Source organism: Triticum urartu, chromosome 6A (genome assembly GCF_056163025.1).
Source record: "Triticum urartu cultivar PI428250 chromosome 6A, HENAU_Tu73, whole genome shotgun sequence".
Taxonomy (NCBI): domain Eukaryota; kingdom Viridiplantae; phylum Streptophyta; class Magnoliopsida; order Poales; family Poaceae; genus Triticum; species Triticum urartu.
This window is the reverse complement of record NC_141878.1, coordinates 141,968,482-142,040,570: the sequence shown is the minus strand read 5'-3', so window position 1 is coordinate 142,040,570 and position 72,089 is coordinate 141,968,482. Positions and strand designations below refer to the sequence as shown.

Genomic DNA, 72,089 nt, shown 5'->3' with positions numbered 1-72,089 from the left:
ATTGTCATGACGAGGAAGATCGACGTAAGATTAGCTCACCTCGAAATTTTTGCTCTAGAAAGAAGGACCAGATAGCACAGTTAAAATTGGCATGACAAGGATATAGCCAAGCAGGCTAGAAATGACGTGATCGAGTTCAAACTCGTAAGTCACGAAGGTTACCAAGATTTGCTTAATCGCAGTGCGGACTTCAGTCAGTTATCGGTGTCTTTGAGTGTTTAATAACTCAGAGCCTGTGAAAAATTGGAATCAGTGAGAATGTAGCACTTGATGAAGAACTCATAAGAAGTAGGCAGTTCCATGATAATCTCGAGATACCAGTGGGTAATACTCGATGACATATCATATTAGAGGTTGGACTAGGGTAATTCTCTGCAGAAGACAATTGCTCAAATTTGCACGAGAAATGGAATCAAGGAGAAACATGGTCGGAACCATGTCCACAGATACAAGATGAACTTATAACAAGGGGATAATTATTTTAAGAGAAGCTTCCATGATAAGGTATACATCATTTCCATGGGCATGAACACAGGGTTCAAGGTCGACTCCCACTTCTCCAATGCATAACCTTTCATTCACTTCTCATTTTCGAAGAAGTTGCAGTGTTGAAATTTTATCTGGCGAAGCACCAGAAGAGTATGACTCATGAAAACTTTCGGGTTCACATGGTTTTAGAGAAGGTATAGGTTCAACCCATCGGGGCATCTTAGAAACATATACCACAAGCTTCAAGAGTAAATATCACAAGCTCGAAAGTTGAGCATGGTTAGCAAAATAGAGGATACAATTTACCAAAGGTATCATATACCCATGGAAAGGCTCATAAGGTTATTGAATAGGAAGGACACTGCCGGATAATAATCCAACAAGGGGTCCTATGGTCTACAATGGAGCTGGTGCGAGTATCGGTACTCTATCTGAGGAAGATGGAATGAAAGGGCATCAGATTATATAAACAACTGACTATTTCAAATCTCAAATACAAAGGAATTATCATTTCCAAATCAAGGGATCAAAAGACAACACTCTCATTAAGAATAGATCAGTCGAATAGACTTAGGGGTACAATCGACGACAATTTGATTGGTCGATAACCAGCTCATGTTTAAAATGACGTGTGAGCTGCAAGGATGAATCATTGGATCTGATTGAGGATGGTGAGCATTCACAACATTTTGAATCAATGGACTCAAAATGATAATGACAAGGGATGCCAATAAAATTATAGACTTATGGGATTAACCATAATGCAAGCAAGTAAGAACTTCAAGAGTAATAGGCTACTCAGGATTTTCGGAAGTTCAAATAGTATTTTGAAGACTTTTGTGAAATACATGAACCAACTGGGGATGAGCAAATATCTGGTGAGTGCTAGAAATTACCCATAGTGGTATTCATGTGGCAAAGAAATGCAAGGCAGTAGGCACAAAGTATTCTCAGAACAATAGAGAGAATTTTGGGGCATCTTGTAATAACCAGATCAATGGGGGATGATCGTATGAATGGCAAGTGTAAGTAGTTATCCATAAGGATTTATCGGTGGTCGGGAATAGCAAAAGTGGTGGGCACAAGTCTCGAGAGAATATCGAAGAGTATCTTCGAAATCTTCCGGTGAAGCAGGTGGTCATCGGTAACACAGGGCTCTCCGGTTGGAAGTGATCACGAGATCCTAATGTTAGAGTTAGCAAAATTCACTTAACCCGAATAGAAGGGAGATCAGAGTCCCAGAGCATAGACAAGGAATAAAAGATCCTAATACCACCCAATGGCGACGTGGGCCCATAGGCCACACAGCCATGTTAGTAAAGGTTTTGCAATGACTAGACTCAACTTCGGCCAAGGAGTTGGAAAGGGGATTCCTACAGGCAATCGTCTCTGATACCAACTTGTGACGCCCCCGATTTGACCGTACACTAATCGTACACGCAAACGTGTATGATAAAGATCAAGGACTTACGGGAAGATATCACAACACAACTCTACAAATAAAATAAGTCATACAAGCATCATATTACAAGCCAGGGGCCTTGAGGGCTCGAATACAAGAGCTCGATCATAGACGAGTCAGTGGAAGCAACAATATCTGAGTACATACATAAGTTAAACAAGTTGCCATAAGATGGCTAGCACAAACTAGGATACAGATCGAAAGAGGCGCAGGCCTCCTGCCTGGGATCCTCCTAAACTACTCCAGGTCGTCGTCAGCAGTCTGCACGTAGTAGTAGGCACCTCCCTAGTAGTAGTAGTCGTCATCGACGGTGGCGTCTGACTCCTGGGCTCCAACGTCTGGTTGCAACTATCGATTATAGAAAGGGGGAAAGGGGGGAGCAAGGCAACCGTGAGTACTCATCCAAAGTACTCGCAAGCAAGGAGCTACACTACATATGTATGCATTGGTATCAAATGGATTAAGGGTATCATATGAGGACTAAACTGCAGAATGCCGGAATAAGAGGAGGATAGCTAATCCTATCGAAGACTACACTTCTGGTAACCTCCATCTTGCAGCAGGAGAAGAGAGTAGATGGTAAGTTCACCAAGTAGCATCGCATAGCATAATCCTAACCGATGATCCTCCCCTCGTCGCCCTGTGAGAGAGCGATCACCGGTTGTATCTGGCACTTGGAAGGGTGTGTTTTATTAAGTATCATGTTCTAGTTGTCATAAGGTCAAGGTACAACTCCAAGTCGTCCTGTTACCGAAGATCACAGCTATTCGAATAGATTAACTTCCCTGCAGGGGTGCACCACATAACCCAACACGCTCGATCCCATTTGGCCGGACACACCTTTCTGGGTCATGCCCGGTGAGGGAGTCCTGGATTAGGGGGTGTTTGGATAGCCAAACTATACCTTCAAGCTGGACTCCTGGACTATGAAGATACAAGATTGAAGACTCCGTCCCGTGTCCGGAAGGGACTTTCCTTGGCGTGGAAGGCAAGCTTGGTGATACGGATGTTCAGATCTCCTGCCATTGTAACCGACTCTATGTAACCCTAACCCTATCCGGTGTCTATATAAACTGGAGGGTTTTAGTCCGTAGGACAACACACACATCAACAATCATACCATAGGCTAGCTTCTAGGGTTTAGCCTCTCTGATCTCGTGGTAGATCAACTCTTGTACTACCCATATCATCAATATTAATCAAGCAGGACGTAGGGTTTTACCTCCATCGAGAGGGCCCGAACTTGGGTAAACTTCGTGTCCCCTGCCACCTGTTACCATCCAGCCTAGACGGACAGTTCGGGACCCCCTACCCGAGATCCGCCGGTTTTGACACCGACATTGGTGCTTTCATTGAGAGTTCCTCTGTGCCATCGCCGTTAGGCCCGATGGCTCCTACGATCATCAATGGAGATGTAGTCTAGGGTGAGACCTTCCTCCCTGGACAGATCTTCGTCTTTGGCGGTTTCACACTGCGGGCCGATTCACTTGGCCATCTAGAGCAGATCGAAAGCTACGCCCCTGGCCGTCAGGTCAGATTCGGAAGTTCAAACTACACGGCCGACATCCGCGGGGACTTGATCTTCGACGGATTCGAACCACTGCCGAGCGCGCCACACTGTCACGACGAGCATGATCTAGCTCTGCCGCCGAACAGTGCCCTGGAGGCCGCACCTGCATCGGCTCCGGCCCCTAGTTCGGAGCCGACCGCGCCGATCGAGGATGGGCGGTTGGACGCCGCCTCGGGGGCTGTGATCCCAACGGCGGTTGAGCCGAACACCAGCCCCGTACTCTGCAAGACTCATGACTCTGTGGAGCCGGATTCTTCTCCAGATTCCGAACCCTCCGCGCCCCTGCCGAGCGAATCCGATTGGGCGCCGATCATGGAGTTCACGGCCGCGGACGTCTTTCAGCACTCACCTTTCGGCGATATCCTGAAATCACTGAAGTCTCTCTCTTTGTCGGGAGAGCCCTGGCCGGACTATGGTCAGCAAGGTTGGGGTACGGACGATGAAGAAATTCAAAACCCGCCCACCACCCACTTTGTAGCCACTGTCGACAACTTAACCGACATGCTCGACTTCGACTCCGAAGACATCGACGGGATGGACGCCGGTGAAGGAGATGATGAAGAACCAGCGCCTACTAAGCCCTGGAAAGCCACCTCATCATATGACATATACGTGGTGGACACCCCAAAAGAGGGAGAGGGCGATGGAACAGCGGAGGATGACCCCTCCAAGAAACAGCAAAAGCATCGGCGTCAGCGGCGCCGCTCAAAATCCCGCCAACACAAAAATGGCGATTCTAGCACGGGAGATAATAATACCCCACAAAGTGCCGAAGAACATCCCCCCGAGCAAGATTTAGCACAGGAGGATGGAGAAACCAGCCCCCATGGGAGAGCGGCTCACAGAGAGGTCGAGGACGATAATCATATGCCTCCCTCCGAAGACGAGGCAAGCCTCGACGACAACGAATTTGCCGTGCCAGAGGATCCTGTCGAACAAGAGCGTTTTCAACGCAGGCTTATGGCCACGGCAAGAAGCCTCAAGAAAAAACAGCAACAGCTTAAAGCTGATCAAGATGGGCTAGTCGATAGATGGACTGAAGTCCTCGCGGCCAAAGAGCATAAACCCGAACGCCCCTCCAAGTGCTACCCGAAGCGCAGGTTGCTACCCCCATTAGAGGAGGAAGCACTCAATGCGGCCGACAGGCCACCTCGTGGCCGCGACAGAGAGGCCTCATGGCCCTCCACTCAAGCCGCACCCCGTACCAAGGCACGGGAATATGCGCCGGACTTACGAGACATGTTGGAGGACAAGACAAGGCAAACAAGATCGATCTACGGATCGCGTAGGCACCCCACGGCTCGAGACGATAACCGTCACGCCGGCCACAAATTCGGCAGGGCCGAACACAGTAGACAAAGCTCATTGGAGCTACGTCATGATATCGCCCAGTACAGAGGCGCCGCACACCCGTTGTGCTTCACAGACGAAATAATGGATCATCAAATCCCCTAGGGTTTCAAACCCGTAAACATCGAATCATATGATGGCTCAACAGACCCCGCGGTACGGATCGAGGATTATCTCCTTCATATCCACATGGCCCGCGGCGATGATTTTCACGCCATCAAATACCTCCCACTCAAGCTTAAAGGACCAGCCCGGCAGTGGCTTAACAACCTGCCAATAGGTTCAATCAGCTGTTGGGAGGACCTGGAAGCCGCATTCGACAATTTCCAGGGCACCTATGTGCGACCCCCAGACGCTGACGACCTAAGCCACGTAATTCAGCAGCCAGAAGAATCGGTCAGGCAATTCTGGACACGGTTCCCAACAAAGAAAAATCAAATACTCGACTGTCCGGATGCAGAGGCCTTAGCAGCCTTCAAGCATAATATCCATGACGAGTGGCTTGCCCGGCACCTAGGACAGGAGAAGCCAAAATCTATGGCAGCACTCACGGCACTCATGACCCGCTTTTGCGCGGGAGAAGACAGCTGGCTTGCTCGTAGCAACAATATGACCAAGAACCCTGGTCGTTCGGACACCAGGGACATTAGTGGCAGGTCGCGTCGCAACCAACAGAAGCGCCGCATCAACGGCGACAATGCTAAGGATACGGCAGTTAATGCCGGATTCAGAGGCTCTAAATCCGGTCAGCGGAAAAAATCATTCAAAAGGAATCCCAGGGGCCCGTCCAGCTTGGACCGAATACTCGACCGCTTGTGCCAAATACATGGCACCCCCGAAAAGCCGGCCAATCACACCAATAGGGACTGTTGGGTGTTCAAGCAGGCAGGCAGATTAAGCGCCGACAATGAAGACAAGGGGTCGCATAGCGATGACGACGAGGAGCCCCGGCCGCCGAACAACAATGGACAGAAGGGCTTTCCCCCACAAGTGTGGACGGTGAACATGATATATGCCACCCACGTCCCCAAGAGGGAGCGGAAGCGCGCGTTGAGGGACGTATACGCGGTAGAGCCAGTCGCCCCAAAGTTCAACCCATGGTCCTCCTGTCCGATCACTTTTGATCGAAGAGACCATCCCACCAGAATCCGTCATGGCGGATTCGCCGCATTGGTTCTCGACCCAATTATTGACGGATTTCATCTCACTAGAGTCCTTATGGACGGCGGCAGTAGCCTGAACCTGCTTTACCAGGATACAGTGCGGAAAATGGGTATAGATCCCTCGAGGATTAAGCCCACCAAAACGACCTTTAAAGGCGTAATACCAGGTGTAGAGGCCAGCTGCACAGGCTCAGTCACACTTGAAGTGGTCTTTGGATCTCTGGATAATTTCCGAAGCGAGGAGTTAATCTTCGACATAGTCCCGTTCCGCAGTGGTTATCATGCACTGCTCGGGCGAACCGCATTTGCCAAGTTCAATGCGGTTCTGCACTACGCATACCTTAAGCTCAATATGTCAGGCCCTCGAGGAGTAATTACGGTCAATGGAAACACCGAACGCTCCCTCCGAACGGAGGAGCACATGGCAGCCCTCGCAGCGGAAGTACAAACAGCCTCTCCAGGTAGTTCTCCAGTCCGTCCATTCAACGACCGGACACCGTCAAGCGTGCCCGGAGTGACCTACAACAAGACCGCCTGGCACGTTCCGAGCAGGCGTAGAAATACGGCCCCAGCCCCAACCCTCGCAAAAAGGCGATGCCAGTACTTCGCGTCCATAACTATGCTCTGAAAATACCATGGGCATAGGGGGAGGGGCACCATCACGGCACGCCCAAAACACGGCTTAAACCACACCAGGGGCTGCCGATTTTTTACTTTTCTCTTACTTTCAGGACTCTACTCTTTGGAAGGCCTGTTCGGCAGTTCAACTGCCGCACAAACGATGCAAGAACCAGGGAAGCAGACAAGCCATGCCGCATTACGGAAATCACAGGTGGTCTCTATCACAAGCAGTATACCTGTTTCGCATACTATTCCGCAGCTTGCCCCTGGAGCAGACATGTTAAATAGTCCAACTTTTCATTTATCGCATCACTTGTATCGTTCTGCCTTGATCGCAGCTATTTTTATGAACAATGCATAGCTTATGTCTATTTTTTGTATTACCCTTTTTTTAATATATATATATGTTCCTTAATGACATGTTGCACCCGTACACTTTGGTACGGCCAAAATACGCCAGGGGCTTCAGTACCCCTCAACATGGTGTAAGAAGTCTGAACACTTTCACAAGTGCGGCACACCGAACTTATAGCATTATATGCATCGGTTCCGAATCATGTCTTGGGTCAATAGTTGGGTTTGCCCGGCTCCTATGTTTTGGTGCCTTACGTTCCGCTATATCGGCTAAGGTAGCATTAGGAGAACCACTGCGATTGTGCCCCAGTTAAGCTGGCCGAGCACCTCAGTGGAGAAAGCTAAAACTGACCGTCATGATAAGGTGAGAGCTGGTCGTTGTTCGAGAGGTCTTTTCGAGTCCTTAAAGACTTATGCCGCTTAGGGCGAGGAGTCGGCTCTGTCCGGCCAAGGCGTGGATAGCGCCCCGAACTCGGTCTTCCGAATACTAGGGGCTTCGCCGAAATTTAAAATTATAGAATTCTATGGCTAAGTGAGAGTGTTCACGTATTATAGTCCGATGCCTCGTTCGTTAGGCTGAGCGCCTCCCTCGAAGGACCCAAATATGGGAAAAAGAGCGCCCAGGTTTATCCCCGAACACCCCAGCACTAGCGGCAAGGGGGCAGAAGCCGACGACTCGCCATCTCTCAGTATTGATAAACAGCCGCACAGAAGGTAATATTTTAAATTCAAGCAACATTGCTTAGCGAATATGAACAAGTTTTCAGCGCACAGGATAACATGAGCAGGTTTTACTCAAAAAATACATCCTTGGTACATTCATCCGCAATAAGGCGGGCACCCTTCAGAACATCCTTATAATAATTCTTGGGCTTGCGATGCTCTTTCCCCGGTGGTGGCCCGTCCTTCACAAGCTTCTCCGCATCCAGCTTGCCCCAGTGCACCTTAGCACGGGCAAGGGCCCTACGGGCACCTTCAATGCAGACGGAGCGCTTGATGTCTTCAAGCCTCGGACAAGACTCCACTAGCCGCCGCACCAGCCCAAAATAGCTCCCAGGCAGAGCCTCTCCAAGCCACAGCCGAACTAGGAGGCCCTTCATGGCCTGTTCGGCCGCCTTGTGGAGCTCGACTAGTTGCTTCAGCTGGTCGCTCAGGGGCACGGGGTGTTCGGCCTCAGCGTACTGGGACCAGAACACCTTCTCCGTCGAGCTGCCCTCCCCGGCTCGATAGAATGCGGCGGCATCAGATACACTCCGGGGAAGATCTGCGAACGCTCCTGGAGAGCTCCAGATTCGGGTAAGTAACAGGTAACTCACGTTTATGTGTTTGCTTTGCATAAAGAATGCCTTACCCGCCGCAATCTTCTTCACCTCATCCAACTCCTGGAGGGTCTTCTGGGACTCGGCCTTGGCAGACTTGGCATTTTCTATAGTTGTCGCGAGCTCGGACGCTCGCATCTTCGAGTCAATCTCCAAACTCTCATGTTTCTTCATGAGAACCTGGAGCTCTTGCCGCACCTTGCCAACCTCAGCCTCATACCTCTCCCGCTCGGCGCGCTCCACGGCCGCACTCTTCTCGGCCTCGAGCAGCCCTTGCTTAAGGGTCGCCACCTCAGACGTGGCCCCTGCAATAGCCATGTCAATCCTGTCATTTTTTGCAATTGCACCTTTTTATATACATATTCAAACAGGGTATTTCTTACCTTACTTCTCCTCGAGCTTCTTCTTGGCACGCCCGAGCTCTTGCTCGGACTTCTCGAGACTCTGCTTCAGCACGTCCACTTCCGCAATCAGTACGGCGGACGCTAGCAGAGAAGCCTGCATACGCATATTGACTCCTTTTGTTAGACTCCTGCAAATTCTTTGATCCTCTATTCGGCTTTTCTTCCCGAACGCCCAACAGAGCATCAGGGGCTACTGTCTATGCGGTAACATTATTTGAACATTCTTTACTTACCTCAAAGCCTGTTAAAAGGCTTGTACAAGCTTCAGTCAGTCCGCTTTTGGCGGACTGAACCTTCTGGATCACCGCACTCATAATAGTGTGGTGCCCCTCGTCGATGGAGGCACCTTGGAGCGCCTCCAACATATTGTCCGACGCCTCCGGTTGGACGGAGGACACCGGCACGGTAGTCTTGCTCCTCTTGGAAGGAGGTCGCCCGCCGGACTCTGGAACCCTTGAAGATTCCAGAGCTGTGTCCGGCCTTGAGCCGGACTTGGAGCCCTGGGGGGCTTCATCCCCCTTACTCCTGGATTCCGGGAGGTCACCTTGCGGCGCCTCCAGGACCACCTCCTCCCAGCTTGGAACCTGCTGGGACAACACTTTGGTGTCGTCCGCAGGGCGGGGGGATGAAGCCGTCGGAAGCGAGTTCACTTCCGACGGGTCCAGTGAGCCGCTCGATGATGCGTCGAGCCTGTCTTTGGGTGGGCTACATAAACACATTCGACATAAGGAAAAGCTGTGCGAAAAACGAATACTATGAATTACCCCGGTATCCGGACACTTACGATTTCGCCAGGGGCTTGGCCCTGGGCAGCCACTCCTCTTCGTCGTCGTCGGCGTCAGTGGAGCAGTCCGGAGGAAGGGTTTTCCCCTTCTTGGACCCTCCGGCCTCCTCGGAGAGGGCGGCCTTCCTTTTCTTCTCTCCTCCCGCTAGAGGGGGAGAGGTCTCTTCTTCTTCCTCCTCGTCTTCACGAGAGGAAGGCGCTTCGGGACCGTCGGATGACGAATCCGACACCTCCTGGCGCCGGGCGCTCTTTCGAGTCCCTGTGGTCCTTTTCGTGGCCTTCTTCTCCGGCACCACATAGGGCGCCGGAACCAGCAGCTTCGCCAAGCGAGCCTCTGCTGGGCCTTCGGGCAGAGGAGCCGGACAGTTGACCTGTCTGGACGTCACCACCCAATCCTATCCAAGATAAGGGAACTCAGATCCCGCATAGAGTCAAACTATGAAAAACTGATACCCTGTAAAAGGACGAAAACAGCTTACCGCATGAGCGTGATGCTGAGTACTGAATCCGCCATCCTCGGCAGCGGATGCGGGAGCTGCGGCGCCCTTGAAAAGCACCCTCCAGGCATCTTCGTACGTCGTGTCGAAGAGCCTGTTAAGAGTTTGATGCTGCGCCGGGTCGAATTCCCAAAGGTTGAAGGCCCGTCGTTGACACGGGAGGATCAGGCGGACGAGCATAACCTGGACTACGTTGACAAGCTTGAGCTTCTTGTCCACCAGGGTTTGGATGCATGTTTGGAGTCCGGTCAGCTCTCCTTTTTTACCCCAAGACAGGCCTGTCTCCTTCCAGGAGGTGAGCCGCGTGGGGGGGCCGGATCGGAACTCAGGGGGTGCGACCCATTCGGCGTCCCGTGGCTCAGTGATGTAAAACCACCCAGATTGCCACCCCTTCAGGGTCTCCACAAAGGAGCCCTCGAGCCACAGGGCGTTGGCCATTTTGCCAACCATGGCGTCGCCGCACTCCGCCTGGCTGCCGCGCAGCACCTTCGGCTTGACGTTGAAGGTCTTTAGCCATAAGCCGAAATGAGGGCGGATGCGGAGGAAAGCCTCGCACACGACGATAAACGCCGAGATGTTGAGGACGAAGTTCGGGGCCAGATTGTGGAAATCCAGGCCGTAATAGAACATGAGCCCCGGACAAATGGATGCAGAGGGAAGCCCAGTCCGCAGAGGAAATGGGGGAGAAATACCACCCTCTCATGGGGCCTAGGAGTGGGGATGAGCTGCCCCTTTTCGGGGAGCCGGTGCGCGATGTCGCTGGCCAGATATCCGGCCTTCCTCAGCTTTTTGATGTGTCCCTCCGTGACGGAGGAGACCATCCACTTGCCTCCCGCTCTGGACATGACTGGAGAGGGTTGAGGTGGTAGTGCGGACTTGGGCGCTGGAGCTCGAGTGCGCAAGAATGGATAGGCAGAGGAGGAAGAAGGCGTGGGTGAAAAGGTGGATCCTTATCCCCTTATATGGGTGGACGCAATTATGTGTCCCCACCAGCCTGGTAAAACTTGCTTATCTTCAAGCGCCGTAATCAAAGGCGCGGTTGGGTTACCCACGCCCGTATTGATGAGAATCCCGAAATGAGGGGACACGATCTCTGCTTTGACGAGACGTGCCAAGGAAACCGCCTCGCATAACGCGCTGAGGTGGGATAATGAAACGATTTGGATAAAGGCTTGGCCGTGGCGTGTCGCACCACGGAATACGTCAGCAGATTAGATTTGTGTTAATATTATTATTCTCTCTATGGCAATATGTGGAAACTTATTTTGCAGAGCCGGACACTATCTTTGTGTTCAAGATCTTCTATGAAGTATTTGGAGGTGGAACCCGCCTTGCAATGCCGAAGACAATTTGTGCGCCGGACTCGTCGTCATTGAAGCCTGGTTCAGGGGCTACTGAGGGAGTCCTCGATTAGGGGGTGTTCGGATAGCTGAACTATACCTTCAAGATGGACTCCTGGACTATGAAGATACAAGATTGAAGACTCCGTCCCATGTCCGGAAGGGACTTTCCTTGGCGTGGAAGGCAAGCTTGGCGATACGGATGTTCAGATCTCCTACCATTGTAACCGACTCTATGTAACCCTAACCCTATCCGGTGTCTATATAAACCGGAGGGTTTTAGTCCGTAGGACAACACACACATCAACAATCATACCATAGGCTAGCTTCTAGGGTTTAGCCTCTCTGATCTCATGGTAGATCAACTCTTGTACTACCCATATCATCAATATTAATCAAGCAGGACGTAGGGTTTTACCTCCATCGAGAGGGCCCGAACCTGGGTAAACTTCGTGTCCCCTGCCTCCTATTACCATCCGGCCTAGATGCACAGTTCGGGACCCCCTACCCGAGATCCGCCAATTTTGACACCGACACCCGGCCTCGAAGATCAACACGTCGCAGCCCTACCTAGGCACAACAGAGAGGTCAGCACGCTGGTCTAAATCCTATGGCGCAGGGGTCTGGGCCCATCGCCCATTGCACACCTGCACGTTGCGTACGTGGCCGGTGAGCAGACCTAGCCTCCCTTATACAAGAGTAGGCGTTCCAGTCCAACCCGGCGCGCCGCTCAGTCGCTGACGTCACGAAGGCTTCGGCTGATACCACGACGTCGAGTGCCCATAACTGTCACCGCGTAGATGGTTAGTGCGTATAGGCCAGTAGCCAGACTCAGATCAAATACCAAGATCTCGTTAAACGTGTTATTTAAAATAACCACGAACGCCGACCAGGGCCAGGCCCACCTCTCTCCTAGGTGGTCTCAACCTGCCCTGTCACTTCGCCACAAAGATCCACTCAGAGGGCCGTCGGGACAAATGTCCTTTCAGACCCAATCCGTGAATCACTCGCGGGTACTCCTATGAGCCGACCCGTCTTTAGTCACCACAAGTATCATATATTATGTATATGTATATACCCGTGATCAACTCCCGAGTGATCACGGCCCGATAGTATAGCATGGCAGACAGACGAGAATGTAGGGCCACTGATGGTAAACTAGCATCCTATACTAAGCATATAGGATTGCAGGTAAGGTATCAACAGCTGGAGCAACAATGACAGGCTATGCATCAGAATAGGATTAACGGAAAGCAGTAACATGCTACACTACTCTAATGCAAGTGGTATAGAGGAGAGTAGGCGATATCTGGTGATCAAGGGGGGGCTTGCCTGGTTGCTCTGGCAAGAGAGAGGGGTCGTCACCACCGTAGTCATGTTGGATACCAGCGACGTCGGTCTCGATATCTAGCGAGAGAAGAGGGGGAAGAAACAATAAATATTAAGCAAACAGATGCACAGCGATGCATGACATGACAAGTATCGGTGCTAGGGGTGTCCTAACGCGGTACGAGGCGGTGCCGGTGAAGGGGGGAAACATCCGGGGAAATATCCTCGGTGTTTCGCGTTTTCGGACAAACGAACCGGAGGGGGAAAGTTGCGTGTTCACTATACTAGGGATCTGTGGCGGACGAACGGGCTGCGTATCCGGATTCGTCTCGTTGTTCTGAGCAACTTTCATATATAAAACTTTTTCATCCGAGTTACGGATTATTTTCTATGATTTTTCAAAGTTTTAACAATATTCTGGAATTATTATTAATTTGAAAATAAAGACTAAATGCTAGGTGCACCCAGCTCCGTATACACAGCAATATACACAGAGGGCGACAAGTGGGTCCAAGGGGGCTGAGTCAGCAGTCAAAGTTTGACTGTTGGCTGGTCAAACTGACCAATGAGTCCCTTCTGTCAGTGAGACATTTTATTTACAGGTTTTATTTATTTATTTTTAAAAAATAGTCTAATTAGTAGGTGGGACCGAGCTGTCAGTGGCTGGGTCAATTAACATAGTTAATTTAAATTAATCCTAATACTTAAAGTGGGGGGTCCACATGTCAGTGGGGGTTTTAGGGCTGGGGTTAGTGGCTAATGACCGTGGGCCCACCTGTCGGTGCCCCAGGGAGGTTCAAACCGTGGCGGCGCACCGGCGACAGAGCCCTGGCGACAACAGGGATGGCGGAGGGGTTTGGTATCACGCCTCCTGCGTCCATTCAACGCGCGGCCAAAGGGGATCGGACGCGGGCAACACCGAACGTCGCCCGGTGGTAGTGGCAGCAGCAGGGGAGGCCGAGGTTGGCTGGAGCGGCGACGAAGGGTGGCAGTGGCGCTCGGGTGAGCACGAGCGCGCGGCTATAGCTCGCTTTCGAGCGCACTAAGCGGCTAGGAGGGGCCTACGTGGTGCGGTAGGGATGACGAGCATGGTCCCGTGACCATTAGGTCATCGGAGACGCGTCGGCGACGAGCCAGGCGGCAGCGAGCTGCTGCAATGGCGGAGCTAGCAGCAGCAACAGAAAAATCGAGGGGGAGGACGGAGGGGGAACGCGACGCTGCTCACATCGATGACGGGGACTTGCTCGGGGAGGCGCTGGGTGCAGCGGAGCGGTGGTAATCGTCAGCGAGATCCGGGTCGGGGCCGGAGAAGAAAGGAGGGCGTGGCGTCGATGTGATGCTCCCCGACTTGATCTCCTCCTTGGATTCGATGAAGACGATGAGGGGGAAGCTCCAGGACGCGGTAGCACAGCGCGGGGATCGACGGTGTCCGCTATGGCATCGACGGCCATGGCGTACGCGAGCTCGGGCGAGCAGGCACGTCGAGGGAGAGCGAGGCGCAGCGCGAGGAGAAAGGGGGAAGAGGCAGGGGCGTCCTACGGTTCGAGGGGGAGCGGCTCCATGGTCTTGTAGGTGAGGGGGAGCCGGCAGATGGCCTCCACAGTGTCGGTCGGCCGACGGATGGCCTCCACGCCCCTGCCCTCTGTAGTGAGGTAGCAGGAAGGGTGGAGGTGGGCTGCTGGGCCAGCAGGCCAACTGGGCCAAGTGGCCGAGGGGAGGGGAGGGGCTTTTCTCCTCCTCTCCTTTTTTTGTTTTGTTTTATGTTTTTGCATTTTCATTTCTTTTACTGTTTTATTTTATTTTCTATTTACTAAAGTTTTATAAAAAAAAGTATATATAGTTTGTTCCTAAAATAATGTTACTACTTATGCTAATGCCACAATAACTTGGGCTCCCAAATAAATTAGTTTAATATTTTCTATATTACAAAAGCATTTGACTATTGGTTATAGCTACTAATTTAATTAGTTTAGTGCATTTAAACATTTTATAAAAACTTGTTTTCTCTACCAATATATCTTGTGAATTATTTTTCAGAATAATAACATTTTAGTTTTAATATTTGAAAACTTTTATTGTTTGCTAGATTTTTAATTTAAATTCGAACCGGTTTCGAACTAACGCGAGATTAGCAACAGTAATCGAGGTGACGTGGCATCATTAGCAGAGGTTCACTGTAGCTTAAGTATCTGGGCGTCACACCAACTGTTGGGCCGGTCGAGCCCGAGCCGTCCGATGCGGTTAGCGTGAACCGTTAGATCTGCGCGCGAGTGTGTACCGAACCAACCGTTGCAGCAAGAAAGACACGTTTTGGTGCAACCGTTGTATGAACAGCCACAACCAGAAAAACAGGGGAGCTGGATCCCCCGCATCTGCCCGTCCCCGATCCACGGCGGTGGTGGCCGGATCCGCCTATTTTAAGTTCCTCGCGGCCGAATCACGTCGAGGAGGGGCTCCCCCATATATCAAGCGGCCTTGGAATTGCTTCCTCGCGGCCGAATCATGTCTTACATCCATAATGACCTCCTTGCCTCCATGGATTTGGGCTCGAGCTCCGCTGTCGTTCATGGCCGAAGTCCCCTGAGGCGGCAAGGCCCTGGTGGTAGTGGACCGGTGCTGCAACGGTATTACAATCCTGGTGTGGTCTTCCAAGATGCAGCACGGCATGGACGGGATGAAATTGATCTGATATGATTTCCAATTGCAACCCTAGATCCTTTTGTTCACAAAAAAAGTTGCAACCTTTGATTTCAATTGATGAGCATGAGATTAAAAAGAGATTGTCGGTGTCAAAACCGGCGGATCTCGGGTAGGGGGTCCCGAACTGTGCGTCTAGGCCAGATGCTAACAGGAGGCAATGGACACGAAGTTTTACCCAGGTTCGGGCCCTCTTGATGGAGGTAAAACCCTACGTCCCGCTTGATTAATATTGAAGATATGGGTATTACAAGAGTAGATCTACCACGAGATCAGAGAGGCTAAACCCTAGAAGCTAGCCTACGGTATGATTGTATGTTGTGATTCGTTCTCCTACGAACTAAAACCCTCCGGTTTATATAGACACCGGAGAGGGTTTAGGGTTACAAGGTCGGTTACAAAGGAGGAGATATCTATATACGTATTGCCTAGCTTGCCTTTCACGCCAAGTAGAGTCCCATCCGGACACGAGACGAAGTCTTCAATCTTGTATCTTCATAGTCTAACAGTCCGGCCAATGGAGATAGTCCGGCTGTCCGAAGACCCCCTAATCCAGGACTCCCACAGTAGCCCCTGAACCAGGCTTCAATGACGATGAGTCCGGCGTGCAGTTGTCTTCGGCATTGCAAGGCGGGTTCCTTCTCCGAATACATTACAGAAGAAGTTGAATACGAGGATAGTGTCCGACCCTGCAAAATAAGTCCCACATTTCACCGCAGAGAGAATAATGTTTTTTCGCAGATCCAATTTGCCAGCTTGTTTTGGCAACATGACGTTAGGTCATGGCCCGGTGATTATTCGAACCGTTTCTTTTAACCAGCCCCGCACATAACGTGAGGCAGTTTTTCGACACGTCTTGTCAAAGCAGAGATCGTGTCCCCTTATTACGGGATTCTCATCAATACGGGCGTGGGTAACCCAACCGCGCCATCAATTGCGGCGCTTGGGGGATAAGGGAGTTTTACTAGGCAAGTGGGGACGTTTAATTTTGTCCGCCCATATAAAGGGATAAGGATTCACCTTTCTATCCATGCCTTCTTCCTCCTCTGCTCATCTGCTCCCGCATACTCGAGCTCTAGCGCCCAAGTCCTCACTTCCATCTCAACCTTCTCCGACCATGTCCGGAGCGGGAGGCAAGTGGATGGTCTCCTCCGTCACAGAGGGAGACGCCAAGAAACTGAGGAGAGTCGGATACCTGCACGACGACATCGCGCACCGGCTCCCAGATGAGGGATAGCTCATCGCCACCCCCGAGCCCCATGAGAGGGTGGTATTCCTCACCCATTTCCTCCGCGGACTAGGATTCCCTCTCCATCCCTTTGTCCGGGGCCTCATGTTTTATTACGACCTGGATTTCCATGATCTAGCCCCAAACTTCGTCCTCAACATCTCGGCGTTTATTGTCGTGTGCGAGGCCTTCCTCCGCATCAAGCCCCACTTCGGCTTATGGCTGAAGACCTTCAATGTCAAGACGAAGGTAGTGAGCGGCCGCCAGGTGGAGTGCGGAGGCGTCATGGTGGGCAAGATGCCCAACATCACATGGCTCGAGGGCACCTTCGTGGACACCATAAAGGGGTGGCAATCGGGGTGGTTCTATATCACCGAGCCGCGCGACCCCGCATGGGTAGCGGCCCCCGAGTTCCGATCTGGCATCCCCATGCGGCTCACCTCCTGGAAAGAGAAGGGCATGTCCTGGGGTAATTCAAAAGAGCTGACCGGACTCCAGTCATGTATTCAGAACATGGTGGATAAGAAGCTCAAGCTTGTCAACATAGTCCAGGTTATGCTCGTTCGCCGGATACTCCCGTGCCAACAACGGGAGTTTACCTTGTGGGAGTTCAATCCGGCGCAGCACTGAACTCTGAACAGGCTCTTCGACACGACTCATGAAGATGCCCGGAGGGTGTTGTTCAAGGGCGCCGCGGTCCCTCCCCCCATTGCTGAGGATCGCGGATTCAGCGCGAAGCGCCACGCCAGTGTGGTAAGTTGTTTTACCTCTTATAGGATATTTGTTTTATATATATAGATTGGCTCTATGCGGGATCTAAACTCCCGTAATTTTGACAGGACAGGCAGAAGATGGCCGGACAGATCGACTGTCCGGCTCCCTTGCCCGAAGGCCCCGCAGACGCTCTTCCGACGAAGATGCTGACTCCGGCCCCTTATAAGGTGCCGGAGAAGACCAAGAAGGCCAAGGGAGCTCGAAAGAGTTCCCGACGCCAGGCGTCGTCGGACTCACCGTCCGATGACTCTGTGGCGCACTCTTCGCCTGAAGACGAGGAAGAGGAAGAAGAGGCTCCCCCACCGACTAGGGGAGACAAGAAAAGGAAGGCCGCCCCAACTGGGGAGGCCGAAGGGTCCAAGAAGGGAAGGACGCTCCTTCTGGACAGCTCCATTGCCGCCAACGAAAGTGAAGACGAGTGGTTGCCCAGGGGCAAGCCCCAGGGGAGATCGTAAGTGTTCGGATACCAAAGTAACCCATAGGATTCCTTTGTCGCATTGCTTTCCCTAACGCTGAACTCAACTGTACAGGCCGCCCCGAGCCAATATCAAGGTATCCTCGGACGGCTCCCTGGGCTCATCAGACATGGATAGCGATCCAATCTCGACCGCCACCTCCCCTCATACGGCCGACGATGCCGAGGTGCTGTCTCAAGAGGCACCGGATCGAGGGGGACAGTCTTGGAGGTGCCTCAAGGCGACCTTCCGGACTCCGGGAGCCGAGGGGACGGGGTCCCCGAGACCTCCGAGTTCGGCCCTCAGCCGAACACCGTGCCGGACCCTCCAACGGATCCGAGCTCGGGCAGGTGGTCCCCTTCTAAGGAGGGTGAGACGCCAGTGCCGGTGACCTCTGTCCACCCAGAGGCGCCAGACACTATGTTGGAAGCGCTTCGCAGCGCCTCCATCGAGGAGGAGCACCGCACTATCATGAGTGTGGTGATCCAGAAGGTTCAGTCCGCCAAGAGCGGATTGACTGAAGCCTGTACTAGCCTTCTAACAGGCTTCGAGGTAAGTGTTTTAAAATGTAGTAGAAGTGTTACAGCATAGACAGTAGCCCTGATACTTTGTTCGGTGTTCACAAAGAAAAGCTGAACAGAGGATCAAATAATATCGCAGGAGTCTAATATAAGTATGTCAATATGCATGTGCAGGCTTCGCTGCTGGCGTCCGCCGCACTAACTGCGGAGGTCGCCGTACTGAAGGAGGCCCTCGAGGGGTCCCGGAAGGAGCTCGGCCTTGCTAAGAGGCAGCTCGAGGAGAACAAGGGTAAGTGATACCCCGTCTATAGATGAGAAAAAGGACGTGATTGCTAAATGACAGGATCATTGTATGTTTGCCAGGGGCCACGACCGAGGTGGCGACCCTAAAGCAAGCGCTGTCCTAGGCCGAAGAAAAGGCGGCCCAGGAGCGCACGAGTGAGAGAGGCACGAGGCTCGGGTGGGCGAGGTGCAGCAAGAGCTCCAAGCTCTCGTGACGATGCACGAGGTGTTGGAGCTTGACTTGAAGACGAGAGAGTCTGAGCTTGCCGCGGCCCATGAGAGCGCGAAGAGTGCCAAGGCCGAGGCCCAGAAGGCCCTTCAGGAGATCGACGCGATGATGAAGATAGCGGCGGGTAAGGCTTTCTATATGCAAAGCAAGCATGCAACGGTGAATTACCGATTACTTACCCGAATCCGGAGCTCATCAGGAGCATTCGCAGATTTGCCCCACAGTGTGTCCGATGCCGCACTATTCTACCAGGCCGAGGACGGAAGCTCGACGGAGAAGCTGTTGTGGTCTCAGTATGCTGAGGCCGAACATCCGGTGCCAATGAGCGACCAGCTGAAGCAGATGGCCGAGCTACATAAGGCGGCCGATCAGGCCATGAAGGGCTTCATAGTCCGGTTGTGGCCTGGCGACGCCCTTCCGAACAGCTTCTTCGGCCTGGTGAGGCGGCTTGTGGATGCCTGCCCACGGCTGGAGGTCGTCAAGCGATCCGTCTGCATTGAAGGTGCACGTCGGGCCTTCGCCCATGTGAAAACGCAGTGGGTCAAGCTAGACGCCGTGAAGCTTATCAAGGAGGGGCCGCCGGAGGGCAAGGAGCACCACCACCCCGAGATGTACTATGAGGGTGTTCTGCCGGGCGCCCGTCTTATCGCGGATGAGTGTTCACAAAATGTAATATTTGAATGAGACTTGCTCGTTTTTTATCCTGTGTAATGAAAACTTGTTTCATATGCGCTATGCAACGCTTGTGTGAATTTAAAATATTACCTTCTGTTTGGCTGTTTATCCAATCTGAGAGATGGCTAGTCCTCGGCTTCTGCCCCCATGCCACGAGTGCCGGGGTGTTCGGGATAAACCTGAGCACTCTTGTTCCCATGTTTGGGTCCTTCGAGGGAGGTGCTCAGCACAACGAACAAGGCAATCGGACTAATAATGCTTTATCACTCTCACTTAGCCATAGAATTCTATAATTTTAAATTTCAGCGAAGCCCCTAGTATTCGGAAGGCCGAATTCGGGGCGCGATACACGCCTATAAGCCGGACGGAGCCGGCCCCTCGCCCTAAGCGGCATAAGTCTTTAGGGACTCGAAAAACCTCGCCGAACAGCGACCAGTCTCTCGCCTTATCATGACAGTCAGTTTTAGCTTTCTCTACTGAGGTGCTCGGCCCGACAGAACCGGGGCACAATCGCAGTAGTTCTCCTAGCGCTACCTTAGCCGATAGAGCAGAACGTAAGGTACCAAAACATAGGAGCCGGGCAAACCCAACATTTGACCAAATACATGATTCGGAGCTGATGCATATAATGCTATAAGTTCGGGGTGCCGCACTTGTGAGAGTGTTCGAACTTTTCACACCATATTGTGGGTACGTAAGCCCCTGGTGCATTGGCCGTACCAGAGTGTACGGTTGCTAGGCGTCATTAATGAACGCATAGATATGTATACATATAACAAAAATGCGATAATAATCGTAATGTCATGCATTGTATATTAAAAAAATGCATTAAAGCAGAGTGATACAGATAGTGTAATGAGCAAAAGAGTAGGCCTATGTCCCTTCCAAGGGCGAGCTGAGGAATTATGTGTAATCTGTAATCCACCTGGGAATTCCTAGTCGTCGGCCTCCTTGGTTGCTATATCATGTGTTCGGCAATAGAGCTGCCGGACAGTGTTTCCAGAGATTGAAGTCCTGAAAGAAAAAGAAAAATAACCAAACGGGAAGCCCCTGGTGTGGTTTAGGCCGCGTTTTGGGACGTGCCGTAGTTGTGCCTCCCCCTCCCCATCTGTGCCCGTGGTATTTTTAATGCGTAATGATGTACGCGCGGCACGAACAACGTTGTTGGGCTGGGATTGAGGTGGCCGTCGTATTGCTACGCCAGGCGGTCTATTTGCCGATTGCCCCGAGCGCGCTTGAAGGTGTCCGGGCTTTGAAACGCCGAACTGGTAGATTGCCTTGAGAGGCTGCTTTGCGCTTCTGCTGCGAGGGCCGCGGTGTGCTCCTTTGTTCGGAGAGAGCGCTCTGTGTTTCCATTGACTGCAATAACTCCGCGAGGTCCTGGCATCTTGAGCTTGAGGTATGCATAATGTGGTACCGCATTGAATCTAGCGAATGCGGTTCGTCCGAGCAGTGCGTGATAACCACTGCGGAACGGGACTATATCGAAGATTAACTCTTCGCTTCGGAAGTTATCCGGGGATCCGAAGACCACTTCCATTGTAATTGAGCCTATGCAGTGGGCCTCTACGCCTGGAATGACGCCTTTAAAGGTCGTCTTTGTGGGTTTGATCCTTGAGGGGTCTATACCCATTTTGCGCATTGTGTCCTGATAAAGCAGGTTCAGGCTGCTGCCGCCGTCCATGAGGACTCGAGTGAGGTGAAATCCGTCGATGATTGGGTCTAGGACCAGTGCGGCGAATCCGCCATGACGGATACTAGTGGGGTGGTCCCTGCGATCGAAGGTGATCGGACAGGAGGACCAAGGGTTGAACTTCGGGGCGACTGGCTGCAACGCATATACATCCCTGAGTGCACGCTTCCGCTCCCTCTTGGGGATGTGGGTTGCGTATATCATGTTCACCGTCCACACTTGCGGGGGAAACCTCTTCTGTCCTCCGGTATGCGGCTGCCGGGGTTCTTCCTCGTCATCGCTATGCGGCCCCTTGTCCTTGTTTTCGGCGATTAACTTGCCGGCCTGCTTGAACACCCAACAATCCCTGTTGGTCTGATTGGCTGGCTTGTCTGGGGTGCCGTGTATTTGACACGAGCGATCGAGTATACGGTCCAAGCTGGACGGACCCGGCATACTTTGTTTAAATGGCTTTTTCCGCTGAGCGGGTTTAGAGCCTTTGAATCCGGCATTGACTGCCGTATCCTCAGTACTTTCGCCGTTAATGCGGCGCTTATGCTTGTTGCAATGTGACCTGCTGTTGCCGTCCTTGGTATCTGAGGTACCATGGTTCTTTGATATGTTGTTACTGCGAGCCAGCCAGCTGTCTTCTCCCGCACAAAAGCGGGTCATGAGCGTCGTGTGGGCTGCCATAGATTTCGGCTTTTCCTGACCAAGGTGCCGGGCTAGCCACTCGTCTCAGATGTTGTGCTTGAAAGCCGCTAAGGCCTCCGCATCCGGACAGTCGACGATTTGGTTTTTCTTTGTAAGGAACCGAGTCCAGAATTGCTTGGCCGACTCTTATGGCTGCTGAATTATGTGGCTCAAGTCATCGGCGTCTGGTGGTCGCACATAAGTGCCCTAAAAGTTGTTGAGGAATGCGGCTTCCAGATCTTCCCAACAGCTAATGAAGTCCGCTGGCAAGCTATTAAGCCAATGTCGTGCTGGTCCTTTGAGTTTTAGTGGGAGGTACTTGATGGCATGTAAGTCATCACCGCGGGCCATGTGGATGTGGAGGAGGAAGTCCTCAATCCATACCTCGGGATCTGTTGTGTCGTCATATGATTCAATGTTTACAGGTTTGAAACCTTCTGGGAATTGATGTTCCATTACTTCGTCTGTGAAGCATAAGGGGTGTGCGGCGCCTCTGTATTGGGCTATATCGCGACGCAGCTCGTATGGGTCCTGCCCGCTGTGTTCGGCCCGGCCGGATTTGCTTTTACTGTATCTGGTGTGACGTTTACCGTCTCGTAGAGTGGTGCGTCCTCATGATCCGTATATCGATCTTGAGTGCTTTGCTTTGTACTCCAATATGTCTCGCAGGTCTGGCGTATCTCCCCATGCCTTTTTATTTGGATGGCGTTGGGGTGGAGGCTGAGCTTTTGGCTGGAATGCCTCTCTATCGCGGCCACGAGGTGGCCGGTCAGCCATATCATACGCTTCTTCCTCCAGTCGGGGTAGTAACCTGCGCCTTGGGTAACTCTTGGAGGGACGCTCGAGTTTATATTCCTCGGCTGCGAGGACTTCAGTCCATTTGTCAGCTAGCAGATCTTGATCAGCTTGAAGTTGCTGCTGCTGCTTTTTATTTAGGCTATTTGCCGTGGCCATAAGCCTACGCTTGAAGCGCTCTTGTTCGACGGGATCCTCTGGTACGGCAAATTCATTGTCGCCGAGGCTTGCCTCGTCTTCGGAGGGGGGCATGTAATTGTCATCCTCCTCCTCTCTGCCAGCCGCTCTCTCAAGAGAGCTGGCACCTTCATCCTCCTGATCTAACTCTTGCTGGAGGGGATTTTCGTTATATATGGCGCTATCCGGAGTGTTATTATCTCCTGCGTTGGTATCACCACTTTTGCTTTGGCGGGACTTAGAGCGGCGCCGCTGACGTCGGCGCTTGGGTTGCTTCTTGGAGGGGTCATCCTCCGCTATCTCCTCGCGGTTGCCTTCATTGGGTGTATCCACTATGTATATGTCATACGACGAGGTGGCTTTCCAGTGCCCTATAGGTGCCGGTTCATGTTCGTCTCCTACATCGTCGTCCCTGCCGTCGATGTCTTCGGAGTCGAAGTCGAGCATGTCGGTTAAATCATCGACACTGGCTACAAAGTGGGTGGTGGGTGGGCGTCGAATTTCTTCGTCGTCCGCATCCCAGTCTTGTTGGCCATAATCCGGCCAGGGCTCTCCTGACAAAGAGAGAGACCTTAGTGAATTCAGAATGTCGCCGAAGGGCGAGTGCTGAAAGATATCCGCGGCGGTGAATTCCATGATCGGCGCCCACTCAGATTCGATTGGCAGGGGCGCGGATGGTTCGGGGTCCGGAAGAGAGTCCGGCACCTTGGAGTCATGGGCTGCGCAGAGGATTATGCTGGTGTTTGGCTCGATCGCCATTGAGACTGCAGCCCCTGAGGCGGTGTCTAGCCACCCGTCCTCGATTGGCGCAGTTGGCTCCGAGCTAAGGGTCGGAGCCGGTGTGGGCGCGGCCTCTGGAGTACCGTCCAGTGGCAGAGCTAGGTCATGCCCATCGAGACAGTGCGGCGTGCCTGGCTGTGGCTCGAATCCGTCGAAGATCAAGTCTCCGCGGATATTGGCCATGTAGTTCAAACTTCCAAATCTGACCTGATGGCCAGGGGCGTAGCTTTCAATCTGCTCCAGATGGCCAAGCGAATTAGCCAGCAGTGCAAAGCCGCCAAATACGAAGATCTGTCCAGGGAGAAAAGTCTCACCCTAGACCGCATCGCTACCGATGATAGTAGGAGCCATCAAGCCTAACGACGATGACACAGAGGAACTCTCAATGAAAGCACCAATGTCGGTGTCAAAACCGGCGGATCTAGAGTAGGGGGTCCCGAACTGTGCGTCTAGGCCGGATGGTAAAAGGAGGCAAGGGACACGAAGTTTTACCCAGGTTCGGGCCCTCTTGATGGAGGTAAAACCCTACGTCCTGCTTGATTAATATTGAAGATATGGGCATTACAAGAGTAGATCTACCACGAGATCAGAGAGGCTAAATCCTAGAAGCTAGCCTACGGTATGATTGTATGTTGTGATCCGTTGTCCTACAAACTAAAACCCTCCGGTTTATATAGACACCAGAGAGGGTTTAGGGTTACACAAGGTCGGTTACAAAGGAGGAGATATCCATATACGTATTGCCTAGCTTGCCTTCCACGCCAAGTAGAGTCCCATCCGGACACGAGACGAAGTCTTCAATCTTGTATCTTCATAGTCTAACAGTCCGGCCAATGGAGATAGTCCGGCTGTCCGGAGACCCCCTAATCCAGGACTCCCACAGAGATGTTCTCAACATACTTGTGTTTGATTTTTGTGTAATGTTTCTGATATGTTGTCAATTAATGCTAGCATCTTCCTGCTGTCTGCTAGTAAAATGTTACAAGTATGTGTTGCAATTGCTACGTGCTACTTGCTGGATGTTACATGCTACATCCTAAAATGTTGCATGCAGGAGTTGTTTTGGAATTGTGATTGACATGCTGCATCCACTTTTTTTGTTTGTGTTTTTTGCATGTTTTTTCATGCAGCAAAAAAAACGGACTTGGGTGCTGATTTTGTTGCAGAATGTTGCTGTGGAGCCATAGATTTTCCTTGATGATGATATGCAAAATGTTGCGCACGAAAAAGAAGATGATGGCATTGATCTGAATGATACTCTGGGACATGATAGTGACGATTCCTTGCAGCTGAACACGGATGGTGCAGCTCCAAAACATTGCAATGCCCGTGTGGCCGGTGACAATGCCAATGGAAATGCTGCAACACTTGTTGATGAACCAGACGAAGATATATCATCACAGCCAGTTGTCCCTTTTGTTGGAATGATTTTTGACAATGTTGAAGAATCTCAGCATGTTTACAATGAATATGCTTCAAAGATGGGCTTTGGAACTCGCATTGTGACGTCAAAGCATAGTAGGAAAAATAGCTTGGAGCAGAAGCGCATCCTAATCTATAGAGTTTTTGAGTGCATACACTCAGGGAAAGATCCTTCGAAGAATGTTGGTGGAAGCATTTCTGATGGGGCTGCAACAAATCAAAGTGATGATGTTGATATGAGCTATGCTAGTAATAAAAAATCTCCAAGCAAACAAGCTGGCATCTATATGGATGTGAGCGACAAGAGGCGAAGAAACCGGTTGGAGCGGTATGATTGCAAGGCTCGTATGGGTGTTAGCTGAAGGAAATATGCCCTAGAGGCAATGATAAAGTTATTATTTATTTCCTTATATCATGATAAATGTTTATTATTCATGCTAGAATTGTATTAACCGGAAACATAATACATGTGTGAATACATAGACAAACAGAGTGTCACTAGTATGCCTCTACTTGACTAGCTCGTTGATCAAAGATGGTTATGTTTCCTAACCATAGACATGAGTTGTCATTTGATTAACGGGATCACATCATTAGGAGAATGATGTGATTGACTTGACCCATTCCGTTAGCATAGCACTTGATCGTTTAGTTTGTTGTTATTGCTTTCTTCATGACTTATACATGTTCCTATGACTATGAGATTATGCAACTCCCGTTTACCGGAGGAACACTTTGGGTACTACCAAACGTCACAACGTAACTGGGTGATTATAAAGGTGCTCTACAGGTGTCTCCAAAGGTACATGTTGGGTTGGCGTATTTCGAGATTAGGATTTGTGTGCTACCAAACTTCACAACGTAACTGGGTGATTATAAAGGTGCTCTAGAGGTGTCTCTGAAGGTACTTGTTGGGTTGGCGTCTTTCGAGATTAGGATTTGTCACTCCGATTGTCGGAGAGGTATCTCTGGGCCCAATCGGTAATGCACATCACTATAAGCCTTGCAAGCATTGCAACTAATGAGTTAGTTGCGGGGTGATGTGTTACGGAACGAGTAAAGAGACTTGCCGGTAACGAGATTGAACTAGGTATTGAGATACCAACGATCGAATCTCGGGCAAGTAACATACCGATGGCAAAGGGAACAACGTATATTGCTATGCGGTTTGACCGATAAAGATCTTCGTAGAATATGTGGGAGCCAATATGAGCATCCAGGTTCCGCTATTGGTTATTGACCGGAGACGTGTCTCGGTCATGTCTACCTAGTTCTCGAACCTGTAGGGTCCGCACGCTTAAGGTTTCGATGACAGTTATATTATGAGTTTATGAGTTTTGATGTACCGAAGGAGTTCGGAGTCCCATATGAGATCGGGGACATGACGAGGAGTCTCGAAATGGTCAAGATGTAAAGATCGATATATTGGACGACTATATTCGGACATCGGAAAGGTTCCGAGTGATTCAGGTATTTTTCGGAGTACCGGAGAGTTACGGGAATTCGCCGGGGAGTATATGAGCCTTATTGGGCCATACGGGAATATAGGAGAGAGGCCAAAAGGAAGGAGGCGCGCGCCCCCCCTCTGGTCCGAATTGGACAAGGGGTGCAGCCCACTTTTCCTTGTTCCTCTCCCCCTCTTTCCTTCTCTCCTACTCCAACAAGGGAAGGAGGAGTCCTACTCCCGGTGGGAGTAGGACTCCCCCCTTGGCGCGCCCTCCTCCTAGGCCAGCCGCCTCCCTCCCTTGCTCCTTTATATACGGGGGCAGGGGCACCCCATAGACACAACAGTTGATCATTGATCCCTTAGCCGTGTGCGGTGCCCCCCTTCCACCATATTCCACCTCGGTCATATCGTAGCAGTGCTTAGGCGAAGCCTTGCGTCGGTAGACCATCATCACCATCATCACGCCGTCGTGCTGACGAAACTCTCCCTCAACGTTTTGCTGGATCGGAGCTCAAGGGACGTCACCGAGTTAAACGTGTGCAGAACTCGGAGGTGCCGTACGTTTGGTACTTGGATCGGTCGGATCGGGAAGACGTACGACTACTTCCTCTATGTTGTGTCAACGCTTCCGTTGCCGGTCTACGAGGGTACATAGACAACACTCTCCCCTCTTGTTGCTATGCATCACCATGATCTTGCGTGTGCGTAGGAATTTTTTTGAAATTACTACGTTCCCCAACAGTGGCATCCGAGCCTAGGTTTTATGCATTGATGTTGTGCACGAGTAGAACACAAGTGAGTTGTGGGCGATATAAGTCATACTGCTTACCAGCATGTCATACTTTGGTTCGGCGGTATTGTTGGATGAAGCGGCCCGGACCGACATTACACGTACGCTTATGCGAGACTGGTTCTACCGACGTGCTTTGCACACAGATGGCTGGCGGGTGTCAGTTTCTCCAACTTTAGTTGAACCAAGTGTGGCTACGCCCGGTCCTTGCGAAGGTTAAAACAGCACCAACTTGACAAACTATCGTTGTGGTTTTGATGCGTAGGTAAGAACGGTTCCTGCTTAAGCCCTTAGCAGCCACGTAAAACTTGCAACAACAAAGTATAGGACGTCTAACTTGTTTTTGCAGGGCATGTTGTGATGTGATATGGTCAAGACATGATGCTAAATTTTATTGTATGAGATGATCATGTTTTGTAACCGAGTTATCGGCAACTGACAGGAGCCATATGGTTGTCGCTTTATTGTATGCAATGCAATTGCGCTGTAATGCTTTACTTTATCACTAAGCGGTAGCGATAATCGTGGAAGCATAAGATTGGCGAGACGACAACGATGCTACGATTGATCAAGGTGTCGCGCCGGTGACGATGGTGATCATGACGGTGCTTCGGAGATGGAGATCACAAGCACAAGATGATGATGGCCATATCATATCACTTATATTGATTGCATGTGATGTTTAACTTTTATGCATCTTATCTTTCTTTGATTGACGGTAGCATTATAAGATGATCTCTCAATAAATTTCAAGATAAAAGTGTTCTCCCTGAGTATGCACCATTGCCAAAGCTCGTCGTGCCCAGACACCACGTGATGATCGGGTGTGATAAGCTCTACGTCCATCTACAACGGGTGCAAGCCAGTTTTGCACACACAGAATACTCAGGTTAAACTTGACGAGCCTAGCATATGCAGATATGGCCTCGGAACACTGAGACCGAAAGGCCGAGCGCGAATCATATAGTAGATATGATCAACATATTGATGTTCACCATTGAAAGCTACTCCATTTCACGTGATGATCGGTTATGGTTTAGTTGATTTGGATCACGTGATCACTTAGAAGATTAGAGGGATGTCTTTCTAAGTGGGAGTCCTTAAGTAATATGATTAATTGAACTTTAATTTATCATGAACTTAGTCCTGGTAGTATTAGCATATCTATGTTGTAGATCAATAGCTCGCGATGTTGCTCCCAGTTTATTGTGTTCCTAGAGAAAAATTATGTTGAAAAATGTTAGTAGAAATGATGCAGATTGGATCCGTGATCTGAGGATTATCCTCATTGCTGCACAGAAGAACTATGTCCTTAATGCACCGCTAGGTGACAGACCTATTGCAGGAGCAGATGCAGACGTTATGAACATTTGGCTAGCTCAATATGATGACTACTTGATAGTTTAGTGCACCATGCTTAAACGGCTTAGAATCGGGACTTCAAAGACGTTTTGAATGTCATGGACCATATGAGATGTTCCAGGAGTTGAAGTTAATATTTCAAGGAGATATGAAGTCTCCAACAAGTTCTATAGCTAAAAGATGGAGGAGAATAGCTCAAGCAGTGAGCATGTGCTCAGATTGTCTGGGTACTACAATCGCTTGAATCAAGTGGGAGTTAATCTTCCAGATAAGATAGTGATTGACAGAATTCTCTAGTCACCATCACCAAGTTAGTAGAACTTCGTGATGAACTATGATATGCAAGGGATAACGGAAACGATTCCCAAGCTTTTCATGATGATGAAATCAATGAAGGTAGAAATCAAGAAAAGCATCAAGTGTTGATGGTTGACAAGACCACTAGTTTCAAGAAAAGGGCAAAGCGAAGAAGGGGAAATTCAAGAAGAATGGCAAGCAAGTTGCTGCTCAAGTGAAGAAGCCCAAGTCTGGTCCTAAGCCTGAGACTAAGTGCTTTTACTGCAAAGGGACTGGTCACTGGAAGCGGAACTGCCCCAAGTATTTGGCGGATAAGAAGGATGGCAAAGTGAACAAAGGTATATTTGATATACAGATTATTGATGTGTATTTTACTAGTGTTCGTAGCAACCCCTCGGTATTTGACACTGGTTTAGTTGCTAAGAGTAGTAACTCAAAACGGGAGTTGCAGAATGAACAAAGACTAGTTAAGGGTGAAGTGACGATGTGTGTTGGAAGTGGTTCCAAGATTCATATGATCATCATCGCACACTCCATATACTTTCGGGATTAGTGTTGAACCTAAATAAGTGTTATTTGGTGTTTGCGTTGAGCATGAATATGATTTGATCATGTTTATTGCAATACGGTTATTCATTTAAGTAAGAGAATAAATTGTTGTTCTGTTTACATGAATAAAACCTTATATGGTTACACACCCAATGAAAATGGTTCGTTGGATCTCGATCGTAGTGATACACATATTCATAATATTGAAACCAAAAGATGCAAAGTTAATAATGATAGTGCAACTTATTTGTGGCACTGCCGTTTAGATCATATTGGTGTAAAGCGCATGAAGAAACTCCATGGTGATGGACTTTTGGAATCACTTGATTATGAATCATTTGATGCTTGCGAACCATGCCTCATGGGCAAGATGACTAAGACTCCGTTCTCCGAAACAATGGAGCGAGCAACTGACTTATTGGAAATAATACATACTGATGTATGCGGTCCGATGAGTGTTAAGGCTCACGACAAGTATCGTTATTTTCTGACCTTCACAGATGATTTGAGCAGATATGGGTATATCTACTTAATGAAACACAAGTCTGAAACATTTGAAAAGTTCAAAGAATTTCAGAGTGAAGTGGAGAATCATCGTAACAAAAATAAAAGTTTCTACGATATGATCGCAGAAGAAAAATATTTGAGTTGCGAGTTTGGCCTTCAGTTAAAACAACGTGAAATAGTTTCACTACTCACGCCACCTGGAACACCACAGTGTAATGGTGTATCCGAATGTCATAACCCTACTTTATTAGATATGGTGCGATCTATGATGTCTCTTACCGATTTACCACTATCATTTTGGGGTTATGCATTAGAGACAGCTGCATTCACGTTAAATAGGGCACCATCTAAATCCGTTGAGATGACACAGTATGAACTATGGTTTGGCAAGAAACCAAAGTTGTTGTTTCTTAAAGTTTGAGGTTGCAATGCTTATGTGAAAAAGTTTCAACCTGATAATCTCAAACCCAAATCGGAGAAGTGCATCTTCATAGGATACCCAAAATAAAATGTTGGGTACACCTTCTATCACAGATCCGAAGGCAAGATATTCATTGCTGAGAATGGATCCTTTCTAGAGAAGGAGTTTCTCTCGAAAGAAGTGAGTGGGAGGAAAGTAGAACTTGATGAGGTAACTGTACCTGCTCCCTTATTGGAAAGTAGTTCATCACAGAAATCTGTTCCTGTGACTACTACACCAATTAGTGAGGAAGCTAATGATGATGATCATGTAACTTCAGACCAAGTTACTACCGAACCTCGTAGGTAAACCAGAGTGAGATCCGCACCAGAGTGGTACGGTAATCCTGTTCTGGAGGTCATGTTACTTGACCATGACGAGCCTACGAACTATGAGGAAGCGATGGTGAGCCCAGATTCCATGAAATGGCTTGAGGCCATGAAATCTGAGATGAGATCCATGTATGAGAACAAAGTATGGACTTTGATTGACTTGCCCATTGATCGGCGAGCCATTGAGATTAAATGGATCTTTAGGAGGAAGACGAACGTTGATAGTAGTGTTACTATCTACAAAGCTAGAATTGTTGCAAAAGGTTTTCGACAAGTTCAAGGTGTTGACTACGATGAGAGTTTCTCACTTGTATCTATGCTTAAGTCTGTCGAATCATGTTAGCAATTGCCACATTTTATGAAATATGGCAAATGGATAAACAAAACTACATTCCTTAATGGATTTATTAAATAAGAGTTGTATATGATGCAACAAGAAAGTTTTGTCAATCCTAAAGGTGCTAACAAAATATGCAAGCTCCAGCGATCCATCTATGGACTGGTGCAAGCATCTCGGAGTTGGAATATACGCTTTGATAAGTTGATCGAAGCATATAGTTTTATACAGACTTGCAGTGAAGTCTGTATTTACAAGAAAGTGAGTGGGAGCACTACAGCATTTCTGATAAGTATATGTGTATAACATATTGTTGATCGGAAATAATGTAGAATTATTCTGCAAAGCATAAAGGAGTGTTTGAAAGGAGTTTTTCAAAGAAAACCTCGGTGAAGCTGCTTACATATTGAGCATCAAGATCTATAGAGATAGATCAAGACGCTTGATAAGTTTTCAATGAGTACATACCTTGACAAGTTTTTGAAGTAGTTCAAAATGGAATAGTCAAAGAAAGAGTTCTTGCCTGTGTTACAAGGTGTGAAGTTGAGTAAGACTCAAAACCCGACCACGGCAGAAGATAGAGAGAGAATGAAAGTCATTCCCTATGCCTTGGCCATAGGTTCTATAAAGTATGCCATGCTGTGTACCAGACCTAATGTATACCCTACCCTGAGTTGGGCAAGGGAGTACAATAGTGATCTAGGAGTAGATCACTGGACATTGGTCAAAATTATCCTTAGTGGAATAAGGATATGTTTCTTGATTATGGAGGTGACAAAAGGTTCGTCGTAAAGGGTTACGTCGATGCAAGTTTTGACACTAATCCATATGACTCTAATTCTCAATCTGGATACATATTGAAAGTGGGAGCAATTAGCTAGAGTTGCTCCGTGCAGAGCATTGTTGACATAGAAATTTGCAAAATACGTACGGATCTGATTAAACTTCTCTCACAAGCAAAACATGATCACACCTTAGTACTCTTTGGTTGTTAATCACATAGCGATGTGAACTAGATTATTGACTCTAGTAAACCCTTTGGGTGTTGGTCACATGTCAATAAAAACTATGGGTGTTAATCACATGGTGATGTGAACTATTGGTATTAAATCACATGGTGATGTGAACTAGATTATTGACTCTAGTGCAAGTGGGAGACTGAAGGAAATATGCCCTAGAGGCAATGATAAAGTTATTATTTATTTCCTTATATCATGATAAATGTTTATTATTCATGCTAGAATTATATTAACCGGAAACATAATGCATGTGTGAATACATAGACAAACAGAGTGTCACTAGTATGCCTCTACTTGACTAGCTCGTTGATCAAAGATGGTTATGTTTCATAACCATTGACATGAGTTGTCATTTGATTAACGGGATCACATCATTAGGAGAATGATGTGATTGACTTGACCCATTCTGTTAGCATAGCACTTGATCGTTTAGTTTCTTGCTATTGCTTTTTTCATGACTTATACATGTTCCTATGACTATGAGATTATGCAACTCCCGTTTAGCGGAGGAACACTTTGTGTGCTACCAAACATCACAACGTAACTGGGTGACTATAAAGGTGCTCTACAGGTGTCTCTGAAGGTACTTGTTGGGTTGGCGTATTTCGAGATTAGGATTTGTCACTCCGATTGTCGGAGAGGTATCTCTGGGCCCACTCGGTAATGCACATCACTATAAGCCTTGCAGGCATTGCAACTAATGAGTTAGTTGCGTGATGATGTGTTACGGAATGAGTAAAGAGACTTGCCGGTAACGAGATTGAACTAGGTATTGAGATACCAACGATCGAATCTCGGGAAAGTAACATACCGATGGCAAAGGGAACCACGTATGTTGTTATGCGGTTTGACCGATAAAGATCTTCGTAGAATATGTGGGAGCCAATATGAGCATCCAGGTTCAGCTATTGGCATGTCTACATAGTTCTCGAACCCATAGGGTCCGCACACTTAAGGTTTCGATGACAGTTATATTATGAGTTTATGAGTTTTGATGTACCGAAGGAGTTCGGAGTCCCGGATGAGATCGGGGACATGACGAGGAGTCTCGAAATGGTCGATACATAAAGATCTATATATTGGGCGACTATATTCGGACATCGGAAAGGTTTTGAGTGATTCGGGTATTTTTTGGAATACCGGAGAGTTACGGGAATTCGCCGGGGAGTATATGGGCCTTATTGGGCCATACGGGAATATAGGAGAGAGGCCAAAAGGAAGGAGGCGCGCGCCCCCCTCTGGTCCGAATTGGACAAGGGGGTGCAGCCCACTTTTCCTTGTTCCTCTCCCCCTCTTTCCTTCTCTCCTACTCCAACAAGGGAAGGAGGAGTCCTACTCCCGATGGGAGTAGGACTCCCCCCTTGGCGCGCCCTCCTCCTAGGCCGGTTGCCTCCCTCCCTTTCTCCTATATATACGGGGGCAGGGGGCACCCCATAGACACAATAGTTGATCATTGATCTCTTAGCCGTGTGCGGTGCCCCCCTTCCACCATATTCCACCTCGGTCATATCGTAGCGGTGCTTAGGCGAAGCCCTGCATCGGTAGAACATCATCACCGTCATCACGCCGTCGTGCTGACGAAACTCTCCCTCAACGTTTTGCTGGATCGGAGCTCGAGGGACGTCACCGAGTTAAACGTGTGCAGAACTCGGAGGTGTCGTACGTTCAATACTTGGATCGGTCGGATCGGGAAGACATACGACTACTTCCTCTACGTTGTGTCAACGCTTCCGTTGCCGGTCTACGAGGGTACGTAGACAACACTCTCCCCTCTCGTTGCTATGCATCACCATGATCTTGCGTGTGCGTAGGGAATTTTTTGAAATTACTACGTTCCCCAACATTAGCCTCAAAGACGGTAGCTGGGTTGTGACAGTTTTTGAGGCCGATCACACACACCAGCTGATGTTGCAAAGGGGGCGTCGGAGATTTTGCTGCTCTCACAGAAAGTTCCCCGATGCAGACATGCAATACATCACTTCGATGCACTATCACAACATATCAATGGCTAATATGATGGGCTTGCTTGGAGTTGCACGGTGTTGCGATCTAAGGAGTTTGCCGTATGTGAAGACTGATGTGACAAATGCAAGAGCAAAGCTGCGAAGGGGCCTGTCAGAGCGTGATTTGGAGCTGACAATCAAGTACTTTGAGAGAAGACAAGTGGAGAATCCCAACTTCTTTTTCTCGAAGCTAGAACAAGATGGAACTGTTAGGGCACTTTTCTGGGTTGATGGGAGAACAAGGGCCTTGTATCCAAAGTACAAAGATTGTGTGTTTTTCAACACCACATTCTGCACAAATCGCTACAACTTGCCCTTTGCTCCGATTGTTGGCATTAACAACCACACACATACTGTTTGCTTGGGGTGCGCTTTGTTGCCTGATGAGACCATAGAAACTTTCAAGTGAGTCTTCCAGCAATGGATGTTGGCAATGAATAACGAGCATCTGTTGAACATTATGACTGATCAAGACCAGGCAATGGCTAAAGCCATCTCAATGGTATTTCCACATTCAACACATAGATGTTGCAAGTGGCATGTCTTCCGGGTTGCAAGGATGAAACTAGGGAAGATGCTGGGCAAGGATGAGCCTTTTGCTGAAGCATTCTATGGTTGCATCAATGATTCAGATACCGGTGAGGAGTTTGAAGAATGGTGGAAGCAGATGGTTGAGTTATTTGGTGTGGCTGATAAGAAACACCTCAAGAACATGTGGGATAGCAGGGAGATGTGGGCTCCTGTGTACTTTAGGAATAAGTTCTTCCCATTCACAGGAACAACAAGGCGGTCCGAGGGCATGAATTCCTACTTCAAGACTTTAAATCATCATGGAGACTCAGTTTGGACATGTGTCCAGCAGTTTGAGCTTTGCCAGGAGCTAATGCTTGATCGTGAATACAATGTTGGCTTCATCAATGAAGCGACGAGGCCGCCACTCTGGGGCAAGTAAGTCCAAAGTCATGTAGCATTTTTTAGTTTCCCAGTACAGTGTTGTTGCAACATTTCTTTGAAACATATGTAGCAACTATTATTGATGTTGGAAGCTTTTTTTGTTTGCAGTTACAACATTGAAAAGCAAGCTGCAGATTTCTATACCAGAGAGGTATTTTCCAAGTTTCAAAAACTATTGGCTAAATCAACAGGCTATGGTATGCAATATCATCTGCAAGGGGATGTCATCTGGTTTCGCCTTGTTGCAAATTATGGCTTCAACCTAATAGTGTACACGATGCGTGTTGCTCCTAAAGATCAGACATACATGTGCACCTGCAACATGTTTGAGATGTGTGGACTAATCTGCCCACATATCATCCGTGTCATGGTGCACCTGAACGTGCAAACAATACCTGTGACTTACATGCTTCCAAGATGGTCTAAGAGAGCAACCGACCTTGCGCCTGAACCGGGCGATGGGCATAGAGCTATGCATTTCGGCGTCCCCACAACAAACACCCTGAAGTTTAACTCTCTATGTCAGAAGTTTGGTAAACTCGCTTCTGATGCATGCTTCAATGATGAAGCTTATAGTTTTCTCTCTGGGCTAATTGATCAAGGCAGTGTTGGGGTTGTTGCAATAAAAGATAGAGCAACTGATGGGGTTGCAGGAGACGAAGAAGCCCAAGGTCATGCAGGAAATGAACAAGTCTCAGGGGGTCCAAGTACAGGTCAGCGGGATCCACCCCCCGTAGGACTGCGGAACCCACCAAAGTCAACAAAGAAGGGGAGGCCAAAGGAGAAAGAGAAGTGTCGTGGTTTTGTCACGGCAGATGTCCTAGAGAAAGGACTTAGTCGTGGAGCCATCGCGATGGGTTAGCTTGAAGGGGTTAAAGCGGACACAGGGACGCAAGAGAGTTTATACTAGTTCGGCCCCTTCGATGAAGGTAAAAGCCTACGTCTAGTTGTGATGGAATTGATGGGGTTTCGATGACTAGGGAGCAAACAAGCTTCGCCTATGTCTCGAGTTGTTGTATGTTGTCCTTGAACCGCCGCCGGGTCGTCCCCTTATATACACGGGTGACGCCCGTCGGTTCACCAAGTCCCAACACCGGTCGATATTCGTATCCGGGTTGGTCTCTCCTTATTCCTAACTTACAATACAAGTTTATATACAAATACCAGTTTACAGCTACAAGTCTTAAACCGACTACGGGCCTTAAGCCCTCATCTGTCTTCCTGGGCTTTAGCACTCTTGAACTACTGATGAAGCTGACCCGGACCAGATAGGCTGGTTTACGCCCAGCAGTAATATCCCCAACATTAGGCCCCAGATTGATTTGAACGGGTTCATGTCAATCCTTTAACAAAAACTTCATCTTCAACATCTTCTCATACATTGGTAAACCGCCATGATGTCATCTTCTCTGATTGCTGTAAACCGGAGTGATGTCACCTATCATAATGAAGCTATCCATTATGCTTCCTTGTTTAATAGATCTGCGGAAATCGAGGCGATAGCTCCGTTTCGTGGCCCCTTGATTGTCGCGCCTGACACATGTCCTTTTGCCTTATAAATAGGACCGAAGGGTCATTTCTTTTCTCCCCTTCGTGCCTTTCTTCTTCGTGTTCCTCGCATCGCCAGCCTCGAAGCTCCGCCGCCGCCGTCGACCTCTGCCTCAACCTTGGCCACTGCATCAACCTGGGCGCACCAGAGCATCGCGGCAACCTTTCGCGTGTTCCTCAGCTCCGGTAAATCTTCTATCCTTTCACCCGCAGATCTGCTCTAGGGTTTCACAGTTCTTCAGTGTTCATCGTCTGCCTCTTGCTCATACGATAGATCTTTAGATGAATCCACAAATCTTTATTCTGTGCAATGGTAGTTGTTTAACCTTCGCCTTCACTTACGCATCTCAAAACCATAGATCTATATGTACGTTTTGCTCATTGATTCGGTACTGCTCCTTTTGGACCTCTGAATATTTATCTCTTTTCTGAACTTGCTTCAGATCCATTGCTGTAGAGAAATCTTATGAAATCTGTTTCTATAAACTTACTCATCTGCTTCAATGTTTAGACCAGGCGGTTTAACCTTGATCAATGCATTTTTGAACCGGGATCTTCTACCTTGTAGATTTCATCATGGCCAAGCAAGTATATGAGTGCAATTGGGTTCCTTCTCGCGTCACAGAGGCTCAGCTGGACGATTTAGTCCTGATCGGCGCTTTAGGCAGCAAAGATACCATCCATTGGAGGGCTCCTAGCAAAGAATACCCTCCCACACCTCAAGAAGGAGAGGTCGTTGTTTTCGTAGATCACTTAGCCCGAGGCTTTAAGCCGCCCGGTTCTAAATTTTACCGGGATGTTTTAGCCGATTTCCAACTCCATCCACAAGACACTGGCCCCAACTCTGTTACAAATATGTGTCACTTCCAAGTGCTCTGTGAGGCGTTCTTTCAAGAGGAGCCCACGGTGGAATTGTTCAGGGACCTTTTCCATCTAAACCGCCGCACTGAGTTTACTGACGGCTCCAATACGGAGTTGGGTGGCGTGGCGATCCAGAAAAGGAAAGAGGTCACATACCCTCACGCCAAACTGCACAGCCACCCCAAAGAATGGAATCAGACATGGTTCTATTGCAAAGATACCTCCCCTGCTGGTGAGAATCCCTTGCCCGGCTTTCGTCCGGAGCGGCTCAGCAATACACACCTCTTTCCGCAAAGATTGACTGCCCAGGACAGAAGCAAATATGCTCCTCAACTATCGAAGCTCAGAGCCTTTATGGCCAACGGTTTAACAGGGGTTGATCTCGCTCGCTGTTGGATATCATGGAGTATACTGCCCCTTAGTCAGCGCTCCGGTTTGATGTGCGAGTATACTGGCAGTGTTGATGACCCACTGCGACATTCCAACATCCAGCTCACCGACGAAGAAATCACAGAGGCTGTGAATAAGATGTTGAATGAACCAGAACACATCTGTGCTAAAAATGGCCTGCTTCCCTTCTGTGCCACCAACAAACCGCCAGCTGTAAGACTTTGATTTTTCTTTTTGCTGAATCTGTTATTGATATATATGGTCATTGATTAATATCAGTGTCTGTGTAATCAGGGCAATGATCCGTTTTGGAGTAAGAAACTGCCGCAGGAGAAACCAGAAAAACCAGAAAAACCCGAAAGAGCAACCCGGCAAAAGACTAAAGTTGTGAAGAAGACTGCCCACAGGAAAAGAACCACTGCATCCTCTAATCCGGCCCCTGATGATGATGTGGATAATCCGGACCTTGAGGTAGAGCTTGACTCACTTGGCTTATTTTTCATGCGTCTTATTGATGATGATATTTGTCAGGATGATGCCGAAGCCAGCCACGCTGATGCTGCAGAGGTAATTATTCTCTCTTCCGATTCAGAACCTTTGCCTTCACTAAAAATCCGTCAGGCAAACCGGAAAGTTAAATTTTCTCATCCTCTTGCTTATTTGGATCCCAAATTTCTTATGAAGACCCAACAGCACGAAGCTCGTCGCACAACCAGGCACAGCGGCCAGTTAGTTACCTCCGCCGGTTTACCGAACAGTCCGGTTCGGAAACACCGTTCAGAGGTCTCTAATTTGCTTGTCAGTGCTTGTCCTAAAGCGGGCTGCTTTCGTCAACCTCTTAATCCATCTGACTCCGATTACCAGGTTACTTCGCACTCATCTTCTGGCGAGTCATCGGCTACTTAGCTGCCACTGCTCAAAACGGTGCTTGGGTAAGCTATACTTATCATAATATTTGCAGCACATCGCCTTAGAACATATGTTGTATTTGATTTTGTTATTCCTTTCAGGGCCAAACCTAGGCCAAGCAAGAAGGCTCGCCTGGACAAAGCGGCCGAAGAAGATGCCGTCCTTGAACCGGGCAAGACACCAGATCTTGAAGCGGCTATTCCCTGAGGATATACCCAATGATCCACCACAGCGAGACGACGATCTTATTACTGAAGAGAGACCTACTGATGCCTCAGGTCCTGTCAATCAGCCCACAAGCTCCATCCGGATTGAGAAATCCACCGGTCCAGCAAAGCCTACTGACAAGCCAACTGCACCAGTGCAAACCGGCGATACCAAGGACGATGAGGTTGTCATTACTGGCACTGGCCATACCGAGCCAAGCAATCCTGTTGCTTTGTCCAAACATTCTGCCAAGGAAGAATTTGCTGCCTTTGGCAAAGGCAAGTGGAATGCTGATCTGGCGACTTACGCTGCTCTAAACGCCCAAGATATCCATTCCGGCTACCTGAACCGGCTGTATACCAGTCGTGACTATGAAGCCGGTCTGGTTAATATGATGAAAGATAAATATGAGGTAACTTCCATATGCTCTTTCCTGCTTGTATGCTTCAATTCTTGCTGACTCTCCTAGCCCCCAAGGCCCGGTTTGTAATCTTCTTTTAAACCGGGACTTACTAATATAAATCTTAATGCTTTGAAATTCTCTGATGTAGCCCCCAAGGGCCGGTTCAACTTAGCGCAGTTAAACCGGTACTTTAAGTAATTGAGATTGCCGCATCAGGATATATATGAGCAAATAGCCATTAGCCCCCAAGTGCCAAGTTGAATACTTGTATTGATCTTGGGACTTTGTAAGCAATTGAAAGATGAAGATCGAATATGCATTAGCCCCCAAGTGCTAAGTGCATAACTTGTTATGTGGTTGGTACTTCAATCCTTGTACCGTTTTGTTGAAGCATATGACTGTCTGCATGCAGGCTGAGCTGAAGACGAAAGAAAGCCAAGTCGCCGATCTCCAAGAAAACCTAAAAACCCAACAAGCTGAAACCTCCAAAGCAAAAGAGGAATTAGCCAGCGCTTTAAGCGCCATGGAACAGCTTAAGGAGAGCTTCAAGAAGAAGCGGGCGGATTGGGCCACTGAAAAGTCCGCTTTAATCAAACGAGCAGAGGATGCCGAGGCTGCACTAAAACCGGTGGCCGATGAACTGACCAGCATAAAGCGGCACGTGCATGCCATGACCACTTCTATCTTTGGTAAGCCAGTTTGACTTCTGAATTGACTCGGCCTTCTTACAGAGCTGCCGGTTTGTTAACCCTTTATGATATTTCAGGGACACACATTGGTCACTTGGGGTCAGATGTGCGGAAGAAATTGAAAGCCGCCTATACGTTGGTAGAACAACTGTACACTGGTGCACAGCGGATCATCTGTACCGCATCCCACAACAAACCGGCACCCACTTTGATTCAAGACACTCTGATGAAACTGTCGGTGCTTCCTGCCCGGGTTGAAGAGCTGAAGAAATCTGCTGCTCGAACCGGTGCGATCAATGCCTTAATCCGGGCAAAAGCCTGGGTGCCGGATTTTGATCCTATTGAAGCGGCTCAGGGCTATCCCAGCTTGAAGGAAGATGGGTCAGAGTTTGGTGAAGCGGATCTGTGAGCAATAAACCGGGAGGTGCGTCCACTAGCTTGTCAATTGGCTGAAGAAGCAGACTTGTCTCATTATCAAGCCCAATATGACAATCAGAACAAGCGAATAGCTGCACCAATTCATGAATCGGAAAACCTCATCCCTCCAATCCGTAAGCATACTTACACTCCCGATATTGACCCGTCATTGCTGATCCATGATGAAGCTGTTTTTCAAGCATTAATGGGAATCGACTGGACAACTGTTGATTTCCAGCCGCTGGGTAGAGAAACTGAAGCTGAAGCGGCACAGGATGACCCACAACCATTAGGCCAGGCTGGTGACCAAGCTTGAACCGTAAGCCGGTTTAAAACTGCTTCTCCTTTGCAAAAAACAATGATCTTCTTGTGGGCACTGTGTTGCCTTGTAATAGGCTAGCTGATACTTTTGATGTTGATATGCCTTCGTGCATAATTTGCTCTTCCTTTGGGTGATGAACTTTCCAAAGTACTTTCTGCAATAAAAAATCTTCAAGTGCCACCGTGGTTGTACTGTCAGGCGGAATATTATGTCTGCATACATGAAATCAAAACATCCAAAAAAAATTTAAGTATATGACCAAATTTTTGAGATACATAATACCTGCCATCTTTGAGCGTGAAGTTGGCTCGGCCAATCTTGTAGTGGAGTTTTATAAACCCACACTGTTGGAGGAGATAGCAGCTCTCATATATATATGACGCCGGTTTACCATGTAAACTGTACCGGGTTATAAAAAACACCGTGTTACTCCATAAGAGGATGTTAACAAAAAAGATCAAATCGGGCAAATAGTCTCCGGATTGAAATGAACCGTGTTCCGTCAATTGACAGTATTAATCGGTTGAAAACTTTGTCGGTTTAAAAAACGCAATAAAAAAGAAAGAAGTACTTTTCAAAGAAAAGTGTGAAGCAAATGCAATGACAAAACCGTTTGCAAAAAAGGTTTATTTGAGCTGATCAGATGGCGTTACCATGGCCGAACACGACCAAGCTCCCGTTAGGTGTAACTATGGTTCTAGTCAGCCAGGTCCCCAAATGAAACTGTGGCATTTATGTCGATCAAGTGGCATGGCAATGGTTCGGGTTCGACCAAGCCCCCAAGTGATTTTGTGGCCTTAGGCCGATCAAGAGGCATGACTGGTTCAGACGTGACCAAGTCCCCAAGTGATCTGGTGGATCTCGCCTATCAAGAGGTATGGTATTGGTTCGGACACGACCAAACCCCCAAGTGATATAACATGATGCTTTTAAAAATCTAACTCAAGGGGTAAACCGGAGGCCGCTTTAGAACAACTCCGTGTAACCACACATGATGTAAAAGAAAACAGATACCCCGCTTTAGCTGAGGTTCCGGTTTATTATATTTAATCATAATATATACATCGTCGTAATATGTACATAAGTAGAGCCAATGACTCAGGTATAGTAAGGCCGAAGATGAGCTATGTTCCACGGCCTGTTGGTCTCCTCCTCTGATGTACGTGAGTCCTTATGCTCTCGAATATCGATCAGATAGTATGACCCGTTGTGCAGATTCTTGCTGACCACGAAAGGCCCCTCCCAAGGTGGGGATAGCTTATGCATATCAGTCTGATCTTGGATGAGCCGAAGCACCAAATATCCTTCCTGAAAGGTTCTGGTTCTGACTCGGCGACTGTGATAACGACGAAGATCTTGTTGGTAAATCGCCGATCGGGCGGCTGCTATGTCACGCTCTTCATCCAACCGGTCCAAAGCATCTTGCCGTGTTGTCTCGTTGTCCGCTTCAATATAAGCCGTCACACGAGGTGAATCATGACGGATATCACTGGGGAGAACCGCCTCCGCTCCATAAACCATGAAGAACAGTGTGTATCCTGTTGATCTGTTGGGTGTTGTGTTGATGCTCCATAACACAGATGGTAATTCTTCTACCCAACAACCCAGCGTTCTCTGCAAAGGAACCATGAGCCGGGGCTTGATGCCTCTAAAGATCTCTTGATTAGCTCTTTCTGCTTGACCATTGGATTGTGGGTGTGCCACTGATGAAACATCAAGCCGGATGTGCTCCCGTTCGCAGAACTCCTTCATGGCACCTTTGGACAAATTGGTACCATTATCTGTGATGATACAGTGTGGAAAGCCAAACCGGAAAATCACTTTTTTAACGAACTGAACCGCCATGGCCGCATCACACTTGCTAACAGGTTCTGCCTCCACCCACTTTGTAAACTTGTCAACCGCCACCAGGAGGTGGGTCTTCTTATCTTTGGACCTTTTGAAAGGCCCAACCATATCCAGCCCCCAAGTCGCAAACGGCCAAGTAATTGGAATCATTCTCAATTCTTGAGCCGGTACATGATCACGTCTTGAAAACTTTTGGCAACCATCACATCGTCTGACCAGATCCTCCGCATTAGCATGAGCAGTTAAGCAATAGAAGCCATGGCGAAACGCTTTAGCCACCAGAGATTTTGAACCGGCGTGGTGACCACAATCTCCTTCGTGGATCTCACGCAAAATTTCACGGCCTTCTTCAGGAGACACACAGCGTTGAAATGCTCCTGACACACTACAATGATGCAACTTGCCGTTGATAATAGTCATGGACTTGGATCACCGGATTATCTGTCGGGCCAGAGTCTCATCCTCTGGTAACTCGCCCCCGTTCTTGTACGCCATGTAAGGAAGCGTCCAATCCGGAATAACATGAAGGGTTGTCACCAATTGAGCCTCCGGATCAGGAATAGCCAAATCCGCTTCACCAGGGATCTTGACCGATGGGTTGTGCAGCACATCCAGAAAAACATTGGGCGGGACCGGTTTGCGCTGAGAGCCCAGCCGGCTTAAGGCGTTCGCCTCTTCGTTTTTCCGCCGATCCACGTGGTCCACCTGATAGCCTTTGAAATGACCTGCAACAATATCCACCTCACGACGATATGCTGCCATGAGTGGGTCCTTGGAGTCCCAAGTGCCAGACACTTGCTGAGCCACGAGGTCCGAGTCACCGAAGCACTTAACTCGACTTAGATTCATCTCCTTAGCCATCCGGAGACCATGGAGCAAGGCTTCATACTCAGCTGCATTGTTAGTACAAGGGAACATTAAGCGGAGAACATAACAAAACTTATCACCTCGTGGGGAAGTTAATACGACTCCAGCCCCCGAGCCTTCCAATTGCCTGGATCCGTCAAAATGGATGGTCCAATATGTGTGATCCGGTTTTTCTTCAGGTGCTTGCATTTCCGTCCAATCATTGATAAAATTAACAAGTGCTTGAGACTTAACCGCCGTCCGAGGCACATACTTCAAATCGTGCGGCCCAAGCTCTATAGCCCACTTGGCAATCCAGCAAGTTGCTTCCCGGTTCTGGATGATATCCCCCAAAGGAGCAGAACTGACCACCGTAATTGGATGCCCTTGGAAGTATTGTTTAAGCTTCCGGCTTGCCATAAAAACTCCATACACCAGCTTCTGCCAATGCGGATACCTTTGCTTGGACTCGATGAGTACCTCGCTGATATAATAGACCGGACGTTGAACCAGATGCTCCTTACCTGCCTCCTTTTGCTCCACCACAATAGCCACGCTGACTGCCCGAGCATTAGCAGCAACATATAGCAGTAACGGCTCCTTGTCAATGGGAGCGGCGAGCACAGGCGGATTGGCCAATTGCCGCTTTAAGTCCTCAAATGCTTCATCAGCAGCGGAACTCTAGACAAACTGATCCGTTTTTTTTGATACAAAGGGATTGCCTTCTCACCAAGACGACTGATAAACCGGCTTAACGCAGCGATCCGGCCTGCCAGGCGTTGAACATCATTGATACACTTCGGTTTAGCCAGGGAGGTGATGGCTGTGATCTTCTCCGGATTAGCCTCAATTCCCCTGTTGGACACCAGAAAACCCAATAACTTGCCCGCCGGTACACCAAAGACACACTTGTCCGGATTAAGCATCATCTTGTATGTCCTCAGGTTATCAAAGGTTTCCCTCAAATCATCAATCAGAGTCTCCTTCTCCCTGGACTTAACCACGATATCATCCATGTAAGCATGTACATTACGGCCAATCTGCTTGTGAAGACAATTTTGTACACACCATTGATAAGTTGCCTGGGCACTCTTGAGCCCGAAGGGCATAGACACATAGCAGAAGGCTCCAAAAGGAGTTATAAATGCCGTCTTCTCCTGATCCTTAACTGCCATTTTGATCTGATGATAGCCAGAATATGCATCCAAAAAACTTAAACGCTCACAACCCGACGTAGCATCAATAATTTGATCAATACGGGGGAGGGCAAAAGGATCTGCTGGACAAGCCTTATTAAGATCTGTGTAATCCACACACATGCGCCAGGTGCCGTTTTTCTTAAGGACCAGCACCGGATTGGCAAGCCACTCAGGGTGAAAAACTTCAACAATAAAGCCAGCTTCTAAGAGCCTGGCTACCTCTTCTCCAATCGCCTTGCGTCTTTCTTCGTTAAACCGGCGGAGGAACTGTTTCACTGGTTTGTATTTAGGATCCACATTAAGGGTGTGCTCAGCGAGTTGCCTCGGTACACCTGGCATGTCAGAGGGCTTCCATGCAAAAATGTCCCGATTCTCACGGATGAACTCGATGAGCGCGCTTTCCTATTTCGGATCCAAGTTGGCACTGATGCTAAACTGCTTGGACGAATCGCCAGGTACGAAGTCAACAAGCTTAGTTTCTGCTGCCGATTTGAACTTCAGGGCCGGATCATGCTCCGTAGTTGGCTTCTTTAATGGAGTCATGTCCGCCGGATCAACATTGTCCTTATAATACTTCAACTCTTCGGTGGCACAAACCGACTCTGCATAGGCCGCATCTCCTTCCTCGCACTCCAAAGCGATTTTGCGGCTTCTGTGAACCGTTATTGTCCCCTTGTGACCCGGCATCTTGAGCTGCAAATACACATAACAGGGTCGTGCCATAAACTTGGCGTAAGCCGGTCGCCCAAACAGGGCGTGATATGGACTTTGGATTTTCACCACTTCAAACGTCAATGTCTCCGACCTGGAATCATGATCATCCCCAAAGGCCACTTCCAGAGCTATCTTACCAACAGGATATGCTGATCTGCCAGGTACTACACCGTGGAACACTGTATTAGACGGTTTGAGATTTTTATCTGTTAGTCCCATACGACGGAAGGTCTCATAGTACAAGATATTGATGCTGCTCCCTCCATCCATGAGCACCTTGGTAAACTTGTAACCTCCCACCTGAGGCGCCACCACTAGAGCCAACTGACCCGGATTATCAACCTGGGGAGGGTGATCCTCTTTGCTCCATATGATTGGCTGTTCAGACCAGCGTAGATAACGGGTATGGCCGGTTCAACAGAGTTGACCGCCCGCCTCTGAACCTTCCGGTCCCGCTTGTCCAAGCTAGTGGTGAAGACATGGTACTGCCCACTACTCAACTGCTTTGGGTTGCTCTGGTAACCTGACTGTTGATGCTGTTGGTTGTAACCACCCTGGTTGTTCTGACTATTTTGATTGTTATGTCCGCTCGGATTACCGTTAAATCCTGAACCGGAATTTCCTCCACCGTAACCCGGCCCGGACCCTGAGCCACCGCCGGAGCCGTGATCATACCGGAAAGCATTAGAATTCTTGAACTCCTGCATAATGAAGCAATCCTTCCAAAGGCGGTTTGCTGGCGCTTCCTTCATCCCATGTCTTGGACAAGGCTGGCTCAGTAGATAGTTTAGGCGGTCCGGGTTAGGGTTGGGTGCCCCATTGCGATTTTTCGGTTTACCCTTGCATCGCTGGCCATTGTCCTGCGTGTTGGTATTAGCCACAAAGTCCATGTTACCATCCGCTTTACGCTTGCCTCCACCACCATTGCCTGCCCAGTGATGCTGCTGGCCTTTGGAGTTGTTGTTCCTCTTTCCCTTCCCTGCCTTGTCATCATCAGATTTGGGATCCTTGGTACTATCAGAATCAGCATACTTTACCAAAGGAGCCATGAGGGTTCCCATGTCAGTGCAATGATGCTTCAGCCGTCCCAACTTCAGCTTTAGGGGCCCAAACCGGCAGTTGCCTTCTAGGGTTAATATAGCGGTGTCAGCGTTGATGCGGTCTGATGAATGCAACACTTGTGAAACCCGGCGCACCCAATGAGTCGTCGATTCTCCTTCCTCCTGGATGCAGGCAGCTAAGTCCACTATCAACATAGGCTGTTTACATGTATCCTTGAAATTGCTGATAAACCGGGCTCGTAATTGGGCCCATGAACTGATAGAATTAGCCGGCAAGCTTTTTAACCAAGTACGGGTCATTCCTTCAAGCATCATGGTGAAGTATTTCGCACACGCCGCGTCATCCACATCAAGCATCTCCATGGCCATCTCATAGCTCTCCACCCATGTCTCTGGAGGTTGATCCGCCGTGTAATTTGGTACTTTGTGCGGGCCTTTGAAATCCTTGGGCAGGCGCACATTGCCTAAAGCGGGGACAAGGCAAGGCACCCCCAAAGAGCTAGAAGTAACTCCAGGTTCGATCGAGATAGTTGGACGAACCGGTGTGAGCTGCCGAGCCTGATGCTGTGCGGCTAACTCGGCCTCCCTGCGCGCTCGGGCCCGGTCCACCACTTCCTGAGCGTTATCAGCACCACCCGCCGGGTTGTTGCCACGGGGTGCTCCACGTCGCTCATTACTCGATACTGTCGGTTCATCCATATGTCTGCTATAGCTCCGGCTTGGACGGGGGGTTGAGTGGATCTGGTCGCGGCTATACGAGTATGCTTCCTGTTGGACCAAAGCTGTCCACAGAAGCTCCTTGACCCGTCGCGTTTCTACTGCCTGCGGCGAGTCACCTTCAATTGGAATGGCCTCCAGCCGTGCAGCAGCGGTGACGAGATTGTCCATTGGGTTGGAGTAATGACCCGGAGGTGTTAAAATAGCCTGAGGTACCACGGTGTTTTGACGAGGCGGGTCCATCTGACAAGGCTGAACCGGTGCACCGGTCCCAGGAGCTTCCGCCCGGTTTCCCTCCAGCGGATTGCCGGTTCCTGCTCCTGGAGTGTTGAAAAGGTCTCTGGCCTGGAAAACCGGAGGCAAACGGGATCGGTACTTCCTCCTCATGACTTCCTGCGACGCGCTCTGGTCCAACATGAGCATGTAGGCTTGTGCGTCTAAAGCGGCCTGCTCCGTGGCCATCCTGGTGTCCTCAGCTGCCAGATCTGCCTTGGCCTGGGTGATCTGTTCCTTCACCTTTGCAATCTCCGCGTTGTGAACGCCCTGATCCGCCGGATTAGCTTCCGCCATAAGCGCAGCCAATGCATCAAATAGCTCTGATAGAACTTGAGCCGGCGGGCGCACAGGGCCTCCTGCCCCGGCAGCCGTCGCCGCTGCTGAACCGGAGGTTGTTGCCGCAATGGTCGAAGAATGAAAAGCTGCTTGTGTGCCAGCCATGAATATTCCAACCCGGTTGGGCAGATCAGAGGGGTCCGGAATACTATCGCCATCGGAACAGCCCCCAATCCGGCCGTCTTGTAGTTGATAAAGAGATTCGGTTTCTCCGGTCGATGACTCGTCATCGGAACAAACGACGGTATCGCCGCGAGATTCCGATCCATCCTCATAACTTCCTCCATGGATGACTCCCACTAAGGCACGCTTCATGGCCGGTTTAACCCGGGCGGGTCGCGCACGCTGAGCCGTCTCGACGAGGTCGGTGCAGATGTCCGGCTCAGTGCCCGTTTCACCATCTTGCCAATGAAAACGTGAATGCCACCAAAGGGGACCCGGTACCCGTACTCAACTGAGCCGGCCTCGGGGCCCCAGCCTGCGTCGTCGATGTAGAGCTTGCCGCGACGACTCTTAGTCATTTGACCTACAGCGTAGCCCTCGAGTCCTTCAAAGTGGCCCTCCAAGAACGTGAAACCATCGTGCGATAGCCCCATGGTGGGCGCCAATTATCGTGGTTTTGTCACGGCAGATGTCCTAGAGAAAGGACTTAGTCGTGGAGCCATCGCGATGGGTTAGCTTGAAGGGGTTAAAGCGGACACAGGGACGCAAGAGAGTTTATACTAGTTCGGCCCCTTCAATGAAGGTAAAAGCCTACATCTAGTTGTGATGGAATTGATGGGGTTTCGATGACTAGGGAGCAAACAAGCTTCGCCTATGTCTCGAGTTGTTGTCTGTTGTCCTTGAACCGCCGCCGGGTCGTCCCCTTATATACACGGGTGACGCCCGTCGGTTCACCAAGTCCCAACACCGGTCGATATTCGTATCCAGGTTGGTCTCTCCTTATTCCTAACTTACAATACAAGTTTATATACAAATACTGGTTTACAGCTACAAGTCTTAAACCGACTACGGGCCTTAAGCCCTCATCTGTCTTCCTGGGCTTTAGCACTCTTGAACTACTGATGAAGCTGACCCGGCCTAGATAGGCCGGTTTACGCCCAGTAGTAATATCCCCAACAAGAAGCGCAGGAAGCCACTAATTGAGATTCAAGAAGATGAAATGAAGAAGAAAGCAAAGAAGGACGCGACGAAAACGAAGAAAGCTCCAAAGCCAAGGGAAAAGAAGACTCCGTGCAAATATTGTGAAGATGAAGATCACAACATGAAGGATTGCCAACTCCTTGCAGCTTTTCTTGCTGCGAGTGCGAGCGCAAAAGCTCCGGGTGTCGAAACAATCCTTACACTTTAGGATATTTTCATGAGGGAAAAAATGATGAATTGCCTTGTAACACCCCATGACTTATGATAAAAAGTTGTGTTGACTAGCTGTGAATGTTTGTTTTGTGGGATTGCAACATATTACTACATGCGTGGTTTGAAAAAAAGCAGAATGTTGCTTTTTACAAGAGTTGGTTTAAAAAAATTCTTATTGTTATATGTTTGTGAGAGCTTACTTTTTGTAGTATGATGGTGCCAAAATTCATAGAATTTTTTGCAAAAAGCAGAATGTGGGTTTTTCCTTATTTTTTTTAAAAAATAGTACTCAATGGTTGTTGTAACCACACCTTGATCCATGTTTAAAAAGAACATGTTTTAAGCTTTTGAAAAGCATGGTTGGAGCTTTTGAAAAACATGGTTGAATCTTTTTGAAAATATGGTTGAAGCTTTTAGGAAACATGTTTGAAGCTTTAAGAAAACATGTTTAGAAGATTTCTGAAAAGTATGGTTGCAGCTTTTTAAAAACATGGTTGAAGCTTCTGTAAACAAGGTTGCAGCTTTTAGGAAACATGGTTGAAGCTTTTGAAAACTTGGTTGAAACTTTTTCAAAGTATGGTTGAAACTTTTTCAAAATATGGTTGCAACTTTTAGGAAACATGGTTGAAGCTTTTTGCAAACATGGTTGAAGCTTTTTAAAATATGGTTGAAGCAAAATAACAAGTTTGAAAAGGAAAAAGGCTTGAATGATTTAAAGTGTTGATTTAGTTGTACAGCAAAAAGTTGGGAAAGGAAGCTTATTTACATTATGTTTCCAGCAAAAATATTGTAGGGACGTAGCTAATTTGCAGGTAAAAATATATATTTTGGCTTTGCAACAAATCTAACAGAAGGTTGTAGCTATTTCCTGTGAGCTTCCAGCAATTTAAGTGTGTGATAAAAGTAGCATTCACATATTATTTTTCAGAAAAAATATGTTTTGAGGGGAAAAATGCGCAGAGATTCCCTTGAAACTTCGATGGATGAAGTTTGAAATATTTTCATATTTCAGAACCAGTGAAACAAAAAACAATTGTCAATGCATGGTCATGTTGGCAAAAAGAAGAACGCATCCATTAAAAACATAAGTGCATCATCCAAATATCAAGTTATCATCAGTTTACATACCAAAAGGACACATATGTTTACTGGAGGTATCAACAGTTTACATACGAACGCGCACTACTCTAATCCTATTAGAACGCTACCACCTCGGACATGATCTAGACCTAACGAAGAAACAAGCTTGTTCGTCTTGAACCTTCCAGAAAATCAAGCCGCCAACTCATCCTTGAACGCCCGCTCCTTTGGGGCATTGTTCATTGGGTGACTGAAAAGGTTGTATGCCATATCCATGCGATATCGCGCCATGTCTTCCTGTAAAAAATGAATACAAAAAGTAAGCAAGTATGATACTAGTTATTCTTTGTTGCATGAGTATTTAAAACAAAAGGTAAACAAGTATGATACTAGTTATTCTTGTGTTGCATGAGTGATGAATGCAAAAAGTTCACATCCATCCACCGCAAAAAATTGATATGGATGTAGCAAAATTATGATATGGATGAAGCAAAAGCAGAAATGTAGTTGTAGCACACTAGACATATGGATGTAGCAAAAAAGCCTAGTAGGTATGAACTTAAACCACATATGAAGCAAAAACAAAACATGGTATTCTTCTGTTGCATGAGTATTGAAAACAAAGAAAGTATATTGTAACAAAATGACAAGACAAAAAATTAAAAATGTGTACCTGCTTGAACTCTCTCACTGACTTCCCATCATAGTTCTCCACATATTTGAGCCCAAAAAAGCCACAATCACATCTGTGAGATAAAAAAAGTTCTCCATCATACTTCTCATGTGTAGTTGAAAAAATAAAATGTTGAAATGGAACACATGATTGAAGCAAAATTCAAAAAAAAACTCACAGGGTATCTTGCTTTGGGTAATCCTCTAGGTCAACACGAGCGAAGGATCCAACATTGACATTGAATTCGCTGCACTCTTGTGCGAGGGTTGCAAAGTTTGTGATCTAGCACCGAAAACACACACAAAAGTTTCAAAAATAAAATGAGGTGTGTAAAGATGACAACAGGGCATTTATGCAGATGAATCAGAAGGGTAAACAGAAAAAATTAGAGAGCATGAGCCTACCAGGTTATTGGCTTGCTTCTTCAAAGAAGATTGTTTTCCTTTTGAATGGATTGAGTCAAATACATTCCACTGCTTGTGAAGCAAGTTTGCGCAAACAACTATCCAATGGAGATCATGAACAATTGTGAAAAAGATCTACAAAAAACAAAAGAAAGGCAAAAAGGTACTCAGAACATGTAAAAAATGTTACAGCCACGTCGCTTCATTGGATCATATTTGGAAGTATTTTTTGGTGTGGAACAAAAGAAAGCTTCGTGAAACTTACGAGGTCAAACTTTTGAACCTTCAACATTTTCATAGCCCTTTCAAGCTCAGCCATGAGTTTTGCTGGTTGGAAAGTTGATGGGTCTTGTTTTAGTAGGATCTACTTGAAAGATACAACAAAATGGTTAGTGTGTGTTGAAACGAAAATGTGAAAGAAAGAAAGGAATGAAGCATTGCTTGTTTTTACAAAAACTTACCCTCGCGTGGACTGAGAAAATGTATTTCTTCAAATCCCTTTCTTTTGCTGCACGGGATGCGAGGTTGTTCATCTCGATACATAGTGACATAACCTCATCATTCATATTACCGCGAGGCTTGAAGCATGCAAGGAATTTCTTGTATCCAATGAAAAATCCACCTAGCTTGATGAAAGGTGTCTTGTTACCATAGATGCAACCAAATGAATCATTTGTTTCGAGCAGAAAAAATAAAAAATAGAAAGCAAAAACAGATTGGGCTTAGGTAGCTCACACTTGTTCATTGGGTTGTGATTTCCTCAATGGTTTCCCATGCTTTACAAACCTTTCATACATTTCTGCAGCCTTGTCGACCTTTTGCTTCTTTGCCTTGGTATTTTTTATGGCTGGAACTTTGGCCATCCTCTTCTTCCTAGTCTTTTTGTCATGTGTGCTAGGGCCACTGCTTGCATCAGCAAAATGCTCTTCTATAGCGACCATCTTAGGAGTTGTAGCAAAAAAATAAAGATGGATGAGTTTGCAAGAGATTGTACAAAAAGAATTTGCTGGAATCACATAAATGTGAAAAAATGATATGGAGAAAAACAAAAAGAAATGATGCAAGAGGAAGGAAGCATACTTGGGCTGTCATCATTATCTGAAACAGGAAACACGGGGATGTTTGCATATATGGGGCTGACTGTGCTCTTCTTAATTGTAGGCTCATCCGTGGAATGCATCATCTCATAGTCTTAGGATCCCTTTGGGAACAACTCACAGGATGGCTCGTCGTCCCAAATGTCGGCTGTCGCACTCCTGGGTGCATCATAGAAGAGTGGGGGGCTGTGAGGTGAGGCGTTGCCTTCCATCTCGAAACTCACTCTTTGTTGCTCACGAGTTTCCGCAGCCTCTGTTGCAACTTCTAGGTTCAATCCGGTGACTTCATCCTTGTTGATGCTAGGTGTTGTACCTTGAGCTTGAGCTTGAGCACCAATGTCGGCATTTGCAGCTTTAGCATCATTCTCTTTTCCGCGACATTCGTCCATGATAGGTGCTTCAAAGGAAAAGTTGGGCTCATTGGTAGCTGCGATGGCGTCTCCAACATCATGAAGGAGAGCGGCCATCCGGTTGCACTGCAATCCCTTTAAACACTGTCCAAACTTCCCTACTACACCATCCACCTCTGCTGCAAAAATACCCTTGTGCTTGTCGTAGAGCATTTGAAACTGAGTTGGTACCTACAAGAAGGCAAGTGTCCAACATTTTTAGTGATAAGTATATCCAGATTTTGAGAAGTATGGATGTAAAAAAACACAAATGTGGGTGTAGCACATTAGAGGTATGGATGAAGCGAGAAACAAGTAGGTGTGCTGCTGTGTCACTATGTATCAAATAAACAGTGTGATTGTAGCAATTTACTGTCATGGATGAAGCATAAAAAACAAATGGTCTATACCTCTAGGTAGCAAATTATTGATATGGATGTAGCAAAATTATGATATGTTTGAAGCAGAAACAGAATGTAGTTGTAGCACACTAGACATATGGATGCAGCAAAAAAGCCTAGTAGGTATGAACTTCTACATATGAAGCAAAAACAGAACATGGTTGTATCACATCAGAATGAGGGATGCAGCAAACAAAATATACACTTGCAACTGGGTATAGTAAATAATGCAAAGCCAAAGGTAAATAGGAAATGAATACAAAGAAAAGGATAGTGTAGATTTGGAAAGAGTACCCTTAGACCTTGCATGCTAGAGAATGATTGATGAAGCCAATTGTTGAGTGATGATGATAGGTGTGGTTCAGCATCAACATTTTGTTGAGCCTCGTTTGATTGAGATTCCTTTGCTTGAATGTCAGCACCTTGAATTTGGCTTCCTTGGCCACTAGTTCCTTGGCCACTAGGTGCTTCAGCACTAACTACCTACCCACTGGCTGCTTCAGCACCAACTTCCTGTCCCATGAGTTGTGCTGCATAGGGGGTGTTGCACAAACTCCGGATCTAGGAAAACAAAACATGAGGGGAGACAAATAAGAAGGCTGCCATAACCTAAATGGAAAAGCAAAGATTGCTAAATGCAAATTCAGTGAGAAAAAATAGGGGGATGTTAATACTCCATTGGCAAAGGAAAATACATAGGCGGGATGTAGCAAAATTACTTGGGTGTGTATCCCGTAGAAAGGTTGGACAGGAGTGAGCTTGTTCTTGTCAACTTTATCCAACCAATCAAAATCCTTTTGGCAAACAAAGCGTATCCTCGGCACGGAATAATCAATGGCATGCTCATTTGGGAGGTCAGCCGGGATATCAATATGATCCATGTATATGATCTGTATAGAATGGAAAAAGGACATTAGCCAACAAAAACATAAATGCGAGCTATAGAAATGTACAGAAGGTTTCATGCAGCAAAGAAAGAAGATGGAGGTATTTCATAATGTTGTGTTGCATACCGCTAACATGGGGAGGCATGAAGCGATCTGAAACTCTGCTGCTTTTTTTGTATTTGCTTGCATCCTCTTCTTCTCTTGAAAGACTCCAGCCTCCTCCATCACTCGTGCCAACAAGTGCTCATCCCAAGCGAATTCATGCACCAAAGACATATCTTCCAAGGAAGCTAGATACTCGAGATTCACCATGTTGCCAGTGCTTGGGCACAAAACTGTTGCCAACGTAAGGAGTGTCCAAGTCCTATTTACCATAACCACGTCCTCATCGCTGCAACTAGTGAGCAACTTGACAACATGAGCGATTGGAGCCCTGTTCCCCTCCTTGTAGATGTTGTGAAGATCATGTTCATCACTCTTCTTAAGAAGCTTCACAGGTCTATCACTGGATGGCACGTTGAAAATCCTTTTCACCATGAGCTTGCTGAAGGTGATGGACTTGTTCTTGTGTTTGAACTCAGAGAGTATGTGATTCGTGTTCATCACAACAAACTCAATGAGCTCATGGGGCGCCTTGAAAGACCGGATGTCCAACAAGTCTCCAAACGGTCCCTCCCTTATGATTCTCTGTTTTTATGGTGTTACTTGCTTCCTAATCTCAGCCAGTTTTTTGAGTTAAACCTTGACTTAAAGCCATATAGATTGCCTTTTTTCTTATTCTTCTTCTTAGCCTTCTTACTCCCCTCATTCTCACCAACGGTGCCTGCGACATCTACAAAAAGGAAAAAAACAAGTCAATAAAACCCTAAAACTGCATCATCAGTAGCTAGGAAAAAACATACATGAACACCTAAAAAATCTGTAAAACCTATGAAACATACAAGCACACATAAAAAATGTACAGAATAAAACATTGCACTCTAAAATTAGCATTTATACAAATACGTCTGCTATAGAATAAAACCTAGGATATTTTGCAGCACCAAGAAACCTATTTACAAATTTACATGGCAAACAAGGATGCCTCTGTGCGGTGTGTGATTCCTTCACGATCTCAAACAAGTTAATTTTTAGCGTCATTCTATTCAGCGCTGGAGCTTGAGATACATAAGTAAGAGTTCACATGTTTCGTGTAACTCTGCTGCTGCGAACACGTGTAGGATCGAAAGTATGTCTAGAGGGGGGTGATTAGACTACTTGACCAAATAAAAACTTAACCTTTTCCCAATTTTAGTTCTTGGCAGATTTTACCTATTTTAGGACAAGTCAAGCAATCATCACACAATTCAAGCAAGCATGCAAAGAGTATATTGGCAGCGGAAAGTAAAGCATGCAACTTGCAAGAATGTAAAGGGAAGGGTTTGGAGAATTCAAACGCAATTGGAGACACGGATGTTTTTCCCATGGTTCGGATAGGTGGTGCTATCCTACATCCACGTTGATGGAGACTTCAACCCACAAAGGGTAACGGTTGCGAGAGTCCACGGAGGGCTCCACCCACAAAGGGTAACGGTTGCGCGAGTCCACACAGGGCTCCACCCACGAAGGGTCCACGAAGAAGCAATCACCCACAAAGGGTCCACGAAGAAGCAACCTTGTCTATCCCACCATGGCCATCGCCCACACAGGACTTGCCTCACTAGCGGTAGATCTTCACGAAGTAGGTGATCTCCTTGCCCTTACAAACTCCTTGGTTCAACTCCACAATCTTGTCCGAGGCTCCCAAGTGACACCTAGCCAATCTAGGAGACACCACTCTCCAAGAAGTAACAAATGGTGTGTAGGTAATGAACTCCTTGCTCTTGTGCTGCAAATGATAGTCTCCCCAACACTCAACTCTCTCTCATAGGATTTAGATTTTGTGGAAAGAAGATTTGAGTGGAAAGCAACTTGGAAAGGCTAGAGATCAAGATTCATATGATAGGAATGGAATATCTTGGTCTCAACACATGAGTAGGTGGTTCTCTCTCAGAACATATGAGTTGGAATGGTGTATGTGTTCTGATGGCTCTCTCCACGAATGAAGAGGAGGTGGAGGGGTATATATAGCCTCCACACAAAATCCAACCGTTACACACAGTTTTCCAATCTCGGTGGGACCGAATCAACAAACTCGGTCGGACCAAAAATGTAAACCTAGTGACCGTTAGAGATTTTCGGTGGGACTGACATGCAACTCGGTAGGACCGATATGGTTAGGGTTTGGGCATAACGTAATCTCGGTGAGACCGATTACACAAACTCGGTGAGACCGAATTTGGTAATTAGCTAACCAGAGAGTTGGTCAGGCAAACTCGGTGGGACCGATTTGCCCTTTCGGTGAGACCGAAAAGTTACAAAGGGGAAACACTGAATTTACATTGCAATCTCGGTGGGACCGATTCGCTCTTTCGGTGAGACCGAAAAGTTACGAAAGGGAAACAGAGATTTTGCAATCCCATCTCGGTGAGACCGAGATCCCTATCGGTAGAACCGAATTGCTAGGGTTTGGCAGTGGCTTATGACAAGTGAAACTCGGTGGCGCCGGATAGGAAGAATCGGTAGGACCGAGTTTGGCTTAGGGTTTAGGTCATATGTGGATATGGGAAAGTAGTTGAGGGTTTTGGAGCATATCACTAAGCACATGAAGCAAGAGGCTCATTAAGCAACACCTCATCCCTCCTTGATAGTATTGGCTTTTCCTAAAGACTCAATGTGATCTTGGATCACTAAAATATAAAATGAAGAGTCTTGAGCTTTTGAGCTTGAGCCAATCCTTTGTCCTTAGCATTTTGAGGGTTCCACTTTCACATCCATGCCATGCCAATCATTGAGCTTTCCTGAAATAATCATCTTGGAATAGCATTAGCTCAATGAGCTATATGTTGTTATGAATTACCAAAACCACCTAGGGATAGTTGCACTTTCAATCTCCCCCTTTTTGGTAATTGATGACAACATATAGATCAAAGCTTCGACAAATGATAATAAGCATGAAATAGATCGTCGCTTTGAGAAGTATGTGATAAGTAAGAGCTCCCCCCTAAGTTTGTGCATATTTAAAATTTGCTTTGGACTGCAAATGCACAAGGAGTTAGAGTCATGGGTTACTCTTCCATGTCACATACATCTTGGTGGAGCGCTTAAAATGATAAGAATGAAATACATGCACTCATCACCAAGAATAGTGAATGATCACATAAGATAGATAAGATAATAGCATTAAGCAAGCATTAAGTGTAGCTTATGATCAAACACATGATCATCAATGTCTCACAAGCAATGACATCAAAAGCAAACAAGTTCGAAAAACCACCAAATAAAGCAAGAGAGAAAAGCAACACACTCTCTCTCGAAGCCTATGATCTATACATTTTTATCCCCCTTTGGCAACAATTTACCAAAAAGTTCCTAGAAAAATGCATAGTGCTAAGTCGACGCTCAGGCTTGATCTTCAGGTGGTGGTGGAGTCCGGATCACTGCAAGGACGAAGGCTTCTGTAGACGCTGAAGTAGACGCTGGAGTTGGAGCTGAAGTAGATGCTGGAGCTGGTGGAACTGAGGCTGTAGCTGGTGCTGAGGTGGTGGCTCTGGTGGCAGAAACTGGCACGGCAGACGACCTCGGACCTCGTGGCACTCTGGCAAAGGCATCAGTGGTAGTCCTGCCTCTCCTCTCTTGCATGTCATCCTGGAGCTGCTCCACTGCAGTCTGAATCTCTGTCACCTTGACATCCAAGTCATAGAACTTTTGTTCCATGATCCTCTCTAAGCTTGCCTGGTTCTGAGTTAGGGTGGCTAGTCCTTTCTCAATCCGCAGGGTGGATGCAATCAGGTAACCAAGCTGCTCTTGTTTAGTTTTCAAGAAATACTCAGATGCCTCCTCTTGGGTTGGCATCTTGGCAGCTTTCTCCTTCCTTGCCTTCTCCTTCTTGGCTTGTGCTTGGGCAGATGATGGCTCATTCTCAGTCATGACTACTTGATTGTCCTCAAAATCTGGACGGATGGGCAAGTGTTCCTTATCCAGCAAGTATATGCCCGTGCCCATCTTGGAGTTAATGAGCTCCTGAATTTGATGGGCATAACCACAGCTCCTCTTCTGATCTACTGCAGTCCTCTTGATAGTCTCTACTATGAGGCTCATGACCTTGAATTTCTGTGGCACATCAAATACATGTAGCAAGTTGATTGCATGGCCTCTAATCATCTTGTGATCACCTGACTTGGGCAAGAGAGTGTGCCTCAATATCCAATTGATTGTTGGCAGCCCTGATAGAAGATAGTGCACAGACCCAAACTTGAAAGTATCAAGAGCTTCATTGGGAATCTCCTTGTACATGTTGGACATTGAGTTGTGGTCCATCTTCTTCTTGGCATAAATGTCCAAGTCATCTGCTTGCTCCTCTGGGGCATTGATCAACTTTTCCCATTCCTCAATAGTTGATTGGTACCTCGTACCTTCAGACATCCATGTGATCCTTCCATCTGGGTAGAAGTGTGCTGTGGAGTAGAATTGCATGATAAGCTCCTCGTTCCACTTTGTGAGCTTCTGCCCAACAAAGTCTTCAACTCCACATGCACTAAAGCTGTCATACACTCCAGGGTAGTGTTCCTCATTTTTCTTCATGTAGGTCCAGTCGACCCATCTCATGTCACAAACAATGGGCTTCTTGTCAAGCAGTACTGTCTCATAGAAATCTTGCTGCTCCTTGGTGTGAAATCTGTAATCCACAGCAGTCCTTCTCCTTGAAGCATATGGATCTGCTTCTCTCCACTTCCTCAGCCCTGAGTCTCTCCTGAGCTTCATGTCCTCAGCCACAGGATGAGCATCATTGTGGTCTGGGATCTTGGGCTTGAGTTTTCGGAGAACTTGCTCTTCATCCTCTTCTTCAGCAGCTTCAGGCACTGGGGCCTTGTTCTTTTCAGCAGCAGGTATGCTCCTTATATTTCTCTTTGGTGCTGTCTTGACCTTTGATGCAGCCTTGGGCTTAGATGCAGTAGCCCCTGATTTTATAGCATCACCCATTAGCTTGGGTGCCTTAGGTGCTGGTGCAGCAACCTCTTCTTCCTCTTCCTCTTCCATAATGGAAGCCTTTCCAAGCACTCTGGCTACGGTCTTCTTGACCCTTTCCTTCCTCTTCTTGCCTTCAGCAACAACTGGCTCTTTGGGTGCAGGCTTTTCAGTTGAAGCTCTAGCCTTTGACATAGGCTGCCTGCCTGCTGGCCTTTTGATCTTCAGTCCTGGCTTTGTGCCTTGAGCTAGCTCAACTCTATTTGATGTGGCCTCTTCCTCTGCCACATAATCTTCATCTTCAGAATCAGAAGTTCTCTTCTTCCTTTGTCTAGTGGCAGCTTTTGGCAGATTGCTTGGGGTACTTCTGCTGCCATCATCTGAAGAGCTGGAGGGACTAGTGCCCTCACTCATCACCACTTGTTGTTCTGACATATTCTGGCTGTCACTCTGATCTGACATGTTGAACAAGCTGACTGCTGACCCTGTGAACAGTTTATAGATGAGGTAGAATAGATGAGCATCACAAAATGCAGAGATTTTTGCACAAGAATGATCCAAAAACTTAGTTTTAGTTTCCCACTGAAATCATCTCGGATCTACCGATTTTTAAACTCGGTGATACCGAAGCAGTTTTGGCACCTAAACTAGTGAACTCGGTCAGACCGAGTCACAGTTCGGTGGCACCGAGACTGCTAGGGTTTCACAAAGTTCCAAAATCGGTCACACCGATAAGTAATTCTCGGTCAGACCGAGTCTCACTTGTGCAATGGCATAAGCCAAATCGGTGGGACCGAGTTTTTCAACTCGGTGGGTCCGAGATGGTTTCGGCGGAAACCTAACCCTAAAATTTTCGAATCAAACCTAATCTATGAGCGCATTGACTGGATAGGAGTGTTTCAATCGTGGCAAGAATCATGATGATCACAATGTGCTAAGAATCGGATTGGAGAATAGCACAAAGATCGAGTCCATACCCTAGTTCGGCGGAGACTCGCTACGGCGGCAACGGCGGGGTAGAATTCCCTTTGACGGCGACGGAGACCAGCGACTGGAGGCGGCTGGCGGCGAGGAGATGATTCGGAGACCACGTTGGCAGAGCAGGCTATCGCGCGGGCGAAGGGGTTCGGAGAAATTTCCAAAATTTTGCCCGTGACTATATATAGCCCGACCCTGTCGGTGTGACCGAGTGGAACAACTCGGTGGCACCAAGATTCATAACTGCAGGCAGTTACTGAAACTCGGTGTGACCAAAAGATTCAAATCGGTTGCACCGAGATCAAAAACCTAGATCAACTTAATGATCTCGGTAGGACCGAAAGTGGGGTATCGGTCAGACCGAGAATCATAAAGAGGTTTTGGAAGTTTAAGTCTATGACGAATCGGGGACTCCGAGCGCTCCTCACACAGAGTGGTTCGAATCTGACTTGATCAAATTTTGTGATGCAGCATGAATAGAGTTTGAGACGAGAAAAGCATAGATAGATAGAGGAGGTTCTTAGGCATTCTTGTCCATCCACTTGGCAAAAGAAAATAAAACCAAACAATCAAAACAACAAGTGGATGTCCTCGAATGAGTAAAATATGCAACCAGCATGCTCACACAATAAGATGGCAAATGAAATATGTGACAAGGCATGCACAACCAATTCTAGCAACTATCAAGCAATTTGCGATGACTAGGTCATCTATATATGAGTATATTGACTTAGGAGTCAAGTGAGAACACTTGATCATAGGTCATACTCATCGTTTAAGCTCAAGTGGGGTTACCACTTTTACATAAAGCATTGTTGTGTTCACATCTTTAGAGTTGTTTTAGCTCAAGTCTTAGAGTAAAGCTCCCCCTAGATGTGATACCCCCCCCCCTAAGAGGGATGAACTAACCTTGGGTTTTGTCGATGATGACTTCATGTAGATGTTGAAGATGTGGATGCTCAATGTTGATGTAGATCACTTGGAGCTATCCATTTGAGTGAATTGCACTTTCAATACCTACATGGGTTAGTCCCACAAGGAACAAACAAGGATATCCATAGACATAGAGTGATGCACACACAAGATGATGTCCATGAAAACTTTTAGGTTACCTTGTCCCTTGTCTTACCTACAAGAGGGTTTGTGACTCCTTGAACTAGTGCAGGATGTGGAAGTTGATTGCACTTGTTCTTGCCAAAATGATAAGAGTGAAGTATGTTGGCGGAGTCACCCTCAAGGACTCTCTAGTTCTTCTTCTTTTGGATCCACATCATCTTGATGGGAATCCTTGGAGTTGTAGTCGTACTTGATGAAGTGGAACTTGAAGTAGTCTTGGGAATCCACTTGACTAAGGTCTTAGGAGCTTCTTCAAATGCGTCAATTTTCTCTTGAAGCTTGTCCTTGCCTTTTTGCTTGTAGTCTTGTGGTGGAAGATCATCTTGAGCTTGTGTCCCCTTGAAAGAAGTATCATACTTCTCTTGTTGAGGAACAAACTTTGTCTTGGGGTATTGATCTTCTTCCCACTCAACTCCATTGGCATTGAACTTTCGTTCAAAACCAACACCTTAATTCTTCCGGTGCATTCCTTGCTTGCACACAATTTCCTCGAATTGCTTGCTCCCGGCAAGGCTTTTGTACACTCCTTTCTCTATAATTCCCTTCAATAAGCTATTTTCTTGCTCAAGTGTAACTTGGCTAAGAGAATCATTAGTGGAATCAAGAGAACTACTAGAAGCAACAATATTGGATTTAGCATGATCATTGTTACTGCTAGAGGAAGAATCTTTCTTGTTCTTGTTACTAGACTTGACTTGAGGCATGTAAGTGGATAAGAGTAAACGCTTGGCAATGTAAGAAGAACTTTTCTTGCGGAGATCATCATTGATTGCTTTTAAGAACTCATGCTCTTGCTCAAGATTGAGCTTTTCAAAGCGTAATTTCTCATGAGCTCTTAAAAGTTCTCGATGATCTTCGAAGATAGTTTCATGAGCTAACTTAAGAGTGTTTAGTTCTTTAGTTAGAGCCTCAATATTTTCCTTATCATTGTCATTCTTTTTTTCTTGATTAGCATGATTAATTGACATTTCATCATAGTATTCATCACTAGAGTTGTCAACAAGCAAATCATCACCTAACAAGTCATCTTCATCACTATTGAAATCAACATACTCGGGGTGTGTTACCTTAGGACCTTTGGCCATGAAGCATCTTCCAATTCCTTTATTTGGTGAGTCAAATATGTCGTAGGAGTTGGTTGACACAAGTGCTAGACCGGCAACACCTTCATCTTGAGTATCTTCGGAGTCGGAGTGATAACTTCTCTCGGAGTGGCTGTCGGAGTCGGAGCCGGATACCCATTCACCAACATGAGCTTGATGTCTTCGTCTTGTGTAACTCCTTGATGATTTTTCCTTCCTTTCCGAATCCTTGCTTCTCCGTGAGTATCTTCGTTCATAACGATCATCTCTACTCCTTCTCTCTCTTGGTGGTGATTCTTTGCTTCTTCTTTTTGGAGAATCTTCTCTTCTCTTGTAGGGAGCCGTACACTCATTGGAATAGTGTCCGGGTCTTCCACAACTGTAGCAGTTTCGCTCTCGACTAGAAGATCTTTTGTCATTGTAGGACCTTGACTTGAAGCTTCTATCTTTGCTTCTACTCTTGTAGAACTTGTTGAAGTTCTTCACCATTAAGCTCAATTCTTCATTGAAATCTTGTTTCTCACTTGATGATGTAGGGGCTTCACATGAGGCTTTATAGGCACCACTTGATTTGTTGTGAAGTTCCTCTTTATCCTTAAGTGACATCTCATGAGCAACAATTCTTCCAATCACCTCCGTTAGCTTGAGATCTTTGTAATTGGGCATCATTTGGATCAATGTGCACACGGTATCATATTTTCCATCCAAAGCTCTTAGAATCTTCATGATGATGAATCTATCGGTCATCTCTTCACTTCCTAAGCCGGCAATCTCATTTGTGATGAGAGCAAGCCTAGAGTACATTTCAGCGACACCTTCACCATCCTTCATCTTGAACTTGTCAAGTTGACTTTGAAGCACATCCAACTTGGATTCCTTGATGGAGTAGGTACCTTCGTGCATATCAATCAAAGTGTCCCAAATTTCCTTCGCATTCTCAAGACGGCTGATTTTGTTGAATTCTTCGGGGCACAATCCGTTGAAGAGAATATCACAAGCTTGAGCATTGTATTGCAACATCTTCAACTCATCCGCGGTAGCTTCACGGTTTGGTTCTTTCCCATCAAAGAAGTCACCTTGCAAACCAACACACACAATAGCCCAAACGGCGGGGTTATGTCCAAGAATATGCATTTTCATTTTATGCTTCCAACTAGCAAAAATAGTACCATCAAAGTAGGAACCTCTACGGTGATAATTTCCCTCGCTAGACGCCATACTCTCCTAGGTTGTGAAACCAAGGCTATGACCACCAAAAGCTATGGAGATCAAAACAAATGGAGACCAAAGCTGTGATACCACTTGTAGGATCGAAAGTATGTCTAGAGGGGGGTGATTAGACTACTTGACCAAATAAAAACTTAACCTTTTCCCAATTTTAGTTCTTGGCAGATTTTACCTATTTTAGGACAAGTCAAGCAATCATCACACAATTCAAGCAAGCATGCAAAGAGTATATTGGCAGCGGAAAGTAAAGCATGCAACTTGCAAGAATGTAAAGGGAAGGGTTTGGAGAATTCAAACGCAATTGGAGACACGGATGTTTTTCCCGTGGTTCGGATAGGTGGTGCTATCCTACATCCACGTTGATGGAGACTTCAACCCACAAAGGGTAACGGTTGCGAGAGTCCACGGAGGGCTCCACCCACAAAGGGTAACGGTTGCGCGAGTCCACACAGGGCTCCACCCACGAAGGGTCCACGAAGAAGCAATCACCCACAAAGGGTCCACGAAAAAGCAACCTTGTCTATCCCACCATGGTCATCGCCCACACAGGACTTGCCTCACTAGCGGTAGATCTTCACGAAGTAGGCGATCTCCTTACCCTTACAAACTCCTTGGTTCAACTCCACAATCTTGTCGGAGGCTCCCAAGTGACACCTAGCCAATCTAGGAGACACCACTCTCCAAGAAGTAACAAATGGTGTGTAGGTAATGAACTCCTTGCTCTTGTGCTGCAAATGATAGTCTCCCCAACACTCAACTTTCTCTCATAGGATTTAGATTTTGTGGAAAGAAGATTTGAGTGGAAAGCAACTTGGAAAGGCTAGAGATCAAGATTCATATGATAGGAATGGAATATCTTGGTCTCAACACATGAGTAGGTGGTTCTCTCTCAGAACATATGAGTTGGAATGGTGTATGTGTTCTGATGGCTCTCTCCACGAATGAAGAGGAGGTGGAGGGGTATATATAGCCTCCACACAAAATCCAACCGTTACACACAGTTTTCCAATCTCGGTGGGACCGAATCAACAAACTCGGTCGGACCGAAAATGTAAACTTAGTGACCGTTAGAGATTTTCGGTGGGACTGACATGCAACTCGGTAGGACCGATATGGTTAGGGTTTGGGCATAACGTAATCTCGGTGAGACCGATTACACAAACTCGGTGAGACCGAATTTGGTAATTAGCTAACCAAAGAGTTGGTCAGGCAAACTCGGTGGGACCGATTTGCTCTTTCGGTGAGACCGAAAAGTTACAAAGGGGAAACACTGAATTTACATTGCAATCTCGGTGGGACCGATTCGCTCTTTCGGTGAGACCGAAAAGTTACGAAAGGGAAACAGAGAGTTTGCAATCCCATCTCGGTGAGACCGAGATCCCTATCGGTAGAACCGAATTGCTAGGGTTTGGCGGTGGCTTATGACAAGTGAAACTCGGTGGCGCCGGATAGGAAGAATCGGTAGGACCGAGTTTGGCTTAGGGTTTAGGTCATATGTGGATATGGGAAAGTAGTTGAGGGTTTTGGAGCATATCACTAAGCACATGAAGCAAGAGGCTCATTAAGCAACACCTCATCCCTCCTTGATAGTATTGGCTTTTCCTAAAGACTCAATGTGATCTTGGATCACTAAAATATAAAATGAAGAGTCTTGAGCTTTTGAGCTTGAGCCAATCCTTTGTCCTTAGCATTTTGAGGGTTCCACTTTCACATCCATGCCATGCCAATCATTGAGCTTTCCTGAAATAATCATCTTGGAATAGCATTAGCTCAGTGAGCTATATGTTGTTATGAATTACCAAAACCACCTAGGGATAGTTGCACTTTCAACACGCGTTCGGCACAAGGCTGGTCATAACTCTGTCACTCCGTGTAAGCTACTGGTAAATCCGCCGTATAAGAGTCATGTTCAGAGATGAATTCATTTCTGTTCGTTCTAGTTTCAGCAATCAAATCTGAATGATCCTCAATTCAGAAGCAGGGGTGTTGGGCTGCGGAGTTCAAACTTGCTTCATCATACGCAAAAAAAAGGTTCAGAATATATATTGATCTAGTACATTTGCTGGTAAACTTTAGTACTCCTACATGCTTGCAGATGATGATCTTAAACAAAGTGCACGTACATTTGCAAAAGTGCAAAGTTGGTTTCGGCCGTATATACAACACAAAAACACAAACACAGCAGTGTGCATGCATCTTCACATGTAGTGATATGAAGTTTACTCTGTTCTACTGTACCATCTAAAATAAATGTTCCTCACAAATTCCCCTCGAAAGTGTCCAGTGACCATTTAAACATGGCAATACCATTTCCCTGTATCCGATAATTCGTGGATGAACAAAATCCCAAATCCTAATCCCAATCCCATCCCAAATTCGTAGCGAACAAAAGATTCAAATCCACCACCCCGCCCCCTCCCTCTGCCCGCGGGAACACAACCCCGCCCCCTCCCTCGACCCGCGGGAACACCATCCCGTCCCCTCCCTCGACCCGCGGGAACACCACCCCGCCCCCTCCCTCTGCCCACAGGAACACCACCCCGCCCCCTCCCTCGACCCGTGGGAACACCACCTCGTCCCCGTCCGCGCCGGCGCCAACGCCGGCCCGCGGGAACACAAACGGCTCGCCCGCACCATAACCCGCCCTAACCCTAAAGCCAACGGGGGAGGGGGAGACAACAACGAAAGGGAGAGCAGGAGGGGAGAGTTACCATCCGGTGGAGCCATAGATCGCCGGAGAATCGAGATCCGCCCTGGGCCGCCGCCGCCGCTCCTGATCTCCAGGCGCCAACAAGCCGGTCGCCCTGCCTCCTCGCACCGAAATGACACCCCCGTGCGGTTGCAGCAAAAACTAGAGAAAGAATAACCCGTGCGCGTTTAAAAAAAAACATGGGTCTAATAACACGTGGCGCAGACATCGTCCTTGGATCAAAAGAGATCCAACGCGCGGAGCGCGACCGGCGCAACGGTTCGGCCGGCGCCCCGGCCACAAACACTTCCGGTAAAAGATTCATGGTAAACTTTCTCGGTGGAGGGTTCGTGTGCAGGGATGAACAGGTCAGAACGTACACACGCGTTCAACGCCTTAATTAATAAAAACATTTGAGAAAGTCAAAATATTATTATCCTCTAAGCCAGCTAACCCTATGATTAAGGGCTGCTAGGTGCACCATACGTGCTAGGTAATGAGTGGGATCGAGACATGTATGTTTCCAGCTCCTGGTTAGGTCGCTGTGCCATTTTTTCAATGTGTAGACAAGACAGACACGAAAGGCTGGCGAACATGTCTTATTAGTTATCAGGTGACAAACTATACCCCGTTTTTCTTTCTTTTGTGGCTACAAAGTTGCATCTTGTCAATGTGAGTATATTACTCTTACCCGATGGTCACAAGAATCTGTATTTTGCCGAAACTGATCATTGCGGAACCAAAGGCAAATATCCACTTCGGTTCGAGCTCATTTAATATCGGTGAACAGTAAAATAAAAAAATACTAATTTTTTTCAGAAAATACTAAAAAAAATTACATGAAAGATTTTTAGTGCGTGAGGTCCGTGCCAAATTTTAACTCGTTTGAACATCTGAACTGCTCTCAGCAAAAATAACAAAATCGGTCCCGAACAATGCGAAACTGTAAAAATTTTCACATGCTTTAATTTTGCTTTTTTTGCTGAGAGCTGCTCATATGTCCAAATAAGCTGAAATTTTGCCTGGGCATCACACAGTAAAACATCTTCCATGCAAAAAATGATTTTTAAAATTTTTTCTAGTATTTATTTTGATTTTACTGTTCATACGCAGGAGCATATGAGCTCGGGAGCCATTTAGGGCATGTACAATGGTGTTATCTTAGGAGTGTCACGTAGGATAAATGATGAGGTGGAGAAGAGAGAACTCATAAGAGAAGGCTTGTCTTCTCTTATTTAATATGAGACAAGAGATGATCTCTTAATACAATATGTCTCACCACATTTTTAGGAATTGCTACTTATTGAAGATAAGGCTAAGAGATGATCCATTGTAGACATTTTTTTTGTCATCTCTAAATTATATGCAAAACTTAAGATAAAACTATCTTATCAACCATTGTACATGTCCTTAGCCGCTCTCCCCTCAAAGGAACCCATCTTGTCGTCAGAGCCAACATAGAATCTCTCTCTCTCTCAAAAAAAAAAGAGCTAACATGGACGCATAGTCTGCTGCTCCGTAGTGAGCCACACTGGATATATAGCAAGACACTCGTCGTGCGTGTACATCTTTCCATTGTGTCATCCGAAGAAAAACTGGACGATGCCGTCTAGCGGATATGTCACTCGGGACCTCCACCCAACAACCCCCGGAAAGCAACGGGTAGTCGGGTTCGCATGGAACGCCACCGTACGCTGCGTGCGCACCTGGACCATGCCCAGCAAGTAAGCAAGAATGCGCTGCGCACCGCCGCCACTCCATGCTGCCCTGCCCACTGCGGCCACTCCACACGAGCCAGCGCTCGCCATCTTCCCTACCTGCTGCCTGCCGGCCGGAGCGGCGCTCGCCTTTCCCTGCACGCTGGACCGCCGGCCCACTCACCCATCGAGGATCGGACGGCCCCGTGGCGTCAGCGTGGCGTCGCTCGCTCCACCACCCCGCTCGGCACCACTCGTTTGTGTGTGTGTTTTTTTTTTTGAGGGGATTTGTGTTTTTTTTTTCAGAATCCCCACTCGTTTGTGTTGGACCGGCCGGTGGTAGGTGGAACCGATGGCCCGTCGCCTCGCGGCCGTCGGAGCGCTCCGGTCCCGTCGGGCCCGATCCAGACCTTTGCGAGGTAGACGGGTAGTAGTGGTGGCGTGCGAGAGCATTATACAACGAGGGAACTGCGCGCCCTGTCAGATGATATATACTCTTAGCACTGTTTGACTGCTACAAGTTCATTTTCCTCGTAGAGGTTCCTTCTAGTACTATCGTGGGACCATAATGTATATTGACGGCGCGCACCATGCGACCTACTAGTGGTGTGCAGAAATATTCGCCACTATGCGCGGCCACTCAGGGTCAAGCACAAGCTGCCCTGGATTGACGTTACAGTGCTAGATCGTACTTCCTTCGTTCCAAATTACTCGTTCTAAAAATGGATGTATGTTCGATATATTTATTTCCGCGACGAGTAATTTGAAACGGAGGGAGTAATAGTACTAGTTGTAATCTGCCGATTCCAATCGTAAAGATGGCAAGGATGCGGTTGTTAAGCACACTGCTTCGTGGTGGTCCTTTCTGTTAGTGCTTTTAGAATTGAGTTCTCGAGGAATTCCGATGCAGAAAAATAAGAATCAAGTTTTTTTACGGCAAAAAGGAATCAGGTTTTTGCCACTATGCGCGGCCACTCAGGTCAAAGCACAAGCTGCCCTGGATTGACTTTACAGTGTTAGATCGTAGTACTAGTTGTGATCTGCCGTTTCCAATTGTAAAGACGGCAAGGATGCGGTTGTTAAAGCATGGTTAATAATACACCCAACAATCAGTTATAAGAAGTTGTCATGTCATTTACATCTAACCTCTTAGCCTATATACAATAGTAAGTTTTAAATATGTATTAGTTTATCAATTGTTGGCCTACCTTACATTCTCACAAAGCGTCTTGGGTTTCGTGTTGCAGCTGGCTATTAACTAAGAACCCATTTCTCTTCTCTCTCCTCCAACTAAGCAAGTCTCGCTACAGTCTTCTTGACATTTTTATTAGTTAAGAAGAGAAACATATCGAGCGAAAGCCGACACAAACTACTAATCACACACACACACACACACAAGAAATCGAAGAAAACAACACCAAAATTGCACAATGGCATCATCGTCATCACTTCTCTCGAACAAGCAATTCCGATTTCAGCGCAAGATGTACATTTTACATCACAATTTTATAAGATAAAATGTTCATTCATTATGTGTGCTCGTATTTTCCACTTTTTATCTTTATTTCCTCTGCATACACAAATTTGCACTGGAAAGAGACCAAAATCCTGCTACAACTGCAAAATTGGAGAAGACATGCGAAGAAGGTCATATTTAGAGTAAAGAAAAAAATCCAACAAATATATATGAATAAAAATGAGTTGGGAGCCAGAGGGGCACCTAAGGGGAAGGGTTGGCTCACATGGCACCCTCCTTAGCTTGTGTCGGGCACACCTTGCACTCCTCCAACTTTCTCATTGATGGAGGCATTTTCGTCTTCAAGAACACCATATTCATCTACAACACCACCCATCGACATCAACATCCATGTGTAATTGGTGTAGAATGGTTATTGTGATCACGTTCCCATGTTAATAGATGTTTAGCAGATGATGCTTTGTATTTATTTGGTGGTGAAGATTCATACTTCTAGATTGCAATCCATATTATATTCCATTGATCATTATTATGATGATGGATGATGGCTAATTCATGTAACGTTCTTCGGGTCATCAAAGAAAGCTTATTGTGAAGGCTCATATGATACTTTTTTTCAATAGAGATTGATGTGTTGATTATATGTTGTGATGTAATTTTATAGTGGTGATGCATGAACATCAAGTGCAGGTCACTTCACCTTCATGGACCTAGAGGGGAGTAGTATGCTATAATGAATGTACGAGGGGAGGGGCAGAGTGATAGAAGTGACAGAACACCATTTCAAAGTTTAGAGTCATATCATCAGGATGTAATAGTACCTTAGATCTTAAAGTTGCGGTTAGACTTTGTCTTAATTATTTCCAATAGATAATAGGATTGTCCATAGTGAGTACAAACATAAGTATATGTGATAAATGGTTTTTCAATATATAGTCTTAGACTCTATCAACATGCTGATAGTCGAGCAATAACAATCAATGAAACAATTATAAAACTTAATGACTAGTTAATTTTCATGCCGTACTTGAGAACGATCTAGTCCACAAATGATTGCCCTTAGCGCTATCAAGGATCATGCTACTTGTTGCAATCTTTTACTTTTCATATTTCAATACTTGCAGCCATCAAAATCAACCAAACACACATTTATCACTTAGATTCAGTTTTTACAATGAGTCATAACCATGTTTAATGCACCAATTTCTCTTGCTACTCATTGAGTTTGACACTAAAAAAATCCACAAGGCGTTCCCTACGTTTATGGGTGTCAACCATCGACAAAACCCACACCACAAAGGCTTCGAGAAGCGACGTACAACTCCGAGCCAATCCTATAACCCAAGATGTATACCACGAACTGTCGCTTTTGATCATTAATAAAGCTTGGGTTACCCCTAAAAAAAACTCCGAGTCAAGCAAACAATCACGTCTGGAAGCATGGCTGCTCTGGATCCACGAACAACACATGTCGGAAAACTATGCAAACGTTCACAACATGAAGGATCATCGAGCTAGGCTACCCAACTCATGTCAATGTTGCCGCACAGACACACCGTCTCTGCGCAGCTCTGACTCTCGATAAGTTAGGCATAGATGCAATAGGAGTATGAGGGATGTCCTTTTTGGCTTTGGGGAGCATACGCTCCTGGCTGAACAGCGAATCCAAAACACATACTAGTAAATAAAATTTAAAATTCTATTTTTAAATTCTCATGTTAGTGTAAGAAGCGTGCTTGATAAGTTTCGTGCAAAACGGAACATCAGCGCTTCATCGGTGAAAATAAAACAAAATTAAGTCTAACATTTGTTGTTCGACTTTTTTTCATAGGTCAAGGTGATTAGAGCAACTCCAACGCACGACTCCAAACAGACGCCTGTTTCGTCCAGATTTCGTTCGTTTAGGGCGGAAAAACGCACACGCCCTTCCGCTTGTGATTGCGCGGTTGTCGGTGCACCCAACGGGCCCGCCGCATCCCAAACCGTGTTTTTGGACTTCGATTTTGGCCAAAAAAACAAAATAAAGGTTGCAAATAATATAAAAACATAGACATAAATAATTAAACGTCCACAGTACCCAAGTTCAACACAGTTCTTAATTAAACTAAAACTTAAAAGATATAAAATAAACTAGATAAGGCCCGTCGCCGGTGAGGCCGCCGCCGTCTTCAGGAGCCACCATCCTACTCGTCGTCATCGCCGGCGAGGTCGATGTATGGAGGTGGCTGCCAAAGGTGGGATGGCGGCCCTTGCCAGACCAGAGGCACCTGCGAAACCTGCACCACCTCCTCCTGTGGCTCCTACTCCTGCTCTGGTGACCGCGGCGGTGTGGTTGACCATGGGCCGACACCCACCGAGTCGGCCATCTCCGGCGCCGTGCACGACCAGCTCCACCGCTGGCCCACTAGACACGGGTTCCACGGGACAATGGGCGGCTCCTCAATCACCTCCTCCCGCACCTCCTCCTTGGTAGCCATGTCCAGCTCCGAGATGGCCACGTCACCGGCCACAAAAGAGGCCAACTGGGTTTCCAAGCCCTCCCATTGGCGCTCATCGTGGGTGTTCATGGAGTCCTCCATGGCACGCCTCATGAGCTCGGCCTCCTCCT

The 72,089-nt window shown here is 47.2% G+C and overlaps 1 protein-coding gene and 1 pseudogene across 1 annotated transcript; one reads left to right on the top strand and one right to left on the bottom strand.

Annotated features, from left to right (window-relative positions):
- Positions 1–34,609: 34,609 nt before the first annotated feature.
- Positions 34,610–49,233, top strand: LOC147964500 (protein FAR1-RELATED SEQUENCE 5-like). The gene is made up of 3 exons (XM_087527924.1): positions 34,610–35,133; positions 35,248–35,944; positions 49,009–49,233. The coding sequence occupies exons 1-3, from the start codon at positions 34,610–34,612 to the stop codon at positions 49,231–49,233; spliced, it is 1,446 nt and encodes a 481-aa protein (XP_087384050.1).
- A 1,324-nt stretch (positions 49,234–50,557) lies between these two features.
- Positions 50,558–69,857, bottom strand: LOC147964499 (uncharacterized; annotated as a pseudogene).
- Positions 69,858–72,089: the final 2,232 nt, after the last annotated feature.

Coding starts and splice junctions, on each gene's coding strand:
- LOC147964500 (XM_087527924.1), top strand. CDS start 34,610: ATGTTGGCAATGAATAACGAGCATCTGTTGAACATTATGACTGATCAA. Junction 35,134..35,247: donor AGGCCGCCACTCTGGGGCAA/GTAAGTCCAAAG, acceptor TTTTGTTTGCAG/TTACAACATTGAAAAGCAAG. Junction 35,945..49,008: donor AAGAGAAGTGTCGTGGTTTT/GTCACGGCAGAT, acceptor CCCAACAAGAAG/CGCAGGAAGCCACTAATTGA.